This window comes from Anas acuta, chromosome Z, assembly GCF_963932015.1.
Source record: "Anas acuta chromosome Z, bAnaAcu1.1, whole genome shotgun sequence".
In the NCBI taxonomy this organism is placed as follows: domain Eukaryota; kingdom Metazoa; phylum Chordata; class Aves; order Anseriformes; family Anatidae; genus Anas; species Anas acuta.
In genome coordinates, this window is record NC_089017.1 from 67,113,119 (window position 1) to 67,185,207 (window position 72,089).

A 72,089-nucleotide genomic window follows, 5' to 3' on the forward strand; every position below is an offset into this window, starting at 1 on the left:
GCCATCCTCCAGGACACAGCGTCCCACATCTCCGACGAATAAGGCATTGTTATTATTAGAAAGCTACAACCTACCTCTGCGAGCTTGCACCGGGCCTTTCTGCACTCGATCTCTGAAACTAAAACCCTGGTATTACTCACACTGGTCTTTTGTGAGATACTTTTCACGACCACAGAGTAGGATCTGACAACTGCAAGCTGAATAAAAACAATGCTACATTTGCAGAGAACATGCTAAAAAAGTTCTTTGCTCATTCACAGACATCCACATTAAAAATAAATAAATAAAGGGGGAGAGAGATACAACCTCTCAGGATAGCTGGAACTCATCGGAGCATTCAGCTTGAACCAGTGAGCAGCAGTTTTGTTTGGCCAGTGGGAGCTGGGTGTGCCATTCGTCACTTCAGCTCTCGGATGTGCATTTAAGAATTTGATCCAGTTAATGTGCACTTAAGCTTTGATCCAGTAAACATCTCCCCGGGACATATGGATTGACAAAGCTGATGACACTGTCCCAAAATTGGCTCTGCGGTGACAGTGGGCAGCTGTTACACAACTCCACACCGAAAGCTGATCTCGTTTCATCAGCAGACAGCCAGGGAATCGCCTGCCCTCCAAGCATTTCAGCAGAAAGAAGCAGGGATCCCAGCCAAAGGAAATGAGAAGGTGATAGGCACAAAAAGAGAAATCATCTCAAATTCCAGGGAGGGTGATGGATGGAGAATGAACACAGGCACAGCCATTCCCACCTGACAGCTTTGCTCTCTGTAGGGGCTAAGTGCATTCTTCCCAAAGCTCTCTGAACAAGAAGTGAAGTGTTCAGAGGTGTTTCAGGAATGCTAGAACAAACTTTGCTGGCATGAAGGGGGAAACGGCTACCACCAGCCAAACATGTGCTCTGCTGGTGCAGTTGTACTGCTGAATTCAGTTCCTTTTCCCTAACTGCACTGGAGACATATTCCAGAGATATAAATATTGGGCAAGGAAATCACCTCCGTGTCCCTTCCTGTAAAAAGTCTGCTAGGAAAAAATAAAAAGGAGCGGAAGTTCAAAGCAGGGTCCTGCAGCACCAGCGGCTGTACGGACAAGAAATGCACAGGGACTGTCACAGAGGTAACCTTAGCCCAGCTCTGCCTGGTACGAGCCATCTTCCAGACACAGGGCTAAATATATTACAATGAGAGAAAGGGCCACAGCATGCTTCTCTGACACAAGCTGCACCATGTGTGAGAGCAGGCATCATCCAAAGGGGAAGAATAACGCGTGCCAGCCCTTGTCCTCCACAAGCAGTCACCCTGCAACAAACCGTGGGACAACACAGCAGCTGGTGGTCTCCCTGTGGCAGAAGGGGGAGGAATTCAGGATAGGGTTTTACAACAGGAGCCCATACCCCAGAGGGAGAAATGTGGCCACAGTCTCCAGCACAAGCCCCAGGGCTGCATGCTCTGTTTGCAGTGAGACTGGCAGGAGACAGCTCTCCCTGGGACAGCATCACCCATGCAGCCAGTGCAGTGCAGCTGATGGGGACCTGGAGGTACCCAGCAGTCAGAGTTGCATGTCTAGTGAGGGTCTGAAAAAAAAAACCAAAGCTGCAAAGTTGGTCAGTCTGCATCTGCTGCAGTGGAGCAAGCCTCTGCAGAGAAATACGTAGCACAGTGGGTTGTGGTCACTCAGAGTTTAAACCCAGCTCACCCTTGAGGTCTTGCCTAGATTCATGCTCTGATAATAATTTTGTGCTCTGGAAAATGAGCAGTGGAGGCAGGGGCAGCTTCAGAAGCCAGAAGGGTTGCCAGCACCACAGCTTGCCCAGGCATCCCATCTACTAACATCCCGAGGCATGTCAGTCTGCATCCTGGGGGTATTGCAGGCAGCATCCTCCCTGAAAACCGCCATTTAAAGTTGAAAAAATAAAAGGCAAATGAATGAAAATCCCAGCTCTTGTGCGACTATTCCAGGAGACAAATGCCCCTGTGTTCACCAGGCGCAGGAGCTGGCCAGGGAAGGGTTGGCGCAGCAAAGCAAGGAGGCCAGAAGAGGATGAAGGTGCAAACTGCACCAATGAAGCACTGACATAAAGCTTCTTCTTGGCAAAGATACCTAGAAGACCCAGCTTAATAGGCTCCCCAGAGGTGTTTGGCTGTGAGCACGGGGACAGCTCCCTGTCACCCAGCTTTTGCACAAGCATCTGCTGCAGCACCTCAGAAAGCGACCATGTCCGGCCTGCACGGCCTCTCATCTGCCCTGGCTTCAGCCGAGCGACATGGTGCTCCCAGATACCTCCAGACCTAGGGAACTGGGCCTGAAGGCCACAGGGATATCCCAAAAGGATGAGTGGGATATCCCAAAAGGGCCGAGGAGAAGCTGTCGCACTGCCGAGCCTGCAGCAGGGGGCAAGGCCTGCAGTGGAGGCCTGGCTTGGCAGAGCCTTTGCTGTGTGGCTCTGTTGCCATGAAATAGGGAAATATTCCTGTCAGGGAAATGTTCCCATCAGGGAAATGTCCCCACCAGGGAGATGTTCCTGTCTCTGCCAGTGCACAACAGCTGGGGAGGAGCAAGGCAAAGAATATGCACAATTAGGGGTGCTGAGAAATGCCAGTCAGTTTTCACTTCCAGTAAGTTAATCTGCTTGAGAACTGAGTTGAGGAAGAAGAGGGTGAAAATTCTCCCTGCCATCAACAAACGGTGGTGACCTGGCCACCGCTGGGCAGGTGGCTCTGAGCGGAGGACTCACAGCAATGCATCCCTTGCTTGAGCAATTTCTCCAGGGAAACTCTTTGGTATGCAGACCCACAGAGGCAACACGAGGTTTGATTCCTCAGCCTCTATCACGATGCTGGAATGGGGCACTCCATCACTCCAGGTAGACACTGCACGTACGAGGTGGGCCAGCCATCAGTCCATCCCCAGGTAGCGGCATTTACAAGGTCACCTTCAGCTTCCAAAGCCTCTGGACCTGTGCTAAGGTAATGCCTGAGAACAAGTGACACGACACACAAAATTAGAAGGAAGCAAGTGTTTTGCCTTGATAAAATTACAGCACTCTTCAGCAGAATTGCCTGGGCTTTTGGTGGCTGGGAACTCGAAATGTCCATTCAGGTTCCTGCTAATTGTCCCATAAATTAATTTAATGTGTCGCCTGTGAAATAAACCATTAAAGAAGCCTTTGTTAATTTGTACCAGAGTAACTGGCTATCTAAAATAGACACCACAGGGAGGTTCTTAATTAGTCCGTTGTCAGCTGGGACTGGAAATGCCCATGGCAGCACAAAGCTAATTAATTACTCATCCCGTCATACTGCCGCTTCCCATCAGGGCACAAGGCACTCCTCAGCGCACGCTGGTGGCTGCTTGCTCCTTTTTTGGGGACCATGAGAGCAGCACGTGAGGGTTGTGGACTGGCCTCTGCTCACTCTTTGCAATGGAGGGGGTGGTGGGGTTGGTGCCAAGCCCAGGACGAGCACGTCCTGCAGCTGGAGGCAGCCTGCAGAAGGGAAAGCAGGAATAAGTCTCAGGAAGCAGGTATCCTGGAAACTGCAAGTGCAAGGATGCATGCACCTGGGGTGAGGGTATCACTGTGCTGCCCATGGCATGGTATTCAGGGCAGGGCAGTATGATGGACCCTCCTGCAGCAGCTTGCTCACCCACAGGTCCGGGCCACAGACCGGGCTCAGCAGCAGCAGGACAGCTGCTGAGCTCCTGAGGTACCCAGACAGAGCGGCTCAAGATGCCTCCAGAGCCCACAGGGAAAAGAAAAGACCCTGTAATTAAGCTGCTGTTATAGTAGTTTCTCTGCCACTGTGCAAGTGACAGACCACAGCTTTGGCAGCAGCGAGTGACAGGATTTTATGCTCGGAAGTTTTGTAGCAGGCAGCATCCCGCATGGTGGTCCCGTCAGCCCATGCTCGGAGGCTCGGCGCACCCACCAGACACAGCCCTCGCTCCCGGGGTGGGCTGGAGACCTGCCCGTGCTCCGCTCCTCCTCTGCAACATATGTGGCTGTTTGCACAGCATCCTTCCCCGTGTCTTCAGAGAGACGGGTCTGTTCTGCAGAAAGGGAGTGAATTAGCAGGGTATTTACACCCACGCTTGCAATCAGCAGCCATTTGATATCCTCACATATTAGCATCCAAGGTTTTTATCAGCTCCAAGTGCTGCAATCACTCCATCCGCACCACAGTGTAAACTTTAACATTACCCCCTGTGCTGAATGCTCTGAGATAAAAAAAATATGGTACATTACACTGAAAGGTGTGTAACAAAGTCCTCCCCCACTGCCATCTTTCTCCCTCTGTGATTACACATCTCCTCATCTAGTAAATATACCATCTATTTTATTTCTCAAGCATTTACATGGCTGCACTCCCAGCACCGTGTACAAATACCCTGCCTCTAAATCCTGCTCCCCGATACCAAGCAGTAACGTGGGGGACTCACAGCCTTCATCGTTTCTCTAGCTGCAAGGTCTTGGTTAACAATTACTGAGGCTAAAGCTTTAGGAAAAGGCAGAGTGTATCCTTTGGGAGGAAATAGTGAAGTCTGTGGAGCTGTCCCCATAACCACACGGTCAGTATGGCACTGAGGTCCCCCAGATGGCTGGGCACTGCTGGCAGTGATGGCTCTTGTGGGCAGTGCCCGTTCCAGTCAGTTTTGGTCTTCAGACAAACCCATGCAAGTCCCAAAGCAAGGTTCAGGCATTTTCCTTTGGGTAACAGAACTTCTACTGATGTTATCCCACTCCATCAGGGACCTTACAGCTCCTACCCTCTCCTACCACTTTGTTGCATTACCCACGGAGGAAGATGCTGGCATCTAATGACCTCTCCCTCCCCTCCTTCCCCCCAAAACTCCTCACAAACCCAAACAGCATTTGTTCTGCGGGCAGTTTCCAGCAGCTGGCTGTGCAGGAGGGAATCCCAGACATGGTCTGTCCCTGGCCTCGGTGTCTGGTGCCCCCTGACAGGTGAATTTCAGAGCACATGCCCTGGGGACCTGAGGTGGTGATGATGGTGATGGCAGCAGGGGGGTCACCACTAGAGGAAGGCCCGCTGAGACACTTGGCTGGAGGGACAGCAAGGGGTGGCCAGGCAAGGTGGCAGCTGTCCCCAGGGAGCTGGGAGCCACTGTGGTGGCAGATTCTCCTAGCGGAGTGGATGGGTGAGGTCTTGATGAGGATCAGACAGGCTGCCTGCTGGAAATACAGATCTCGTGTTATTCGGGGACACAGCTGCCCTGCTCCTTGTGGCACATCGCACTCCTCCCCACACACAGAGCTCCTGGTGCGCCGAGCTGATTTCACCCTCTTCAAAGAGATCTGCTTGCATCCCTGTTCTCTGGGAAAGCACATCTTGCCCTCCTCCTCTATCCACAGCCCCTGCAGTGCCTTACCCTCTCTCGCCCATCATTGCCTCTGCCATCACAGAATCACAGAATGGCTGAGGCTGAAGGCAATGCTGGAGGTCATCGTGTCCAGCCCCCCCTGCTCAGGAGGAACACCCAGCAGAGGCTGCCCAGAGCCATATCCAGGTGACTTCTGAGTATCTTTAAAGAGAGCAGGACTCCACAACCCCTCTGGAAAACCCATGCCAGTGCTTTACCACACTTCCTGATGTTCAGAGGAACCTCTGTTATCCCATTTTGTGCCCATTGCCTCTTGTCCTGGCACTGGGCATCACTGAAACAAGCCCATCTCCATCTTTTTTGCAGCCTCCCTTTTGGAGGACACAGCACTGCTGCCCAGGGCACCCTGCTCTTTGCCAGGCTCCAACCAGACTTTGCACCACTGACCGCTGCCCTCTGGGTCTGGATGTTCAGCCAGTTTTTGATCCACCTCACTGTCTGCTCCTCCAGCCCATACTTCAACCACTTCTCTATGAGGAGGGTGGTGGGGACAGGGTTAAAGGCTTGATGGAGTCCAGGAAGACAATATCCAATGCCTTCTCCTCCTCCATCAGGCTGCTTGTTTCATTGCAGACGCTTATAAAGCTGGCCAGGCATAACTTGCCCCTTGGTGAGTCCATGCTGACCTCTCCTGATGGTAGTGGTGCCTAGGGACATGGTTTAGGGGGTGACATCGTTGGTGGGGTGATGGTAGGACCAGATGATCTTGGAGTTGTTTTCCAACCTTAGTGATTCTGTGATTCTTCTTGCTCTCCTTGTGCCTGGAAATGTTTTCCAGGGTTAATGGCAAAGATCCAGTGTGGCACAAAGTAGTCAGAGGGGACGCAACAGGACTGTTCTGACAAAGATTTCAACTGTTCATACCTACAACAAGGGGTAATTAATAAATGAATAAATAATTAAATGCATTGTTTAAATGAGGTATTGAATAGGCCATTGAGCATGCCCACTCTCTTTTTCATTGGCTTCAAGTTTAGTTGGCTTGGCGAGTTCCAGACTTCCAGAGCCTGCAAATAACATGAAGTGCTAGTACTCTTTTGATTCAGCTCCCTTAGTTTGTCACCAATTTTCCCCAAAGAGACAGGAAGAATACCAGCAAGCCTCCCAGGGAGCACTTGTCATTTTGAGTGCCCTAATATGTGGTCAGTTCTACATGATTATGCTCAAAACTGTTTTAAAGGTTTTTCAGCACATCTGAAATCATTAGCTTCTTTTGTCGAGTTAGGTCAAAACAACCTGACATGAGCTATTTTCCCTCCCTCTCCACAGATGTGACTCCAATTAGAGACCCCTTTTAAGAAGTATAGCCTCAGTTTGCCGTGTTCTTTGGGATAAAGCAAGACACCTATTATTCGCCGTTATTCATAACATGCAGCGCTTGTCAGCGACTCCGCTGAGATTATTGCATCTTTTGTCTGAGCGGTTTTAGACAGAAGGCATAAAGTGTATTTAATCAGAAATATATTAAGGGGAAAAAGCACACCAGGCAGAGTGATACAGCTAAACATAATTCCCATTGAATTACATGGGCAGGGTATTTTTGCTCCTATGGAGAAAATTTACTGCCTGGTGCTGTGACTCATACAACAGCCCATACCTCTTCCAGAGCAACCCTAATGAAGTTCCCGAGGTCACCTCAAGACTGATGCATGACTCATTATCAAGATTTCTGAGCCCTGCTCCTGGTGTGCTGGCTCAGTAGCAAAGCACAAGCCCTTCAGGCATCTGCAACTTCCTTTTTGCCACTTGTTTCTAGAGAGGACCAGCTGTGCCCTACCACATCTGACGGACAGCCAACTGGCCAGCAAGCAGCAATCAAGCACAAATGATTGCCTGCAAACACCGTGACACGGGGGTATTACTGAACAGCCACAGTCTAAAAATCTTTCCTCAGGTGAGCTCCTTGTAACTGAGGACAAGAGGAGGCAGAGAACCACCTGTGGCTTTCAGAGGAGGGATGGGAGAGCTGTAAGGTCCTGCTAGACTGACCCCCAAAGTGATATACATGTAAATAAGAGGAGTTTGGTATGTGGAGCCAGGTTACCCACAAGCTCTTTCAAATGAAGAATAATGAAATATATTAAAATCAGCTATAAGTTGAGGAACACAGGGATGTCAGCACACTTTTGCACAGCACAGAGAAATTAGTAAGTACTTTCTTCTGCCAGCATGGCTGAGAAAAGACAATGTTAAAGAGCACTTGGAGATGGACTTGGCGTTCATCATCCACCTCCAGCACTGGCTACTTGATGGAGATAACAGGCTGGAAGGATGTGGTGAAGCAGCTCTTGAGCAGCTTTGAAGAGCGAGTGACCTCAGCAGAATGACACCAGCATGCTCAAGCTAATGGAGAGGCTCAAGTGTGTGCACAACGGCATCAGTGTAAGAGCTTGAAACTTGAGCATCCCTGCCCACACAGAACTTGTCAGCAAAGCAAATCCTGTGTTTCATATCCAAATTACAGCTGGGATGTACATGATCCCACATTCAGAAGTGGTATCAAGTTGTGTCAAGTTTTAGCATCACCACCGAGGTTAGAAGGTGGCGAGTCTCATTTTACCTGCAGTGTTACCAAGGGCTCCTGAACTCTCGTTATGGGATAGTCTGGACATTATAGATAGGCCAGCTGTCAGCTGTAATGTATTGACTTGAAACTACATCTCCCAGGTCTGTTTCCCTTTAGGATGCTAAAAAAAATATACTACACACTTTGCTCATCAGGTAGTTTTTTGTTTCACACAGCGTTCCCAACAGAAGTGGAAAACCAGGTCTGCAACAGAGAGGGTTCAGAGCAGGCTCAAGAAAGGAGTGCCAAGAAAATTTCTGTGTGTCCCTCAGCCAGTAGCCTTTTAATGACATCCATGCTGTCCTGATTTGTACCAAAAAAAAAGGTTTGAGGATTTCTACATTCCTGAGGAGGCAAGTGCTAAAAGCACTGGAGATAAAAAAAATTGGTGTCACCCCTGCCTGAGGGGTCTGGCCCTTTGGGAGAATGAGTTACTCCTGTATGGATGCACCAGGCTCGCAGCACTACTTGGGATCAGAGCTGCTGAAGACTCTCAGGTCTTTAACGTGTTAAAGTTCCCAACTTCCTAGCATATGTTCAACCTCATTTTATTCATTTGGGATTATTGCAGTTTATGTGTTTTACACGTGATGGGTCTGGTTGATGAAAAAGGGGGTTGTACACTTTTGGGTACAGGCTACATTTAATGGCTGAAGCTACAGTAGTTAGTGCACTTTGAACTAGCTCTTGATTTTAGACCCTTACTTCCAGTTTGAAACTAGCTGTAATTTGCAGTTTTCCAGCTTCTGCGCCATGGCCATAAGGAGCTGAGGCAGGTGACACCGCTGTAGTAGCTTTCAACTTGGGTAATGCTCAGAGATTTTACCAACACTGGCTATTTCTCTGAGCTGCAAACAGTGAGAGAGGGAGGCACATTACCTGATTAGCAGTTACACCAACGTGTTACATGGGACAGGAAAAGGGTTTTGTATCTAAACGAGCACATGGGGAAATGCACGTCGAACAAGCTGAAATCAGTGTCGCAGTCTGGGACATACTGGCTCACCATAATATCTCTGTTTATATAGGATATACAAATGTGATGACCCACGTCCAGCCTTTGAATCCTGCCTGCCCTGGTAGGGGAGATGTGGTGACCAAACCCCCAGACTTCTCCAAAAGTCTTTTCTAGAGAGACTGACCCAATCTGAGTCATCAAAAAAAAAAAAAAAAACAAGCTGGAAAATCACAAGCAAGAACACTTGTGTTTCTGAAGTCTGCTTCAGTTTTGCTTTGAATGAACAAAGTTATTGGTAACAGCATGAAGAGATGGTTAATGACCACTTCACCTACTCAATTAACAAGAAACAATCCTTTGAATTTTCAGTCACCGTGGTACTTAATCAAAAACTTTTGTGCAAGGAACCACAAGGGAGATGTGTTTCAGCCCACAGGAGTCAGATTTTTTTTCTCTATTTGTGACCAGGAAAGAAAGTTCAACTGTTTTCATTGCTGCTCCCCTGTGTAAGTGGATACTCAATGACCTCTTGATTTCTAGCATGGAAAGACGATTTTCGCAATTGAAGCATAATCCCCTGGAACAGGGTGATTGGTTTCCCATCTCCATCCTTCCCCAGAAAGCGTAAAATCTCCGTGCTGTTAGTCTGGGGAACCGTTTACAAAGGAACAAATTGGAGGCGTTTAGTTCCACCTTTGTCCTGACAGCTCCTGTAAGCATTTTCCTGCCTGCTAACATCCTCCTGCTCCAGAGTAGATGTTCTCTCTTCCATCTCAGTAACCCTGTCGCTTACCATTTGAAGAGCCATTTTTATTCCTGTTAGATCTTCTGACATGTACTGCTGTTCTTACAGTGTGTTTTCCCCTCCACTGATGCCACTAATGACATTTACATTTCTGTGTCATCTACTCAGGCGGTTTTCCTTTCCCTGACGGACCCTGATGAACGCCGTGACAGCTAATTGCTATTCCCAAAGAGCATAGTGTATTTCTTCTGCACATCATCAATTTTCCACCCAAAAAGAAGTCTGAGAACTATTCAAACGAGTGCAAGGGGAGGGGAGGAAAGGTCAGGGAGCAGGGACGGATGAGTTTCAAGGAATTTGCTACCGGCATAACCCTGCATTGCCTTCGCAGCTCTCCATCTCCGTGGGACAGACGGGCTGGAGCTTAATCTGTTCCCTTCATCCGAAGTTTAACAGAGGGGCAGAAAAGGCATTATTCACTCTAACGTGAGGACATGCGAGCTGTGTATCCAAATAACAGCAGATGGAAACAAGCAGCAAATTCTCGCTCCAGAAAATACAAGCCAAGAAGCCACAGCCGTTGCTCGCCCTGCAAAATCCTTGCTCGGCGGCAGGAGTCACCCTGTGCTGAAATCCGGCTGGGAGGCTTCAGGCTGAAGCCTTTAATGTCACGCACTTTTGTGGTGCTTCTCGGAGACCACGCTACTCCTGTCCAAGACATGGAAAACACAGAGATTGAGGGAGTTTTTTTATGGATAGTTTCCTAAGGGACTTGTTCAAAGGATGTTAGTTTGTTATGGGATCACTATTATCAATTTTCACCCAAACGCAGGCTGCTACCACCACTTCAAGCTCCCTCTCCAGGAAGCCTGAGTCCTGCTCCCTCACACCTGTGCTTCCTTCAAGTTAAGGCACCAAAGGCTCCACCACTTGACACCTTGCTTACCAGGGAAGAGCCAGGGAGGCAGAAGCTGTGACCTCTGCCCAGAGGACATCCTCAGACTTGCTGTCTGCAGGCAGTGTGGAAATCCACGGCGTGGGGGTGCTTTGTGTATGGTGTGCGGTGGGGAGGGTGCGTGAAGATGAGGGTCGGTGGTAGCGTTTTTAATGGGCTCTCTGAGCTTTGTGCATTCCTAATCTTGACAGCAAGTCGAGGAGAAGGGGTCACATTAATGGGGTAACTCACAGGAGCTGGGGATTCGCAGCTTGGTTCAGGATGCCCTCTTACTCCCTCAGAGGCTTTCTGGTGGCACTCCTTCCCACCTCCCACTGCCTCCACTCCGGGTGAAAGCATTTACTCCTTTACATCACCATTAAGTGTCGAAGCAACCTGCCAGAAAATGCTGGTGGGCTCCTCACTCCTCTCCACTTTCCCATGCACTTTGGGTCCTCTCCTGTGCTTGCTCACAGACACCGAACACAGCCAGCAACCCCAGCGTACGGCAGCACTTTGGCACCACGGGACCCCCAAACTGCACCCCAAAAGCCAGGCTGGGGTCTAGGAGGGGTGACAAAGGGGGTGGCCTTGGTCCTTGGGGTGGGAGCCCAGCATCTCCTAGGGTGCTGCTCCCTGCCTGCTCGTCCCCCGGTGACATTTGGGGCTGTGAATTGGGGGTCTTGGGGGAGGGAAGGGAGCTCAGCCCCGGCTTGTGTTGCCCATCGTGCGGGCGGGGGGGGGAGAGGGGAGTGTCCGAGGAACCCCCCCGCTGCTGTGTGCACCGGGACACCCCTAACACACCCCACACCAACCCTCCTAAAGCCGCCCCCCGCCCCACATCCCACCGACCCCGACCCCCGGCGGCAGCCCCCCGCGCCCGTGGGGGCGGTGCGCGTACTCACGGCGGGCGGGCGAGGAGGAGGAGGAGGAAGGAGAAGAAAAAGGGCAGGCATCCCTCCCGGCGCCCACCCCTCGCTTTTTTTTTTTTTTTTTGGCAGGCTCTGAGCCACCTCTCGTGGCACGGCCGAGCCCACCCGTGGCCGCCGTCACGCGTGGGAGGGCGCCGGGGCTTTGGAGAGGGGGGGACGGGGGGGGCGCTCCCTCCTTAGCCCGGCGGCCGGCGCAGCGCGGCGCAGAGCGGCTCGGGGAGGCAGGAGGAGGAAGGCAGGAGGCTCCCGGCCCCCGTGCCGCCGAGAAGAAGCCGTGCGAAACCCGTCCCAGCCGTCGGGGATCCTCCAGGGTCCCCTGGTAGGGCAGCGAGGATGGCGAGGACCATGAGACCCGACGACATCAACCCCCGGACGGGGCTGGTGGTGGCTCTGGTCAGCGTCTTCCTGGTGTTCGGCTTCATGTTCACCGTGTCCGGCATCAAGGGGGAGACGCTGGGGGACATCCCGCTGCTGGCCATCGGGCCGGCCATCTGCCTGCCGGGCATCGCTGCCATCGCGCTCACCAGGAAGACTGACGGCTGCACCAAGTGGCCCAAGAACAAGTGCCCGTGCTGCAAGCAAGGCAGGGACCGCGATGTGATGGAGCTGCTGAGGACGCCCTCGGACCTGGAGTCCGGCAAGGGGAGCTGCGACGAGCTGGCCAAGAAGGTGTACCACAAGGACCGCAGGGCACCGCGCAGCGAGGACTCGGTGTCCATCTGCACCACCACCACCACCACCACCACGGCGGGGGAGTGCAAGAGCCTCATCAGGAAGGTGGACCAGGAGGAGATGCTGAGATACCTGGAGACCTGCTACCCGGAGATGCCAGGGAACGTGTTTGTGGGAGACGGCTCCACGTACAGTGCCTTGGAGAAGACGAGCTCTTCTCCCACCAGGGACAGCGATGCTTGCCCAGACGTTGAAGACAACATTTTTGTTGCTCCTAAGGACAGCATCATCGTCTGCTCCTACAAGGAGAACAGCCCTTATGACAGATACTGTTGTTACATAAACCCTACCGGAGTCGCCTCAGACCAGGAGACCATAGTGTGAACAATGCATACTTTATATATATGTACGTATTCATACAAAAACTACAGCTCCAACTTCTTGATAGGGGATAATATAGCTGACTGCACTGCATGGGACAATCCTGATACTATTACAATTTAACCTGGTATGTGACTGATACTCAAACCTTTTGTGCCTGAAATACTCTTTCTGTAAGTAAACAAGCATGTTTAAAGGTTAAAGAATTCACTTTTTCATTTTGAGGGAAAAAAAAAAATCCATTATAGTTTTACTTTCTCCCCTCCTCTCCCTTTTGTTTTCCTGCTGTCTGTGGTACACGAGCCCATAGACACGCTGGCAGGAGGTCAGCTGGGAGCAGGAGCTGAGTCAAAACTCTGGAGCTGTCTGTAGGAAACTCTGTGGTGCTCTTGGTACATCCTGTCAATAGTGTCCTCTTGCTTTCGGGAGGGACTGAGAGGTGCCAGCATGCCCTCAAACAGCTGACCGATGTTAGGGAGCCTGGAAGCATTTTTTCCCTTCCTTCTCCTTCCTGGCAGGATTTTACTTTCCTCTGTTTCAAGGTGTCGATGTGCCGACCCTGTGGGCTCTTCTGGAAGTCTCCTAGGAGCTAGATGAGCTCGGGGGAGATTTCAAAGACTAAGCTGTCATCAGTGGCACGAAAAGTACAGGTTTTAGCTCTGTTCCTTACTGGTATTGAGTTCACTGGGACGTGCATAACACGTTTGGATTTTCAAGGCATACTTGACAAGGGGATTACAACATGATCATGACACAGTTCTTGCAGATGTCAGTGGACTCAGGATCTTAAAAAAAAATGATTCCAGTACTTTTTAGGGAATATTCCAGTACTTCTAGGGAATAGACTTGCATGGGTTTTGTTGAGAGCTGGATCTGACTCTTTGGAAAATGTCATTTTCATGTGCCTTTTCTAAACTGCCAGATGTTTCTCTGCAGCTCATGAGTGGTTACAGTTCACACAGGAGCTGAGGGAGCAGAGGACCTGGCTGGCAGAGTTTTTTGTTAACTACTTGTGGATATACAGCATGAGACGTATGAAGTGAGTAATGAGGATTAATTCAAACTCTGAGCCTGCGGCTTACATACAGCAATGCAAATCCTGCCTCTTCTCCCCAGCAGAAAATTGCATGTTCCATGTAGTGTACAAAATTTTATCTGGCAGCTATGTAGATAATAGAGACGCGACCTTGTGTGATGTGTACGCTAAACAGCTACTCTAAGGGTTAAGCTCTTAGGGTCGTGGTTTCTAAAACATGGAGTAATTTGCTAGCATCTCACAAAGTCTCAGTCCCTGTAACTCAACTCTCAGACCTACTTTGAATAGTTCCTCTGTGACGGCAGTGTTTGTAACTGTTCTTACTTCACCTACTTTCGATCGACCGTAAGTTGCAGCAGACAAACACTTTGAATTATCAGCATAAGAAAGAAGACAGAGTCTTTCTCTTGTAGCACCCAGAAATGCCATGTAGAAAGTGGCAAAGAACTTTCCACTGAAAGGAGCCACTCTTTGCAGCCTGTGGAACTGATGGGGAAGCAGAGGGCAACTTTACACGTCCCCTAGTTATCTGCTTGGAAACTTGATTGTTGTTGCCAACTTCTTATAGACTAACAGACTCTGAAGAGGTTTTCAAAAGGGGGAAATACATTTTTTTTATGGAAGGTTTCTTTTTGTCAGACCAAATGAGATGTTACATTTCTGCTGTGGCCAAGCTTTAATGGGACATCTGAAGTCTATTAGGAGAAGTTAAAAAAAAATAAAAAAATAAAAAATGCTATCTCGTCTGAGCCAGGTAAAGCCTCTTAATAGGTGGTTACAGGGCAGCTTTGCTGCTCTGGAATACATTAACAGTGCTGTGGGAATGAAAAAACTCTGTGCAACCCACGTTTCATACACAGAGCAAAGGAATTTCACAAAAAGAGACCATCTACCAGAAGCGCCGAGCTCCCATGTCCAGATAAAAGCTCTCTGTCGTTGTCAGACAGGCTTTCTCCTGCAGGCTCAATCGCTGCAGGATTTTACTCTGCAACGTACAGAAGCAGCTCTTTGATGGCATGGGAAAATCTTATCTTGTAACCTCTGAAGTCAACAGCTGAGCTGCTGCTCAGGTACATGATTAGGAATGGGGTCTTTAATCTCTTTCTGTTCCTAGGGGACACAGGTGAGGGTCTCACCCAGCCCCTGGAGATCAGACCCACCGAGGGGAAGCATGCTGCCAGGTAGCTGAATGCTGCCTTTGCCAGGGCTGTGAGCAATCCTTTAGCATTGCATAATAGAGCAAAGCATCAGCCCGCTGGGAGCCTAGATTTGTACAGTTCTGCAAATATATATAGGAAGAGGTCAAGTTTTTTTTGTTTTTTTTTTTTTTTTCCATTTTGTCTAGGATTAGATGTTCTCTGTCAAAAGTTATATGGGGTTTTGCAAGGCAAGACAGCAAACCCTAGTGACAAATGGAACAGTAAATACGTAACTTGAGATGCTGCCGTGCAGATCTGAGGCATCTGCTTTATTTCCTTTCTGAATCTAAAACCTAAAGAAAATCTGTATTAAACCCAAGTTTATTGGGAACAAAATTTTCCCTCAACATAGAGACAGACATAAAAAATGTACGTTTAGAGCACATTTATACGCAATGTCTTTCCTCCATTGAATTAGCTGAGGTACGACTTTACAACAAAATATAACTTTGAGCAATGTTTCTAGGCTAATCCAGCATAATCCACTACAGGGCTTTTTTCTGAACATGTGAGAGTTTGAAGTTAAATAAATATAGTTGTACTGCCTCTGAAATCCCAATCTCTATGATTTTTTCCTTTCTTTTCTGCTAGCTAAGCAGAGAATGAAATGGTAATTGATGAATTTGGCCATTTAAAACCAAAGCTTTTTTTTCCCCCCCACAAAGTGAGCATTTTTCATACACTATAGTTTTGCCAGTAAAAATCCACTGCTTATTTGATCAAAGACAGCATGACAGCAGCCTCAGGGTTTTTATGCAGATAACATGTCCAGGCCTGAGAATTATTGAGGATTTATTTTCATTCAGCTCATGTGCTTTCTTCTGATGGCTGCTAGAACTTGTAGGGCCAGTGCTGATCCTGGAACAAGCAGCAATAATTATGTTGCTTTTCAGAGGCAGCTGCTGCTTGTCCTGAATCTGAAATTGGCTCCAGGATACCACAGTTTTGGGTGCGATTCCAAGCCATGACCTGGCGATGAGAGCTGCTTTCTATCCTTGCTAACTTTATAATTTCTCTGGGTTTAAATTCTCCCCTCAGTGCTGTTCTCCAAAGAAGGCACTTGTAGTGGAGCTCTGTTTGTGGTCCTGTTGAGGTCAATGGCTGCACATTGCTTGGTCTTACCCTAGGGCATATTTTAGCATTTAAGGAAAGACAGTGATTTAGACACTCCGAGGTTCCTAAAATATATAATTAAGTCGGTTTTAGACTAGAAGTTATCATAGTGCTACAGTGGAGTTTACCTTCTTTTAAGAAACCATGTGACAAATCAGCTGTATTCAGGACAGTTTTGTCCTGCCTTGTTTCGATATCCATGGGCAGAAGTAGCATTTTTACAGCCATATGAGCTGATCATTGCAAAGCCTTTAGCAGGAAATTGGGATTTTTAATCAGCGTGTGGCTTGTCCCTCTTGAGAAGTAAACAATAGCTGGTGCTTTCTGACCAGAACCAAGTGAGTGGGAGGTGAGCATCCCTCAGGACCAGTGTTTCATTCCTGATCTGAGTTGAGCAGAAATTGCCTTCCCACAGGCAGTTTTTCCTCCCCATCTGATGAAAACTGACTGCAGTCCCAGCTCCAGCGAGCATTTATCACGTTGCAATTAGCAGAGTAACAGGCACTATGACCCCCTCTCTGCAGATCTGATACATGACAGGACTGTTTGCAGGGAGAGCTCCTGCTCTTGACCAGAGTGGTAGAATCTCAGCCCGCAGCATCGACCCAATGTAAGAGACATCTACTAAATCATAAGTGCTTGCAGCACAGGCCTAGGATTTTGCATCTCTGTGTGTGTGAATGAACGCCTTTCATTCTAAAGATGCTGTAGACATGGGTTAAGGAGGGGCGGCTGTCACCCCTCAAAATCTCAGCCTGATTTTCATGAGCATTTAGGAACTATATTCATTTGCAGAGCACAGCCTGCACTCAGACACTGGACTCTCAACATGTTGCCAGTAAATACATCATGCTGGAGAATGCAGTTTGGACAAGGAGCAATTTTCTGAATCCTGAAAGGTTTCTATGTAAATACTGTTATCAATAGTATTAAAATGTTTAGTTTTTTTTTTCTTGATATGTAGGCTAGAGCAATTTTCTTGACACATTCTTGACACACAGCATGGGGCATCAGCTGCAAAGCAGCTTTGCTGAGCCTGTTTGTAACCTGCAGCCAGTCCAAACGTGATGCTTGCTGGGACAACTAGGTACGTTTGTTACTTGTCTGGTGTTATCAGCACTTTTATGTCTTGTGTTCTCAAGCAACGCAGAGACCAAGTCTAGAGTTCACTTGTAATGCTTTCTGGCAAACTTTCATCAGTAAACATTGCCTTTAGTTTATCAGTCCTCTCAGAGGAGGAATGTCAGACCCCGTATTTCTTTACCAGAGAGGAAGGTCCAGCTATCACTGCTTTTTAAACCATTTGCCACTTTCTCTTGAGAATAGTTGCGAGGACCTTTCCTGACTATCCTATTGTCAGATGCCTGCAGAGAGGTTTATTCTCATTTCTTAGAAACACTGCATCATGCATAGGTGTACATATGTCAACCACTTGTTTGCAAGAGCAGGTAACAGGATGCACAGAGATAAATCCATTTGAGATCTACACACGGGACCCCCAGTCTTTCAGACAGCTCACATCAATTTTCTGCCTCTACCCTATTGCTGCTATCCTGAAAGTTTGAAAATCATATTCTTTACAATAAGAGAATCTTTCAAAAAATCCCTATATTGTGGCTCTTTAAGGACATAGTTCTTCCAGCAGGATACGGATTTTGAATGTCCCAGTACCATGTTTTGTCATAGCCCCTTTGAAATTGTGGCATCATTACCAGTAGAAAATTCAGATTTTCCACTCTTTTGCATCCAGCAATTCCCCAAATCCTTGGTAAAAGCCTTGAGCCCTTGGTTAGTTCCGCTAGATTTAGTATTAGTATCTTTTCAACATACAGTTTCATTACTTAGGGAATGGAAAAGGGGTGAACATTTTGAAAATCTGACTCTGTACCTTAAAAAAAAAAAAAAAAGAAAAAAAAATATTCTTGAAAGCAGAAGAGACCAAAAAGGTTTCACAGACAGTATTGCATTACTGAGCTATATTCTAGTCCCATAAAAAATAAGTCTAATGCATGTAGCAGGGGTCTGATGCCAGGAATGCCAATTTGTCTTCAGATCTCATCAAACCACATTTACACATGATTGTATTTGACCATGAAATGCAGCGATAACCATTACCAATTGTGCCCAATCAAGCACAAAATGAGGCAATGACAGTAGCTTTGTTTTTAACATTCACTGGCTAGGAAGAACCTGTTCCCTTGCCACAGAAATACAAGGTAAAATTCCAAAAGGTGTTCAAAGAAAAAAAAAAACGTAGAGCTTCAAGGTCAAACTCAGTGAAATATAGAAACTGTTAAATCCAACACTACAAGTTAGTTTCAAAAAGGGTACATATGTGCATAAGAACTAGGGCAGTGCAAAAATGGGGTAAAAATACAGAAGGTGGTGTAGCATGGTTCCCTTACTCACTGTCCGAACCAGAGGGCTGTGATTAGTATGTTATGGGACTCTAAATGACACCATATGGACTCGTGTATGCTCATTGGAAGTTTTAATTATCAGGGTTCCCACACCACCAAAAAAAAAATATCTCACATTTCAAAATTATTACTTCATACCTCTATATCAGAAAGTGCATTTTTAATAGGTTTTAAATTAGGAAGGGAGGGAATTTTCCCCCACTTTCCCTGGAGAGAACATTCAGTTGCAAATGATTTTATCTTTGTATTCCTTGCTAGAATGTAATAATGTTTAATCCAGTGTTTTGTACTGCCTGGTGTGAGGTAGGGCACAATCGAGACAGGAGTTAGGAAGACAGAGTACTCATTACCCGAAAAGCAGATGTTAGCCAGCTGGAGAATAATCAGAATAAACTTGCATAGCTTTGCCTTTTTACTGCTTTGAAAGGACAGCCCCAGAAAGACACTCTTTAAAAACCAAAGACTTAACTATGGAGGTCAGTTGAGATGGAAGGGCTATTAATTACTATCGGGGATCTAAGTGGGGTGGGAGAGAGAGACGACTACCTGCTCTGCGTCCTGGGGAACCTCATGACAATCTCTTCCTCAGACCCGACCTTCAAGACACCACACAGTCGCTGACTCCATCGTTAGGCTCAGCACTCATACTATGCCCTTGTACTGTTTTTCATTCCACCTGATTTCCTTTCATTTTCTTTAAACAAACCGATGTTTCTGATCTCACTTCATAGCTGTAGGAAGAAGCAGACAGCTTTTCTGTTTACGCTAAAAGGAGCATGGAACTGGAGATATCTGCAAATATCAATAGCAAACTAAAAAAAAAGATATTTGCTGGGGATAAAGACTAATTTTTCAGTGGCAAAACACAGTCTCTTTCCAATGTAAATGGTTTGAAAAAAAGTCTAGGAAGTTTTACACCTTTAAATACATCAACCATTTTTTTTAACTTGTTGCAACTTTTTTAAATGTTGTGGTTGTTCAATCTATTCCTCAACATTCAAAATGAAAAAAAAAAGTGATGGTTTATCAATCCAATTAAAGACTTTCTTAAGTCATTTTTTTGTGTTATGAGATTTATTTAAAGTACATGCCTGCGTCCTCACCTGCATGTAGATCGGGCTGCAATGAGCAATAATCATACAATAAACAAACAATAAGACACACAAACTTTTCATAAGATTACCACATCATGAATACATAATGGAACATTATCCATTGCATTATGTTCCATAACTGTAGACACTGAAAGACTGGGATGTGAATCTCTGCAGATTTAACACATCTCATAGATGTGCATCATGCTGCTTGTCAGACTTCACAGTGACCAGACAGCAATCACTCGACAGCTTTTCTGCATTGCCATGGTCACGAGGACTTTAGGCAGCAGCTTCCAGGGGAGCCACAACACCTCTCTGTATTTCTCAGGCAGTGAGAAAAACTGGGAGCTATAGCAGAACCCTCTGGAGAGCTGAATTTCAGTAGCATTTGTCTCAAGTGAATCCCCACACAAGTATATAGATTTAGAGCAGCAGAATGGGACAGCATTTTTGTTTTGCAGGTGATACAAAGACCACATTGCCCTTGTATCTGAAGTTTCATGTTGACAACCATCCTGTGTTCCCTCAGTGGGATCACACTTGAGATGTCTGCAGTGTTCAAACCTGAGACACTTCTAATAAAGATGTCAACAGTTTTGTGACTTTATATTGGATATTGATTTGCACTAATGTCTCCTTATATAGTTATATTTATAACCATAATATTTATATATATATTATATATATATATACGTATTTATATGTATGTGTGGCCACAATACAGAGAAAATAATAATAATAATAAATCTCTGCAGTTATGTCATCCCCAGAAGGTAAAAGCAAGGCAATCTCACAGGCTTTATGCTGCAGCCACCTTTGCTGAGCTAGCTGTGTAGTACAACCTCTGCAGATTGCTGCATTTTATATAATGCCTGATAAAATCTGTGTAACTCTGTAGTGCACACGTCCCTGTAACTTGCCTGTTGTTTTGGTAGGTGGCAATGAAATACGGCTGTAGGCATCGACAGCAGCTTTCAAAAGTCTTGAGTTAAATCTTACGTACTTGCCAGTTGACTGAGGACACTTCAGTTTGTATCCGTAACTTTCATTACTTCTATATTCTAGAAAATGAACAGTAGTATCACAGTCAGCCAACAAATAACACTAATGAGGACTACTGTTTGAAGTCTCAGGAGAGATACCACAGATTCAACAGAACTTAATAATCTCATTCTGGAGATACTCTCTTGAAGAGACAGTGAAAAAACTGAGAGTTAGAATGGCACTGGTGCTCCCTGAGCTGTACCTCTTTTGCAAATAGCCATACAGACTCCAAGCCTCTTGAAGTCAACAGGAGTCTGTCCATTATCATCAGCAGAATTTGAATACTACCCAAGGACATACCCATGGTGGAGGCTGTCCATCCAACAAGATTGCTAATGGTCACTCAGAATTCATTTATATGTAGAAAACTTTAGACTCAGAACACATTCGTTTTTAAGCTTTTAATTCCGAAAACATTAAAAGAAAGCAGATGAGTTAAAACTGCAATGCTTCTACAGATGAACATATAACAAAGTGCATGCTTTCACATTCATATTTGATAAAAGATCCTTTGATATGCATCTTTCTAGTAAGAAAAGAAAGCATGCTAACTCATTAAAGGGATAATGTAAATTAGATTATACACCATGCAGTACTACTACATGCTGAGAGTTTCAAAATATCTAGGTATAACTGGGATAAAGAAAATGTTTTTATTAAAAGTCAGCACTATACTCTGGACAACTGAATGGTTTATTTTGCTAAGATTACAAATCGGGTAACTTTACTGCACCAGGTACTAATACAAGAATCAAAAATAGAGAAAGGAACTTTTCAAGTTTAGAAAAAAATACGAAATGAAAAATGAAAATTCAACTTTTTAAAAATTAGGACAGGTTCCATGTTGGGATCTCACGTTCTAAGATCAGCTCTCTGCATGTTCCTTGCCAAGATCGCTGGTATTCCCACAGATTTCTGAGACAAAATTTCACTCAGGATGTTTTTGTTTGTTTGTTTGTTTGTTTGTTTTGTTTTGTTTTGTTTTATTATTATTATTTCCAATAAGTCTTCTGTAATGCAAAAAGATTTAGGTTTCCACTTCCATTAAGCACCTTGGAAAAATCTAATGCTATTGCTGCATTAACTTCCCACAGAAGCTGAAGAAGGAGCGGTAACGTCAACCTCTTCTCACTACCACACACAAATATTCAACATTAAAACTATGCTGACTTCATGGGATCATGGGCAATTCTTCAGCTGCTTGCTTGAGTTACACAAATTTACAGACAAAAAACCTGCTTTTATATATATGTTTTTGTAAATGTACCTAGAATCAGGAACAGACTGGAGGGTAAGGAAGCAGAAAAAGGAGAGTAAATGCTGCCATGTCACCTATAGCCCTTCCTTTTCACCTCCTCCCAGTCAGGTTTGGCCAGTCCAGATGGTGTTATGGTGGAACTGCTGTGACTATGCTTTCCTCACCTATTTTACATATATAATTCTGTTGCACTTTTAATCAGTTCACCTGGACTGCCCAAACTCTTCAAAAATATATTAGCCTTGGAAGGTTATCTACTGCCATAAATTGAACCCTAAAAAGTACAGGCAGGGTTTACCATGCATACACTTTTTCTTTAAAGAAAGTCAATACCAGCAATGCTTACAGACCATGTTCATCAACAGATTACTCCACTTGTAGTAATGCGTCTCTCTTTACAGGAAATGCTTGTTCAGGAATGACCTTTTCTAAACTGTGTCCTAAATTACACTGTGACTCAGAGGCCTGCCTGATTTCACAGTCAGATAACTAGCCAGCAATAGGGGGTTCACAGCCACTTTAGTCAAAGCAACCCCATAATACAAGCTAATGTTAAGTGTAGTTTTTCAGAGAGGTCCCAGAGCAGCCGAAGACAAGGGCAGCTGTAATGGACTCTCCTCTGTTTAACAGCTTGAAATACTTTCCATCACTCTCCTTAGGTTTACAGATCTCTCTACAAAGATGGAAAGTATTGCTGAGTGTTGAATCTATGGAACTACCCCAGACTTTCTTACCATTCTTCTTCCTGTGCTCCAGGCCATGGTGATGACATTAAAGCACGAATCCAAATTCTCATTTGTGCCTGTATCCACTATGGTTGCACTGCTTCATTCCCTCTATGACTTGGCCTTGTTTTCTATCACAATCTACATATCATTTTTTCCTTTCTCACCACAAAACCAATCACACCCACAAGGTTTATCATACTACTAAACAGCAACACTACTCCATCTGTTTCTTTACTGTCAGAGCCGCTACAGGCTTGAATGTCCAGCCGACCTGCTGTGAAGCGATGGATGCTACTTGCAAGGCATAACCCAGTAACGCCCAGGGTTTTTGTTGTTTTGTTTTGTTTTTTATCTTGAAAGAAGGATGGAAGAGGAACACCAGTGAATAAAATCTAGGCTAATACAACCACGAGGCCAGAGGAACACACTATCTATTTTCTTACTTTCTAAACCAGCAGGGTCATCTAACAGGCTGAAAGCAGTATGGATCTTGGGGTCAGTGAGAGGCTAGTAAGCAGGATTTGAGAGAGAATCACCCTGAAAGACACCTGGTATTAAACTAAACGAAGTTCTGTTGGGATCTTGAAAAGTCACAGATGGGCTGGGGACTTCCTTCTGGGTGGCAGAGGCTTTCTTACCTTCAAGCCAGTAAGTTACCATGTCTCCTTTTCCCTGAGGAAGAGAATGAATAACACCCATCATTTGTGTAATAATCTTCTAATTTCACCTTAAAGTAAGTCCCAAAAGGAAGCTGATGTGCATGTCAGCCATTTTACACATAGGAAAACAGGCACAAAACCTTGCCTTGAAAAACCGTGCTGTAATGGAAGTCCCATTCAAAACTAGTTCCAGATTATAATATTCTTATGGAAGACTAGTCTTATGGAAGTGTTATTATTTATTATTACTAGTCTTATGGAAGACTTCTTATGGAAGTGTTATTATTTATATTTTCTCTTAATTAACATATTTGATTTCAATAAGGAATGACTTGCCAAGTAGTACTTCCAAGTTGGGCTTAGTCCCTTACTCTCTGAATTATCAGGGTTGTCCTTTAACAAGGTCCTGATTTAAAGCCTAAGGCCCTCTTTTAAGAGTCAGGAAATAAAACCCACAGATTTTGAGACACAGAGGAGTGCATGGGTTAAAATTCAGGAACTCCAGAGTACTTTCACACTCTCCTCTCTGAAAAGCTGAGTATAAACGTTGCATACACACCTTGACTTGTAAATTCCCACGGCATACTAACACATACTCTCCAATCTGCTCCAACAGCTGGTATGCACTTGAACTGCACTGTATTTTAAGAGCTGGAAAAAGAGACAATTGTCATATTGTTGTAATGATTTAACCATTCAAGACAGACACATATCCCTCTGCATGCAAAAGACTTCAAGGCTCATTAATGAACTTCCTCTTGCTTTTTTCATGTCTTTGCTGTCATTCCTCTGTTATTTGAAATGTTCACACACAAGCTCCAATATCCTGGCCTCTTTGTGAGGGCATCTCGGGACAAATACATGGCTGTCCGCAAACTCTACTCTTCACATCCTGCATCCAATATTATTTTTCTACTCCTCATAGCCACCTGACTGAAATTACTGACAAGCACCCTTTTCATCTAGTGAAGAAAGCTCTACACACGTAGTTTTACATCATGGTTGATAAAAACCCAGCACTGCCTTCACACAAAATGTTTTCAGCAAAGTCTAACCATAAAGGAAAATGCCATTCTTGCTCTGTCTCCAAGCCTGTGAATAAAAACAGTGGTAAGAGATAATACTATGATACTTCCACTATTTCTTTATCTATTTATCTATTTATTTTTGACAATTTTTTTTTTATTTAGCTGAGAAACTTAGGCTGATTGCCTTTTGCAAATGAGAGAACAAAGATCAAAGAGGAGGACAGATAGTATGAGTTCAGAATACTCCTGCTTTTGGGAAAAAAAAAAAAAAAGGCAGATTTTTGCACAAAATTTTTTTTTGCACAATGTGCAAAAATCTGCCCCCAAATCTTTTATTTTCCTTTATTTTTTATTTTATTTTTTATTTTTATTTATTTTTTTCTTCTTTATGAAATACATACAGAACAAAAAATGAAATACCAAGAATGATGGAAGTAGATTTTGAAATCATCACTTTTAAAACACTTTCAATGAGACCATACAACGAGCCTAAAAAGAGGATGAGGAGAAGAGGAGCTTTTGGGGAGAGTGACGGGAGGAAAAATGCTGCATGTGTTCCACTCTAGCATTTGCTTTGGAAAAAAATGTTTATAATGGTAAGAAGGAACAGATTTGGCTTGATTCTCAAATCCCCAGGCTAATCCTCCAAAGGCATGATGTAGGACCACTCTTCTGCCTTCCTGCTTTGTTTTTAATGGATCATGCAAAATACTGAGGATCACTTACTATCCTAAAATTAAATTTGACAACACCTCAGATTTTGCCTAATTCATAAATTCATTTTAGAAAGCATCACAATATAAGCCATAAAACTATTTAGCTTCATTTCATGATTGAAAGAAACAAAAACATGGCATCCATGACGTCTGGCCTTGATTCATTCCCTCATTCTTTTTTATTTTATTTTATTTTATTTTATTTTATTTTATTTTATTTTATTTTATTTTATTTTATTTTATTTTATTTTATTTTATTTTATTTTATTTTATTTTATTTTATTTTATTTTATTTTATTTTATTTTATTTTATTTTCCAGTTATTATTGTTCAGGCTAAAATATTTCAGAAGCTGAGATTCAGATACTCGTACTGGCTAAAAATAAAGCTTGTTAGCTGTACATGGGGTCCTGTTATCCCCTGGGAAGAAGTGAGGATACCTCTGTGGTTTAAGGTACAGAGATTTCTGTCTAATCTCTTTTTTTGGGTCTAATCTCTTTTTTTGGGGGGAGGGGGGAAGCACATATATAACCTTCTATATTGGCTAAAGACAGACACAGCTCCCTTGGCATCTTACTGTCTCCTGTGTTCTTCATGGAACAAAAGTTATCAATTAAAAATAGGATTCATGAAAATATTTTTCTTATAAACACAGCTGGGTACAAGGAAAGAATATGAACAGTTAACCTACACGTTTAACTCTTTCTTTTATCTTCTCTAAAATCTGATTCTTGTACACCATTTCTTATTGCAGAGAACTGTAAAGCCATGAAAATCCCCCTCTAAGACTTGGGAAATTGAGGGCATGGTTACAAAGGTTGTAGAGAACATCTGCAAATTTGGCTACAGAAACCAACACCATCCTTACAGAACTTGCAGTCATTGAAATAGGACAGGACTTGACATTTCTCAGCATAACATTTCTGCAGTACTCATTAAGGGGTGGTCAGAACTGCACCTGCAGATTGCAGCTTGATACCTTCACTGGTAGATTCCATCCTGGAAGCTGTGTTCACAGTATCTCCAAACAAACAATACCGTGGCATTTTGGTCCCAACAACCCCAGCTACAACTGCCCCTGTTAATAAAATAAAATATGTTGTGTTTTCAAATCACATACTTAGCCACGGAGACTCCTGGCTGCTTCCTACATTTCCTTATATCCCATTTATTAACATGATAAGGAAGAAATGGCAGTACTATCTTGGATGGATTATACATCATGTTTGCAGATGGCTTGCAGAGAGCCATGAAGGGAATGGCAAAAGGGCATCAAAAGAGAATAGTGGAGGAAGTAAGGATGGGATGGACGTATCATGCATGAGTTTCTGCACCTGCAGAAATCATTTTTCAACACTACAAAAGAATATTTTGTAGGACAGGGAGATAGGAATGCTCACAGTAGGAGCTGCCCACAAAACATCCTCTAGTCATATGGAAAAGTGAGAATAGGAAACAACCTGCTCTTGCTGACGGCAGCAAATGACCATGTGCTTCAAATATTAGTTTTGATTGCTTCATGTCAGCCCCAGGGAATTTGAAATGCAGAAGATCTGATCTTTGCTGAGATAACATAAGCCACTCAACTTGCAGATGCTGAGCTGCACAATACATGTCCAACTCTGTCTATCAAAAAGGAGCTGCAATCACATATCAGCTTAGAGCAGGGAGCCAGGAGTCTGAGAGCAAAGGCTAGAACAAAGACTGAAGAAGCAACTCACTGTTCTGAGAACAGAACGGATGAAAAGGACAAGTAACAGACACACAATGCAGTCCACACTTAGATCAGTACATTAAAGTACTGGGGCCATGCTGTCTTTCCAGTTTTGGATTCCACACTGTTTTCCCAAAGTTGCATGTACCCAATAACCTACTCTGCTGGTATGACCTCTATAAGGTGCTCCATCCCATGTCAGGAAATTTGCTTCATTTTTAAATGGAGAGGAAATGACAGTACAGAAACATTTGTTAAACCAGAGGGGGATTCTTTCACAGCCCTCTCAACATACCTGAATGTATTCCTGCTCTTATCTTTAGGAGGGTGTTGGGCTTGTGTGGGATCTTAAATGTCTTGCAGACGGTCACAAGGTCTAAAGCCATGCTTGCGATCTCTCCAGCATGAAGGATCCCATTCTCTCTGGGTACTCCTGACACTACCATATCTTTAAATAACAATGGAACTCTGTTAACGTTTGAATTACACACATAATTACCAGTTGCTGCTAAGTTAGAAAAAAATAAAAGCACTATTTCTTAATATCCTGAGGCACAGCTATACCTGCTGTGCAGAGACAGACAGAAACAAGAAGTACAGAGCAACATCTCATGTATGTAATTACACTGCCTCTGAAAAACAGTGGATTTCGATCTTACTTGTCATAAGGCATATCCCTCTCTCCCTCTACTGAGGATCTTTGGATCTTTCAAATGGGACAGATATTGGGCAAGTGGCTGCTTAATACCTTTTGTCTTTGGGTATATGATTCCCACCAGACTCTGTTCTATACCTACTGGCAGCGACTCTTACTATGTGGGTGAAGAAACATGTCTCTTCAGGATTCCTCAGGTGCATTTTTTCAAGAATTCTGTGCTCTATAAAGAGTTCAATCAAAAATCTAGCTTTTTTTTTTTGTTTGGTTTGTTTTGTTTTAATTCTCCACCAGCTAAAGAATTCCTGTTTGTCTCATCCAAAACTGCTGGATTCTGCTGGGTTTTGGATGAAACTCAGCTATAATGGTAGTCAGGTGCCAGAAGGTTTCTATAATGGCAATTAAAATGCTGTTTTCCTAAAAATCCAACAGGAATAGGCAGCCAAACCCACATAGACTATTGCTGTCTTTGAACAAAGACAGATATAGTATAGCTTAGAGAATGTCATTTATGTTCACATGCAGAAGATAAACTTTTCAGTCTTGTTCCTGTGAAACAGAAGTTTCCAATTGGGATTAGTCAGTTGCCAAGGTTTAAATTCAGACCTTGCAGGTCATAGGAACGAAATAAACATCAGGGATTGTTCACTCAGCCCAAACATCCCATCCATGACATTCACCAACTGTAGAACTGATTAAATGTATGTAGGAAAATGTTCCTAAAGACTGCTAAGGCTGTGCTAGGACTTCTGCCCCGATTGTTTTGTGTCTTCTCAGTGGCAATAAGCTTTGCAAATCTCCTTCACCTGTTCTTAATTGTCATCAGTCTCTACGCTGATGTCCCATCATTGTCCACAATTCAAGGAACTTACAGGCATCTCCTATTGTCTCCACCTTATAGACATCATAGTTATCTATGATTTCATCAAAAGCGGTATAAAGCTTGTTCAAGAGATCTACCACTTGATAAGGTGTGCTGCTGCTGGAAAGCTGAGTGAAGCCAACTATGTCACTGTAAAACACAACAAAAAGCACATAGCCACTGTCTTAACCACAACAAACTGATAATCCCAGGCACACAGTAATAATTTCTCAATTGAATTAACTCAACATTTTTTTTGTGGTTTTTTTTTTTTTTAGTATTTCTTTGGCTGAGGATCTTACAGAATAGTTATATCTTCAAACATTTGCTTAAAATGAAGATAAATGCCTCCCATTTAAAAGGACTGACTGAACTAAGTCTTTCTGCTTACAAATGGAGTAAACTGTCTTTTTCGTTGTTGGTGGTAGGGTTTGTTTGTTTGTTTTTACAGCTAGACTTTAATCTCTCAAAGACTACTTAGTCTTCAATTTTAGTTTATGTACAAATGAAGAAAGATAACTTAATAGCTATCCATTTATAACAGGTGAAGATGTAATACAGTTGTTGCTTCTAGCACACATAACCACACCAAGTGTCAAAACCTGTAAAGGTAAGTGGACTCTATGCAAAGATATGCTTCCTCTATATAGCTAAATGCTGGAACCTTTACTTAGGCCTATCCTGTGTAATACATACATAGAGTGATTTTAGAGCTCCGCAGTAGTCTTATTTTTTATCTGCATTATTTTAATGAAAAAAATAAAAATGTGAGAATTTTGAAAGGCATTCATTTGCAGAGCCAAATGTTGCCACCTGATACAATTAGTGGTGTTCTGACAGAGATTCAGTGCTCAGCTAGGAGCTTCACCTCTGCTAAGAGCCTAGACGTTTCTTCTGGAGTCATTTCCATTAATATATTTCATTTTTATTTACCTGAAAAAGATGGTGGCACTTAAGTAACTTTGAGCTTGTGCACGTTTTCCCTGCCTGAGATCATCTGCTACTTGCTTTGGCAACATACCTGTTATAGAAGGTAGCATACTGTTACTATTTTGACATGGATAAAAGAACACAGCAATCATAACATGCTTGTTTAAAGGTATGAAAACAATGTTATTAAAGGTGAAATATTTTTAAGGATAAAACAGCCCAGCAACAAAATTTACTGTGAATTCTCACCTTACAATATTTTGTAAGGTGAGAATTCACAGTAAATCTCACTGATAACAAATTCAGATTTTCCAGATGATCCGTGATTTTTGGTTAAGATAAAACAATATCTATACAATCCAAGCTTGTTTATTATCTCTTAGATTTTCTTGATCTTCATTATTTCTCTGATCTTGCACTTTCATGTCCTTTTCCTTTTCCTCTCCTAAGAGTTCTGCCTATTCCACATTTCTTTTATCCTGAGGAATTCCAGAATATGTACTTCCATTAAAAGTAACATCAATCCAAAAGCAATTCCCCAATATTTACAACTATACAGAAGGACTGCTAAACAAGACAAAAATAAGCCAGTGCATTGCAGATTATCCAGTCAAAGACTCTCGATATTGACTTTTACTGGAGGGAATATAAAAAGCATTTCAATGTCTTTTCAAATGTGCAAGGAATATATGCATCAATTAATCACCAACTAAACATTATTTATTAAATAATCACCTATTAAGGCATTTCTCTGTTTGTAATCATAAATTTAAAATCAAATATTATTGAGAAGAATATCCAGCTTTTTTTTGCTAGAAAACTTACTATACAACAGATGATCAGTCTTCTGTTTTTCATGCATTAAATCCTGAGTTCTCTCAGAAACCAGTATCTCCAAGTGTTTGCTATATTTCTCCATCTAAATAACATGGAGAAATGTACAAAATAATCCATTTACTGAAACAGATTACAGTAGTATTTGAGATTTAAGCATTTGAATGATTTTGCTTTGAAAATATTTAGATAAGCAAAGGCCCAGGTCTGAGATAACTAAAGTTTCTTTAAAAATCCAAAGACAAGATTTCTCCACAGGTAAATTCATGATTCCAGATTTTAAATTGTTGCTTATACCTAAGAGGGTGGACATCAATCCTAGAGATTTCAGAGTCTATGTAAAAATTAGAGGACAAATCCAATACAGAGACCAAGTTACAGATGCATATTAAAATATGTTACCAAAACCGAAGAAGCATGTAATTCTCAACCTTTTGTCAAAATATTAAAAAGCTCTTTCATAAACTTTCTATGCTTCCTGTGCTATGCTATGCTATGTTTTTTGCATCCTTCCTCCATGGAAGGCAACAAACTGTGGAGACAAGAGACTTTTTTTTCTCCTGGTGGGCTTAAGATGCTCAAAATGCATCTGTAAACATACTTGTGGTATGCAGGGATTCTATACCCCCAGCTCTGTAAAACCACCTCAAAGGGAGGCTGTAATTTCCTGCAAGTGCATAAAAAAAACAACAATGGCATTTGAATGAAGAAACAAAAGTGTTCCACTGTAAAGTTGAAAAATTTAAGAACTGACAGAAATGGGATGAGAAGGAAAAATGGGCCTCAACAGAACTGCAGCTTTTTTTTTTTTTTAGCTCAAATTACAATTAATCTGCTAGAGGTGAGTGAATGACTGAGTGTTCTTATCAAATATAAATGAGATCAAACAAAACAAAACAAAACAAAAAAACAACACATACACAAAACCCCACACCAAACAAAACCGGAAGTAGAGATGTGGAGACCATTGTAACCAGATTAATTTGAACTGGATTAAAAATCTAAAATTACCAGAGTCATCATCATGTCAACAGGGCTAACTTTGTTAGGATTCATCTTGTATAACATTTTCTTGACTTGTTCAAATGTAGGTCTTTGGACTGGATTATTTTTTCTGCACTTTCTGATTAGCTGTGACACAGAAAGAGAATGAGAGAAACAAAGAGCCTTTTGTCATTTCATGCACTGGTATTTCTTTCTTGGTGCTAAAAACGTGTGTGAAGCCCTATCTACAGCTTGTGAAAAACAATGGGACTATACTAAGGTCTTCTGAATCTGATATATATCTAGATATATAGAGAGAGATACATATAGATATATATATATATACACATATATAGATAGATAGATATGATATTATATCATATCTATTATATCATATCATTATATTATATCATATCTTATATTATCTTATAATATATCATTATATTATATCATATCTATCTATCTATATATGTGTATATATTTATATGTATAACTGAGTGAAGAATGTTAGTTCATGAAAATTCAGCTAGGGGAAATCATTAAGTAGATGTTCACATTCCTCCTGCCAAACTCTGCTTAAGCTCTTGTCTTGTGTTTTAAGATATTGTTATGCAATTGGAGTCACATGAAGACTTGTCTGTACAAAATATTCACAAGCATTTAAAAACTCAAATACATCTTTAAAACATTAACTTCCCACTGAAATCCAATACTGCTTATAAGAAGCTTGATACATTTAGGTTGCTACAAGCCACAGAAGATTAATTATTTAGTTCTTAAACTGAAATAAGGATGTCACAATTTTGTCCTGGTTTAATTGAACAGAGATGGAGTGAGGTTTCTTTTTAGTCAGTTTGAGGTTACCAAACACAGATCTTTTGCATGAGAATCAAATTGAATTTATACTTTGCCTGAAACATATACGTCAGAATTTGAAAGCACTTCATCTGTAAGCTAAGCAGATATAACTAATATAAATTACGCATGTAATCAACAAGTAAAATAAACTGAAATTGCACACAAATCATGACTGAATATTAAGAAAAAAAAAAAAGGAAAAAAAAAAAGATTATTACACTGAAAATTTGAGGGGAAAAATTGACTTTTTTTTTTTTTTTTAAAAAAAAGGGGTATTAAAGCAATTTCATTGTGCTTTGTTTGAGATGTGCTTCTTGATTTCTAAGTTGGTTACATTCATTGCCATGAAAGTTCAGTCACATTTCTTAAGTGTACTTCAACAAAGAATTTTTGTATGTAATACTATATCTCACCTCTATGTAATCTGTGGGACATGGGCAAGAATTCTCAGCCTTCCGTGAAATTAGTTCTGCCAAAGGCAGACACCAAGAATATTCAGCTGAATGCACATCATCTTTCTAGAGAAAAAGGGATTAAACAAAGTTGAAAAAGTGTTGTGTTTTTATCCTTTTGACAATAAATTATTGTGATCATCATTACTTTTATGACAACTTCCCATCAGCATAAGATCACTTATATTTTTAAATAAGAGAACAGAGAGAAACTAACAATAATAATAATAATAATAATAATAATAATAATAATAATAATAATAATAATAATAATAATAATAATAATAATAATAATAATGTATATATATAAAGTTCAGTCTAATCTAAGCAGCCTTGTTTATAAACTTTTTCATAGGTGGAAGGGTTCAGTCTCAGTATTTGCACCAGGTAAACTAAAAATTAATACCTGGCAAGACATTTGGTGACTTTTGAGAATCTACAAGATCTTTGTTGGTCTGTTGTCACAAACCCCTGGAAGTGGAAGAACGTTCGTTTTGAGTTTTAGTTTTTAGAACTATCGTTGTGCAAATTATTTCACACAATACATTGTTACGTGTCCAGAACCTCTGGTCTCACTTTCAAGGCGCATGTTTTTGTTTGTCACTTAGGAGTGATCATGAGACACACACAAAGATGACATTTTCCTTATAAAGAGGTCAGTTGCTCTTTAAAGATATTCTTACCAGTGCAATACTCCACTGAAAGTGTGTGAATGGCAGGAAGGGCAAGAAACAACTGCAGACGAAGAAAGATGCTAAGGCATATCTTTGTCCTCACATTTAATTTCAGAGAGCTGACACAAAAAGCAATTTTGGAAGTACACTTATTTTCTTCATACACACTTCTTTAAAGTCCTGTTAGGTTTACGTGGAAGCCCTAGTTGCATATTCCTTTGGAACTGAATTTGCACCACAAAAATCAAGAGGAAAATGGATGCTTAAACAAACAAACATGAAAAAAAGGTACAGGTGCTCAGCATTTGATTTGTATCTTCAGCAGAAACAGAATTAAAATTACCAGGCAGACATCAAAGTTCACCTTTACTTACTGGCATAGGGTCACTTCTTGTAGCAATTTCTAGTAAAATGATGGCATAACTGCAGAATAAAAGGAAATCAAAATCTTAATGAAGTAACAGCTAATGGAGACAATGATTTTAACTTGTGGGGATTTCTCATTCTTTCCCACTTTATGACTGAAAGCTCAGTATCCCAAAAGAGAGGATGGCAACTTTTCTGCTGTTACTTCTCTGCGTTTTTGGAGATACGTCACTGATAATTTAACAGTAAGCTACTTGCACAGTTACCATTCTCAGAGATGAAGCATTTGAGTTTGATGGACAGCAAGGCAATTTTCTCTGGAATTTAATAGAATCCGGAAGGGATATGTGCAGGGACTACATTTCACCCATGTATTAAACATACAGAACATATCTGTGCTCTAATCAATGGGCAGGAGCAGGTTCATCAGAATCATCATCAAGAAGAGTGGTCCCTTTTTCAGCATAGATCACTGTTCTGGAAAATCTCCATAAAGTTAACAATGAGACACAGTGTGCAGAGCAGACTGTATACAGAACAAATTTTTCCTGCTTATTTCTGAGTGATATTTTCATCATTGACATCTTCCTTACATGAACCAAGGTTAAACACATTCATCAAGGGTGAAGAATGGAAAAAATGGGTTAATGACTTTGTGTTCAGTCTTGTTGCTGAACTCACAAGAGATCTTTTGGAACAGTGATCTCTGAGAAGCCAACAACTCCTCCAGCCAGCAATACTGATAAAGCTGTTCTTGCCTCTGTGTATTCAAACTGCATAACAAATAACACACTATATGCTTCTTTTCCTGAATACATTTATTCTTATGGGGAAAACTGCTTTGCAATTTGTTGTATTGCTAGTGGTTGCTTTGCTCAGCATGGCATCCTAGCCATACAATGGGTATGGCTATCTATCTTCTGTACTACTGGTAGCACACCACTACCAAACAGAATCGTCTGTATAAATCATATTGAATAATGTAGAATTAATCTGATGAGATTTTTATGTTCTTTTGGGGGGTGATTTGGTATCAGAAAGGATTACCAGTCCTGGTGAGACAGCGAAGCTCAGATTTTTCATGGAGAATGATTAAATGATGGTAACTCCAAGAAAGCAGTATTGATTTCATTCATCTTTAGCAGCAGTGTTCAAGAAAGGTCATAACAGAGCGGAAAGTGAGATTCACATAACCATTACAAATCAAGAGAAGCCAATCTAGGAGAAACTGTGACTGGAAACAGCCACTTCAGCTTGATTAGGAGGTTCTTTCATGTTCCTGTTCTCATTTCCATTTTAGCTTTCCCATCTGACCAACACATTCCCTGGAGAACTTTAAAAGCATATGATTCATCTGTAAAAGCATACAAAATTACAAAACCTGCAGTCTCTGCTCTTTCTTTATTTGGGCCACATCTTCAGGAATGTTAATGGAATTTTTGCACAGGAATTTTTGACACTGAGGATTTCAAGACTAGGTCACTACTTCCCAGTTGGTGATCCCACACATTTACCAGGAAGGCTTACCACTTGCTCGTATCAATGAACACAAACTGTGATAAAACACAGAGTTTGAAGAATAGCTCAGTTAAATAGAAAAACTTGTTAATACTACAGGGTACTTTTTATTCAGTCTCTTTTTCTTCATCTTCTTCCCTGACTTTATATTTCGTCTCTTTTTGTCTTTTTTTTTTTTTTTTTTTTTACCAAGCAAGGATTATCTGCAGTACAATAAAGAGACCTGCATTTTTCAGACACAAGAACTGACAGCAAGATAGGTTCAGAAAGCATTCACTAAACCTGTCAAAAGTTCATTGTGTATTCATCTATGATATGAGAAAATCAGCTGTTAACACTATTTTAAGAGGAGTCCTTGGCAATAAATGGTTTCAGGAGGCCAGGTTGTCTGCAAAGTCAAGTAATGTCATCTAACCTGAATATGGGCAAAGAGTAAACCAGGCAAGCAGCAAGGAAATAACATTTCCTGGAAAATAGAATGCTTTCTGAATGTGGAGCAATGATAAGTTTCAATGCATAAGATGACTTTAAAATTACTGCTTAGTTGGAGCACAGTACTTTTGAAGACCAGTCAATACTGAAAAGTAAGGACCTCCACAGGACAGAACAACAATAGCCAAATATATCAACATAGTGACAAACTGCTTTTAGATTGGCTATTTTGAAGCAAATTAAAATGGCATATTTGGACCATCCATAGAAATAAAAACCAACCAAACAAGAAAAACAAACCACTACAAAGACCTCAAATTCTTATTTACACAATCTGACCTGATAGAATAGATTAAAATAAAGTTCTAGCAGGTATCGTTATTGTATATGCACACCAGGGAATAATGTACATGAATCCAATAAATCTTGTGTTTATATACAAAATCACATCTTCACCCTAAAAAATTTTTAATGTATCCTAATTGAAAAAAAAAATTAAACAACGTTTTCTGTTTCTGTAACTAAATTTTCAGTAAAAGCCCTGCAACAGACACTTAAGGCCATAAGCATTTATTGTGGCCCAGTGTAGAACTCAGAATGTTGTTAATAAACACTGCTAATAACTATCCTTTTCTACTCAATCTCCATTTCATATCTTTGTTTGAATTCCAGTAATTTATGTTCTGCTAGCTACTAAATTTGCCAGATTTTGCAGATTTGCCAATCTGCTGTACTGGAAAAAGGGAAAAAAAATTGGGGGGGAGGGGACACAAAAATTTTGTAGTCCCATCTGTCCTATAACTTCTCCTTTAAACTTCTTTTACTTAACTACTGGAAAGAGGAAGTATCACTGTTATGAAACAGCACAGACCAAGAACACGGTAATGTTTAACAGAGAAAATATGTGGGAAAAGGAAAAAATATTGATGATTTTTTAATGCAGTACGATACTTTTTTATTAGATTATTATTCTCTGAAATTTCAGTAGTAATCCTGTTTATCTGAAGAGTGGTTGGATCTCCTTTATAGGAGATCACTTTGCAACAGCTTGTTTGGCTGACAGGTTTAGCCTGCCATCACTGACAAGGCAAAACTTGATAGCCAAATAAGTGATTGCAATGATCTTCCACAAAGATTTTCAGGAGAGGGACTGACCAATTCACTTGTACATTCATTCTTTTTCTAGCTCTAATTGTTCTCTGCAAACAGAACATTGTCACTGTGTGCATGCAGAAAAAAATTAAGTGTTTACATAAATTATAGAATGATGGAATGCATAAATATATTATGACTCCTGTAAAATTGATGCCATTAACTATTTTTAATATTGCCATTATTGAAAATCCTTTTTTAAATGCAATCAAACATACCCCTGGGATGATCACAGAATTACACTGAGACGAATAGTGATGAAAGAATATTAGACTTGAGATGGGATTATTAAGTGAGAGAAACAGGAAATTACCTGTAGACGTCTGTCATAGAATTGGGTTCAAAGTCTGAAAGTGAATGGATTTCAGGAGCTATGTAAACCTGTATAAAGTGCTGCTGGTATGAGCTCGACCCTTCAGGAGAATCTTCTTTTCTGTATGACTGCAAGCCATAATCTAACATGGAAGAAAACAAGAAATAAAACTGTTCAGCATTTCTCAGAACACACATGAATCGGTATACAGTGACACGACTTGACAAAGGAATTAATTTTTCCTCTTTGAAATACTTGTCTCTATCTAAAAATGAGGTGTGCCTGCTGGCCTTTTGTCTATTAAAAAAAAAAGTAAGATCTGGACAGCAAATATTTGGATGAGATTGTTTAACAGCCTTTTGAGTAGGACAGTTAAAATAAATGGCCCCTTCCAAGAGGAATTATTCTACCTCTATTATTCATAAAACTACCTTCAGACACAGTAGGCTCCCTTCAGTGCAAGACTTAGTATGCAAATGTAGATTTCTGTTCTACTCATCCCCCGATCCTCATCTGTGGCAGGTTGTTAGAGTAATTACAAGTTAGACAGACTAAAGCTACTAGAAATCAGAGGGTGAGCTTTACTTTCACACCACTAGCTTGAGAAAAAAGGCAGATAAATGTGAAACATCTTTGCAGCTATACTTTCAGCTTAACACAGAAGAGGCTCTCAACATCTGACCACATTGTAGAGGAGAAAAAAAAACACAACTGACATCTGTTTTCCTAGACTCAGCTGTCTGCAGAGTGTAGGGGGGCAGGATTAAAATATCTGACTTTTTTATGGAGTGACCTCTGTTAAGATGGTCCTAAAACTTCATTCTTTATATTAGTGCTTATTGGAGTTTTTCTATTAGTCACCATATCAGTTATTTGTGAGGTTTGTTTTACATTATAAAATCTGAATAAACCAAGATTATTCAAATTCTCTACAGTGTTACCAGGTAACTTCTCAACGATCCCACAGGGACCTCATCTAATTCAGACAAGAAGTGCTAATATGATGCAGTTGATATAGTCTAGCTATCTCAATTTTTTTATGTTTTTCCTCAGGAAAGGAGCAAAGCAAATATTCCTGCAGGCAGAAGGATAATAACAGAGGTAGAGAAGCAGCCATGGCCTTGTGTAGGGCCTGTACTCTTAGGATGAACCTTTGAAAGATAAATCAGTTGCTGTTGTTTTTAAGATAGCTGCAGGTTACAGAGTGTAATAACTAGTTTGGGAAGTGAGTAGAAGAGATGAACATAACTTCCATTCCCTCTGGCAACTGCAGAATAAAACACTGGTTTCTCTACTGGTTTTCATGCCCCCATAGACTGCCCTCCTGTACCAGGAGCAGGACAGATCTATAGCTCCATCTGTCGGAGAATAAAATTCGGTTTTGTTTACAGGACTGCACAGCTCTGTGTCGAGTCTGCTTCTCTCTATAAACACAAATCTTGTGTTCACCAATCAGAATTATTCCATTCTTCATAGTGAAGTCCATGGTTAATGTTTTCGCTCTGCATCAAAACTGAGATTGAGACAGAGTTTCTGCTCAGATTGATGTTGATAGACTCCAACATTTAAGGGATCTGATGTGTGCATCAGGAACAAGTTACAGGAGAGACTTGACATCATAATGTAACATGAAGCTTGAATCAGCACAGGGAACTTTTAGTGAAGGCTGTTAAAGTCGGCACTTCCACAAAAACTTCACATCATGATGAAAGTGCTTGTGAAGAGTGTTCAGTGTGAAATCTACATGCATTAGTAGGTTACCTGGACAGTTTTGAAATTTCATTTATCTTCTCTTTACCTGCAATTTTACAAACCCATCGGTCATCTATCACACAGTTATTAGACTTCAACCGTCCATGATAAATTTTGTGGTGGTGAAGATAGGCCATTCCTTGGGCAATGTCAGTAGCAAAAGAAAACCTGAAAGACAAAACCCAATGAGCTAGCATTTCCACTAAACCAGATCTTCACTCAAGAGTGGGTACAAAGCCTACTGAAGCTGACCAAAAGGCTCCTCATGAAAGGTTTCTCATGACTGAAATATTTCTGAAATCTGTTACTACATGCCCATTTTTCAGAACACTTAAAGTGGGTGGCTGAAAGCCCTCAACTCTAAATTGTCTGGATTCAAGGTCTTCAGCCTTTACTAAGACAGTTCAGTTTACTCTAGAACTTCTAGAACTTTCCAGTATGTTTGTATTCTTGCAAGTTCTTTTCAAATGTTTACAAAAGAAACACATTTTTATTAACTTTCTCACTTTTTTGGAGTGTTTCCTCCCATATACTCTTTTTGTTTGCTGAAGGCAAAAAACAGGCAGAAGTAAAAAGAGCATGCCAAAAAGATTATTCTCAAAAAATGATAGAAGTGCCTTTGTGGAAGTTTCATTAGGATCCTGTGCTCATTTTCTATATCAGGAAATAAAATAAAGTATTGGGAGATATGCTAATCATATCACTTAGGTGCCTTTATGGTGCTTTTTAATTAATTGCAGATGTCCAAGATATTTGGAGAAAGGATGAATGGAAAAGGGGGGTTGAGAACAGTTTTACAGAATAAACAGGGGTGGGTTTACAGAATAAACAGGGGTGTCGAAAAGTCATTGGCTTAGCATGACTTGCACTCAATGTACAATTGCTCAAAAATTCAGAAGACAAGACTAGATATTTGAATTCACTGTCTTTCTTTTTTATTCTCACCATATTACAGTGTAGGTCTATCTCTCCAAGTACTTCATTTATAATTAGAATATTGTCACAAACAGCACATAGCATCTATCAGCATAGTTTGCATCTTTTAGGTTTTCTATTTATTTATTCATTTTTAATTTTTTTTTAACTTTTACCTGAATCCCCAGTTCAATGGGATGTCTTCATTGAGCAGAACATCACTCAGGCTGCCTTTGGGGCAGTACTCTGTCACTATGGCAACATTTGGCACTTCTATACAACCACCAATGAATTTGCAGAGATTGGGATGGTCGAGTTCCCTGTGAAAATTAACAGAAAACACAAGACATCACAAATTTTTGTGGATGTCCCTCCTAGTTTTTGTAGAGTAATGGGAAAGCCAAATGCTTTGTCTTGAAATATATAAAGAAAAACAAAACAGTCCTAAGGAGATTTCGATCTAGTGTCAAAGCAAAGTTTGAAGAAGAGTATGAATTTATTGTAACCTTTGGACAGATTGTAATGTCTAAAGAACCAGTATAAAAATCAAATAGCATATGCTTCTCAGGTTTCCCTTCTTACCTTACTTGCTTTACTTCCTTACGTATGGATTTGGTCAGGGTGAATGCCTTCTTCATTATTTTCTTTATGGCCACTGTTCTACCGTCACTGAAACAGAATGAAATGCTGTTCAGAGAGTTTTAGGCCAACTTTATAACTTCATAAGGCTAGGAAAATGGACCAAATATATTTTCCAGAGTGGGCAGCGAGATGAAGCAGGGAATTTGAGCATTTCCATATGCAGGTGTGAATCTGAGTCTGAGTAAATGACAAGGCTCTGCTTCCATGATAAGGGAGGCATTAGTGCTTATATTCAAGCATCCTTGATCTGTGTATGCCATTTGAAACATGAGAGTGTTAGAATCGATTTAGGCAGCTGGATGATAGAGTAGCAGCAAAGGAAATGTCAGAACAATATCCCTGCTATCCGTTATTTCTCTGTCTACTGCTTTGGAGATCCACCACTGATATTTAACATCCTTCTGCTCTCATGGGATGAAGGATTCTATGCAATGAAGCATCTGAGCTTGACAGATAGCAAAACAATTTTCCCTTATAAGAATCCACTGAAGATGTATGCAGGAACTTAACTGATGCCTCCCGTATAAATACACTGCCAATCTTCATTTCAAATAACCTAGCTGTGCTCTACATGCATTTTAGAAACAGGGCTACATCAAAACCTTGATTACAAATATATTTTAACAGTAGACATCATTCATTAACAGATGTGAGACACATTATACAGTCATACCCATATAACAAGTCCAGAAAAGGAAAGGAGAAATGATAATAAAACCAGACTCCATCATGTTACACTTTCTACAGCCAGTAAGTGGTACAGAAGTCAAATGATGATATTAACTTACTGGATTTCATGTAACAAGAGAAGCACAAGCTTTTTGGGATACCTATTGACAGCGAAGTTGCATGAACCAGAAAGCATGGTGAAACAATAGGATAATAGATATTGCAGAAAATGAGCAATATATTAACTTACTATCTCCCAGTCTGGGTGAAGTACAATTTCTTGGACGCATTAGCAGCTGCTGTGCAGGAGCTCAGAGCAGTGATACAGCTGATATTGGATTCACTAGGTGTTGGGGGAGCACTCATCATGCTTCCTGTTGCTGCCCCTGCTATGGAATCTAAATGAGATGTGGGATTAGTAAAGGCAGCTGAAGATGAATATTATTACCAAGGTAGATACTCCAGAGGCAGACAAATATAAGGAAATTTCTAAATCTTTGCATGCAGAACTGGTCTTGTTAATGTGTAAGACAGAAAGACATATTTTTTTCAGAATGCGAATACTGCATAAAAAGTCAAAACACCTCCAGAGGTGATGCACTGCCAGAGATCTTTCCAATTAAACCTCAGCATTGTATGCAATTTTCTCTGCTCCCAGTATGATCAGCCCTTGCTGGATGGAGATCAGCCTTCTGGTTACAGAGATGCAAAGGACAGAACCCAGGGAAGCAGAGCAAGCTCTGTGCCAGATTTTAACAAGTCTATTTGGAGCTCCTAGAGGACTGTAGAGTACAGGGATGTGGGAAGTGATTCTGACACCAAAAGGAAGTCAGTGAAGAGCAATAATACAGTTAGATGAAAAAATCAGTAATCTCAACATTTTCTTTATTTTTATTTATTTATTTATTTATTTTTAATCTGTTGACCAGCTCAAGGTAAAAAAAATGTGTTTCAAAGAAGATTTAATGAATTACTTATTGTTTCACCATCTCCACCTGGTATGGCCAATTACTCTCAGCAACTCTCCCTGGTATCATCAGTATGCAATAAAGTGCCTGCTGAGGAAGTTCAGCATCTCATCTTGCATCAGGACTGTCATGTTCCCACACCATAGTATTATCCACATGCAGTTCAAAACTGCATTGACATTTGGAGTTTTTCAATGGCATTCCACTTAGAAATATATTAGAGATCCCTGAGATAACTCTGATAATATAAATATAGGTGCAATGGTCCTTAAGAGGAGTAATTTTTCACAGCACAGGCTACATACCCTGGCTTCAACACTGCTGATGTATTTCCATCTAAATAACTGTACATTTCAGGCCACTGTGGCTATTGCTGGATAACTCTGTTTGGAGGAGACGTACGGTCTATTTCAAAGTCTCTTCACGTTATCAGTGCTCATTACTCTAAGTTGCTAGTTATTTTCCTAGCTAGGTCTTAAACAAGGAGGTATTTAAAAGATGTTTAGATGTAGAGCTTAGTGATACGGTTTCATGAAGGAATTGTTAGTGTTAGGTCATAGGTTGGACTTGGTGATCTTGGAGTTCCCTTCCAACCTAAATGATTCTGTGATTCTATGATTCTGTGATTATTGTTGTTTTGCAGATTATTAAAAAAAATCATTTTGAATTCTTAAAATTAATTGCAAAGCACTTTTTAAAAATCATGTATCTCATTTCCCATAGTTTCTCTCTATTGTTTCTCTTCCTTTGTGGTGTTTACGACCTCTTATAATTGACTAACAGATGAAAATCTATTCATGTTCCTTTTTTACATATCAAAAGACACTTGTCCTTGAAAGTTCTACTTCCATTTTTACAAAATTGGATTGAAATTCATTTTATGTACACAAATTAATTTCTAAGCCAGTCTGTTCTTGACTACAACAAAGATTTCGTATTAAAACTACACAGAAATTAATGTTCAAGTCCAAGGCTGCAAGTATTTCTACTACATTAGCACAATAATGTCTTGGTATTTCTACTAGCAGCATGATGACATAACACAGCTAAAGCTGATATCTTTCTAGCAATACCCCATAGAGACAGAAAACAAGAGAGTATATACAGACCTACCAACTTCAGCAAACTACAGATTTTCCTCTTCTGAGGGTCTAGGCACTGCTTTCCTCCTCAGTGCTAAAGCACTGAACAGCAAAGTGAATTGTATAATCTATATTTATTTTAAGTGCAGCATAGTAAAAGATAAATAGCATCTCATTTTATTCATAATATGTTTAGTTACAACAAATTTAACATTTATTTTATATCCTGAAGGTAAAAGGAAAAACAAAACAAAATAAACCACCTCAGGTCTCAATGAATTACTTTTTGCAACAAAAGTGCCAGAGTTCTCAGTATTCACTGAGAAAAATGGAGATCTTTCATTCTATTTGTGCAAATACAGAACAAACTAGTGAGGCCAATTATACAAATTCATGTATCCACTGAAGCAAGTATAATTTATTTTATCCAAGTCCAGAGGTTATCTGTTTATTTTGGGATAAGCCTGTCTTTTTAAATTGACACATCACCATAAATAAGAAAGAAACTAAAATACCTTAGATAACTAAGGTTTCATTAAGGAAAAATGCCAGTAATCAGCTCAGAGAAGTTACAGAAATTAATCTTTGGATATGTCTTTCACAAATTTGTACACCTTTTGCAAGACCATTAAAACATGATGTAATTATGATTTAGATTATTTCTTAAAATTATTAATGAAACTGATAATAGTAACAAAATGACAAGTTACTGACCTTGTTTGATGCATTTGAAGTCTATAATCCAGCTCTCGTCCCAAAACAACTTTTGTTTCTGATATTGAAACCACTACAAAAATAAATAACATTCATTCCAGATGTAGCTCTACTGATTTTGAACGAATTCATCTAGAGATTTATTTTTTTTTAATATGAAAATTTATAAGTATCCCTCAAAATTATGATGTTTAAGCATACAATATACATCGTACGAGTAACATTAGAATTAATATTCCCAGAGGAAAACAGAATCTAAGATATTTGAAACAGTGTATTCTGTACTCTGGAATATAATGACATGTAATACTTTGCATTGGCTATAAACTCTTTTCATTATTGTCAATACTTCTTATGCAGTGTATTTAGATCTCAGACTGGACATCAAATGAATTGTGTACATCACCTCATGCCATGGAAATTTCGTGTGCTGCCTAAACACATGAATACAAGAATCACTCTAGTGCTCAGCCTCAAGAAAACTGTCAGTACATATTGTACCCTGTAACAAAATTACAGCCTGACCAACAAATAAGACCATGTTATGCCAAATACTCTAGCATAAAGAATATTAGATTGGGAATACTGATAATCGGCTATTTCTTAAAGAAGATATAGGTCTTATAAATAGCTGATTTGCTATATTTGCAAAACAGATATAAAAAGTGTAAATAATTACTTTCAAAAGATGAGCAGCAGATTAAATTACGTAGCTGCATACATGCAATACATGCAATCAATACCAAAATAGCAAACCAAGGCCACATTTCACCATCACTATACCATTTTATATACTGTAGAATTGAACATTAGAAATTATGCATTCAGTGAAATAAGTAGCAAAAGTCCTGATAATACTCAAGAAACATGGTGTGGAGACTGTGCCCATATTTTGGCAGAAATTTATGACTGCTATTGAGCTCATTAAATAATAACGAAGTCATCCCATTTATTTCAAAGGGTTTCTGAGAAAAGATATCTACATTTTATCTTGTAAAGGTATGACTGAACAAAGACACATCAGCTAGAAGTGACCACTATGCTTGCTACAGACACTCAGATCAAAGGAATCCTCTCCTTTGCTTGAATGATTAAAGAAGATATTAGATTCCCAGATGGTTCCTCTTATGTGATATTAATAACTGAATTGGTTAAAAAGATCTTTCCTATATTGTTTATTCATCACCTCAATAATTTTTTAAAAAATGCTAGTAAAGAAGTTAGAAGAATGAGTATGTTGCAAAGAAATAAAAATCCCCTCCCCCTAAAAAACCACACTCAAACCCTACAGAAAAAATTGCAAAAATAATAGGTAACTTTTGCTATATAAAGTAACTTTTGGTTTAGGTAAATATATGCAAGGTCAGACTCCATTTTCCCTTTGTACAGTGCATGTTGTCTAAAACTGTCTGAACTTCTCATCTGTTCAACCACACATTTCTATCAGACCATATTGTTTTATAGGACAGTTACTATAAGCACATTGTCACAGTGTCCATGTGGATTACAAATGCTCAAATAAGAAACGGAGACACAGGGAGATTAAGTCTTGTTTTTCAGAAGTGTTTCAGTTCCTGAGTTGCAAAGCCACACAGAGGCACAGAACATAAAAAAGAAAAAAAAAAATGTTATTGAGACTTCCTGACCTTTATGGGCCACGAGCCTTTTCCTCCCATTCCTTTTCAGCACATTCAACTACCTCAGATGCTCAGTGCAAATGGCAAATGCAGTATGCAACGAAAACAGACAAAACAAGAGTCTATTGATTTAGAGGATCTATAGGCCAAATCCCAAATAAATGATCTTGTAATTACAAAGCCACCATAATGACTCTACCACTGTGCATATTCACCTGTTATGTCTTTGTTTTGAAATTCAGAATTTTTTTTTCAAGATGTGAATACATGAGGAGTACAGATCATCTTCACTGTGAATTAGTAAGTCATAATAATTTGCTATCATCTCTTTATTCCATTCAAAGGGATCCAAAAGTACTTCTGTATTCATACACTACTGTCTCATTATTCTTTTTTTCCATCATAAGTCTGTTATAATTGATAAATTTTAAGCAAAATGAATCACTTTCAACTGAACCAAACTAATTCAGTTACACTAAGAAAATAACTGAATTAAAAAAAAAAAGAAAGAGAGAGAGAGAAAAGATAGTTCTTCTCCTTATTCCTTTTGAACATCTAGCTATCAGTAAGTTAAAAATAGAGTTGAAGGTACTCTATTACATGTTGTATTTGAACTCTAAGACTTAATGACCTATGGTGGACCTAATGCCTTTATGAATGTATCTAATTTGTTTTTGAATTCATTTATACTTCTTGTCTCCATAGGGTTCTGGAGCAGTTATCATAATACAATTTTATTCTGAGTGAAAAGCACTCTCACTTCACTGGCAATCCCTCCTTCCAATGTTGTGAAAGACTGTTAATAACTACTGCTTCTTCCTTTACCATTATACAACCCTCTTGTTACATTCCTCTTTGGTCTTCTCTCTTAGGGGAAGAAATTTCCTAGCACAATTATCCTCCCCTCATAAAGAAGACAAAAATGGTTTCTTTTCTAGCATGCAGGTTCAGGATGCGGAAGAAAATCTATACCTCTCCTAAGAGAATACTCATTCAAATTAGTGGAATAATGGGAATAAGAGAGAAGAGAGAAGAAATAAAAGGAGAGAAAGCTTACTCACCAGGACTGTCATAATGAAGGCAGTGCAGACTAAACCTATTGGTAAGGCAATTGCTATCTTAGCATCAGCTGATAGCGGGCATTCCCCACAATCTGCTGGACAGATAGAGCAGCCTTCTTCTTCCTCACAAAAGCCATCTCCACAAACTGATTAGAAAAGGAAACCCGTATCAGGATATTTTATGGCAGTTTCATCCAACAACATGCTTGAATTCAGATTTAAACACGTGATTCCTGAGGTAACTTCAGAGTACCAGAAATAACACATTTTGAAGAATCCAGAGATAGTACTACTGCAGCTGAGTTTATTATTTTGGTTTTCAAAGTGATGTAGGTGCTCTTTGATCTGATCAAATTGTTAATGAAATGAGAGTCTTTGATTTTTGTGTGTGTACAAATAATTTAATTACTACTCTGTTTCTCATTGTCCATCTGATTTGTTTGTTTGCTTGTTTTTCCGAGACAAGAAGTTCCTCAAGGCGGACATTGTCTTTTGAGTTTTTTGCACATAAGTCAGCCCTTGAGACCTCCAGAAGTAGGTGATTCTTTCTCAGAAGCAGCAGACTATGAGTACTTCAGATTGAAACCTTGCTACCCATGCTTCAAGGATTTCTTTTCCTCCAAGGTCTTAAGAAAATTATCAGCAGCATCAGCCGTGATTTAAAACAAAAGCCCTAGAGGACAAAACTCCTTCTCCCACGTTCCGAGTGCTGTTTCAATTTTACCTCTATGCCTAAACTAATATAATTCTTCACTTCAGCCTCCTGAGACAAGCTCAAGATATTATTCTGTCACTACAAAATATTTAAAAAAAAATCCTCAACAAAACAAAATCCACAGTTTTCATCCAGTCTGGAGTTTCTTTGGTTCTGCTTGTTTGTTTTTGTGTTTGTTTTTGTTTTTAATAACATTGAAGAATATAAACTTCCAGAAGAGTAGCTAACAAGAAAACTTTGATGACATTTCTGTTTAACCAATATTCTTCAAGTTGTGTTTAATTTATTAAATAATACCCACTTTTTATTTTTGCTTTGCTAAGAGAATTGTTACTATTATTTCTGCTTCCCTGCATATTGTTATACTAAGCTGCACAGAACTCTGATGCCTTTGGGAGCAACTGGATTTTAATGTGAATAATGGAACAAACTGGGTTTCTACCTTTCCAATGTGCTTAAGGCTAATCTGTTCCCCCTCAGATTAAGAATGTCCACATCTTCACTACATACCAGATGGAAGAATACTTTCATATCTCTGTCAACTGAACCCATTGGTCATGATATTTGACTTTACATGTTTGGCCAGAATGGCTTCCTACTATTCTAGCTTCTTTCACAGGTAAGAAGAAGCTCAAATAATTTTTTAGATTTTCAGCCTTAGAAGAATTTTAGGAAGATCTTTGTTTATACATAATTGTAAGGAAGGGTAGGAGTCACTCTTGCTCTTGGTATGCATACATGAATGATAAAAGCATTTACATTTAATAAGCAATTCCCTCCCTCTATATCATACCTACTGCAGGAAGGACTGTGGTTTTTGCTTCCAGAGCAACTTGCATTCTCCCAACTCTGATGTGTGCGATGAGAGAAGTCACACCCACGTGAACCAAAACAACCTGCCAAATAAGTGAACAAAGCTGCAAGGATTGAAACTTCATGTGCATACAGTATGTCATTTTAACAAGAATGACCCAATTATGGTGTCTTCCAAAAGAATATGTTTGTTTTTTTTTCAGAATCAGGAAGGTCAGGGGTGCTTGACTGGTGAAACAAACAGTAGCAGGAGAGGCAAGCCATGTTGGAAAGCCAGGTCTGATTCCTCTGACTGGTGATCGTTCTTTCAATCAGGCAAAGCTTTCAGCCTATGCATCCCTGTCACATTTGTGTGCCTGTTACTTCTGCTTGGTAGAAACCCCTAGAGATCATGCTAACCTGTAACACAATCTAGTCAGGAGCACAATATTTTGGTAGTACAGGCCTTAAACAAACAGGTTAGGCTCTTTTCTTCTTTCCCATCCCCATTATTTCTACTAACTACATTAAGTAGTAGCAGTATGAAAAGCTATTGCTTCCAATTGAGTCAGTTTTGAATTGGTGATACTCAGCCATATGCACTGCTTACATATATAATACTGACATCAGTTAACAAGACAGGGAACATGCACATGAACTGTATCAAACTACTAGCAAGTAAGCTTTGAAAAGAGCAAACCATTTATTGTATATAACAAATACACCTTACCTTGGCAGTCCAGTTTCTTTGGCTCATTTTGCCAGCTGTAGATAAAGTGTGGGTAAATATCTGGCCATCATCGGGAATCCATGGACCACATATTCCTCCTCTACCCTTTATCAGACAGATCGGTTATGTCACTAAATGATGACACAATGAAAATCCTAGGTCTCCCTTTTTCACCTTCTTAAAATGTCTTGTATTCTTTTTCAGAAAATAACAAATTCTATTAAAATGCCAAAGTACAAACAACGTTGTTTTGTGATAAAATAAAAGATAGTAAGAGAGAAATGGGCTTAAATTGAGTCAAAATCTCACAAAAGCTCATTATTGTCTAAAATACATGAACCAAAATCTGGTCCTTATTTTAGCTCCAGTAATTCCATGCACCTAATATCCCTTTTTAGCAGGTTTTGCTGCACTAGAACCAGAACCAGTAGCATATCCCATATTTTATATTTTTTCTAAAGGTATTTTATTGCAGCTTGACTTTTAGTATGACAGGGCTTTTTTCTTTCACAAATCAGGAAGCAATCTGTTATGTGTCAATGTCTGTTTGCAAAGCATTTTGTAGTAAAGCTCTGAAAAAGCAAACTTCTCAACAATTGCAAACACTTAGGATTATTTTGGCTCTTTGAAGATCGTGCATTGTTTTGATGTTTCAAAAGGCTTAAGTCTGTCTACTAACTCCAGATATCTCTGCAGGAACTTCTTTCAATGCAGTGTAAAGCACAGACCTAATCCAAAGAAACAGTACATGCAAACAAACAAACAAAAAAAAAAAAACAAAACAACAACAACAACAAAAAAGCTTTAAATGTTACACCATTAAAAAATAATAATAATAATTAAAAAAAAAGCACAACCCACCATCAAAAAAAAAAAAAGTTCTTCAGTATGGTTCTAGCGAAAAGCTTTGATGCGATAGTTCCAGCAGGGATTCCTCTTTCAAATAAAAGTCTTGGTATCAGCTAAGGTCCTCAGGGAGTCATTAATAAAACAGCTCCATACAAAGAGGGCTGCCATGAAGTAAACTAGAGTTGTTAGAAGGCATTAAGCCTTCACACAGAACAGTGCGTGAAATAGCCACAAGATATGTATGGCTATGTTTACTATTACACTGTGTTTGATCATGAAGAATGTGTAAGTTGCCGTAAGGGAAATCAACTTGAAAAACTGGGCAACTGCATGAAGGTTATTTTTCTGGGTAAGGCTTTCCTCACAGGGGAAAATGAAAAGGAAGAGGGAGAGGAGAAAAAAGAAAAGGAAGGGAAAGGGAAAGGGAAAGGGAAAGGGAAAGGGAAAGGGAAAGGGAAAGGGAAAGGGAAAGGGAAAGGGAAAGGGAAAGGGAAAGGGAAAGGGAAAGGGAAAGGGAAAGGAAGTTTGTTATTATGCATTTCCATTCTTTTTTTTTCTTTTTTTCTTTTTTTTTTTTTTCCTAATCTAATATAGAAAAACTAGTTCATCTTAGCACCTGTGTATACAGGCTTCCATTCTACAAGTCACAGACAGTGTGACTTGTGTGATTCACACTAGTCAATTTGTCAATTTTAGTAATTCAGGCAAATCATTCAGGTTCCCTCTATAAGATGCAGAGAGATAGTGATACTTGCAGCTGACAATTAATCCTACTTGTTTTAGAATGAAATGATCTATCTTTCTTTCTCTACTGACTGTATAGAGATTTGAGTCAAGTAAACTTGAAGAGATGTAACTAGACACTTTAAGAATAATGAGTACTTCTGAATACCATCTAGTACAAAAATAAAGCTATTTGCTTTGCAGCCTCAGAATCAAGTGCAAAGATTTCTGAAACTGACAAATTCTCACTTTTTTTTTTCAGTAAACTATAGATTAGGTCTAATTGTAATAACAAAAAGACCTCACAAAAGTCATTGCAAAAAGTTTTTACAAAAGTTATTGCAATGGTGTTTCATCCAATACCACAAACAGAGCACGTGAAGTCACACCCTTTTACTAACCATGAAGGCCAAAGGACAGGAGTGAATGTTGGCATGATGGACACAGCAGTTCTCGCCATTTGCATCTTTCCAGCTGGCAGGGCACTCATGCTCCTCACAGAATTCCCTTGCAGCAGTAGCATTGCTAGCCAAGGAGCAGAGAAAAGGACATAATTTTATATTCATTACTTATTCCTCAAAACTGTAACAAGCGCAGAAAATCCTGTATAGAAAAATGAGTAACATAAACATATGCAGTGAAAGAAACACTGTAATGCCATTTCTCTCTCTTTTCTTTCTCTTTTGTTTTACTTCTGGTTGAAGCACTCCTAGAGCAATTAAGATTGCTGCCAACTCTGGCAGATACTATACCTCAAGCAGCTACCAGCCTCCACTTATGTCTTGAGACTGACTGCATGACCAGATTACTTGGCATTGCTACAACTGGATTAGAAGAACATACCACTTACCATACTTCCACTATCAGAAATATGTGTCCCTGGTTTCTTTCATTCTCAGTGTTTTCAGTTATATATGTGAATCTATGCAAATCTATGCATGTGATTCCTATTTGGTTTCAGTCTTTGCTCCACAACCTGAAGAACCAATGATAATTACTACAATATCAGATACAAATACTAAAACCAAAAACTTAGAGGAAATAATGGTCTGTATGTTTAGACTGTTCTGCTAAACAACCACAGAATCACCGAACAGCCCAGGTTGGAAGGGGCCTCAAAAGACCATCAGGTCTGAACTTTTGTGTCAAAAAGGAGACTAGATGAAATTATTTTGGATGCTGTCCAACTGCATCTTAATAACCTCCAGTGACAGGAACTTGAGCACACCCCTATGAAAGTTGTTCCTCTGACTGGTTGTCTTCATTGTAAAATATATATATATATATGTATATACATATATAGTATCAAGATTAAATGTCTCCCAATGCAACTTTTATCCTTTGTGTTTTTGCCTCATGTCTTCCCCATGTGACTCCTTGTTAGGAGGCCTCCATCCACTTTGTAGCCACCATTGGAATACTGTAATGAGGTCTTCCCCTAAGCTTTCTTGTCTCAAGAGTGTAAAGACCTAACTCCTTCAGTCTTTCCTCATTGAGTAAGGATTTCTTCAGCGCTTTGATTATCTTTGTGGCTCTCCTTTGGACCCTGACCAGCCTTTTTTGAATTTCAGGGACCAGAACTGGACATAGTACTCCAGGCCTGACAAGTGCTGAGTAGAACTAGTCATAGGAGATCAGATTTAAAAGGGAAGACTACATTACAAGAAATATATATAAGTTAGGATTTTTGGAAGTTCATCACAGAAAGATGAATGTAGTTCCCTGGATATGCATCACAACACTTTTTTCCAATGTGTTTTCTGATTTACACTTTCAGTTGAGCAACAACTTCTGTGAAGCTGGTTATGACCATAATAAACTGATTTGGCTTTAAAATAAAATCATTTTCTCCAAATATGGCTTACTCAGCAGATACGGCCAGATTTAGTTGTACAGTTTAGTTTGTATGTTATGCATAATAGCTCTCTAAACTGATTGACGCCAGGATTTATATATATATACATATATACATATATACATATATATATATATGTATATATATATATACATATATATATGAATATTTATTTTTTTATTTGTTTGTTTATATGTTTTTAATGCAAGAACAACTAGCCCATACTGAGTAGATTTAAGAGAGAAGACTGTATCAGAAGAAAGAAATATGCGTACATACTCAAAGAGCAGGATTTTCTAAATTGCTTAGTGATTTAAAAGAGTGGTTATCCTTGGAAAGAACAGGAAAACTTATTCATTCTAAGCAGCTAAAAAAAAATGATTTTTGGTCAAGTTTTTTGATTATTTATTTATTTATTTTCTATTGCAAATGGATTATATGTCATCTTCCAATCTTAAATAAAATCACCCTGGATAACAGCTTTTACAACATGAACTTCACAATGTGAACACTCACATAGACAAAGAAGAACGTGAGTTTTTTCCATAAGCATCTCTTGTAGTAGCCAAATACAGAGGAGAATATGGGGAATTGTGGCTGCAGCCTCTGTCCCAGACATTGCTTTATATGGTTGGAAAACTGGTGTGTACAGTCCACAACTGTAAGATCACAGCATACTAGCATTTTAGTGATCTAAAGTTGTACATAGACACATACTGTACTTAGCCTACGTTGTCTAGTTACTAATAGTCTCTGAAGTGACTGAACTGGACTCCTTTTGGACTGATTTCAATGCCATAGAAATTGAAATAAATTCTTCACTGAAATCACTGGATTCAAGTTTGGGCCATCCCCTTTGTTATATTTATGTTGTACACTTTGAATATGCTTATTATTACAATAGACGTAGAACACAGTGAGTATGGGACTCCTGCAAGAATCATATTTATTTCCTCATGTAGAGAAGCTAACAAGTGATATTTAGAGTTCCACTGATACTGTTATACAGATGCAGGATGACACGTGCTGTCCTTGACATGCAGGTGAGTGTGCCATGATGGGTGTTGTGAAAGCAAATCCATTCCAGAGGGGCAAATATCAGTGCAAACACTGCTAGAAGAGAAGTCAAGAAGTGCAAGGAATTAGCTAGGAGCACAAGAACATGTGTTCCAATTATGTTACAGAAAATGTCTGTGTGTATAGAATCCCCATATACTCATAACCATGAAAACATTTTATAGGAGGTAATACCTGTGAGAAAGGATTCCATTTTGCACTGCATATTGATAAAAGCCATCTGAAGCAAAGACTGCATAGGTCACATTGAAGAATTCCCCACTCACAGCCTTTTCTGGAGGCCTTTTCACCCATGCCATCTCCAGACCTAGAAAAAATAAAATTATGAGCCAATATATTTGCTGTACTTTTCTACTTTGCAGTTGTATACAAATGTAAATCTTCCTCTGTGCTAGGGAGCATTGTGTACTGAAAGGGAAATAAGTGTAATTTTCATCCATTGTTCCTTTTGCTTTTTACAGGCCCAAAATACACATCCATTTTAGTGGCTGTATAAGTAAGCACAAATGCTCATTACTACAATTCTGACATTCACTTAGAAAAGATCAAGAAATTGCAGAAATATGATAAAAAGTCTGTTCATCTTATCTATAATAAATTTACTCTCAGCACAATGCAGTGCTACTTTTCCCGATACACTTCCTTTGATTGGAATGGGTTGCCCAGGGAGGTGGTGGAGTCGCCGTCCCTGGGGGTGCTTAAAGAAAGTGGATGTGGTACATAGGGATGTGGTTTAGTGGGTGATATCAGTGGTAGGGGGATGGCTGGACCAGATGATCTTGGAGGTCTTTTCCAACCATAATGATAATGTGATTCTATGATTCCTCTTAGATCAGGTAATAAGCACTGTTCATCATTCCTGTCTGGTTTCATGGAGGCGCACCTCCTTATCGAAGAACAGACAACTCTAGGACACATGAAATTCAGCCAGAAACTTTAACCTCACTAGATACTACTTATGCTAATTCCATACTTAAGAAAGCTAGCTCTTTTTATAAAACTGTATAACGTCTAGAGCAGAGGACAGTGGGAGTACTGCTGCTCAGACATCTGTCATTTTCCATTTTTACACCCTTACCAGGAAAAATAATTTAACTTGTTCATCTCTCTTATCCCTGGGACACCTTATTACCTGCTTTGAGCCTGTGAGTGAAGTGAGATTAGAGGTAAGAGCTGCTTTTAATTCATATTCTCAAACAATGCTATGTAGTGGTTTGGGCTGAGATGGAGTTAATTTTCTTCATAGTGGCTACTATGATACCACGTTTTGGATTTAGGATGAGAACAATGCTGACAGCACACCATGGTTTCGTTGTTGCAGAGCAGTGCTCCCACTGAGCCAAGGCCTTTTGAGCTCCTTGTGCTGCCCCAGGAGGAGGAGGCAGGGAGTGCACAAGGAGCTGGGAGGGGAGACAGCCAGGAACAGCTGACCCCAGCTGGCCAAAGGGATGTCCGACACCATGAGGCATCATGTGAGACAATAAAATACAGTGGGGGGGTGGAGGAGTGTGTGGGGTAGTTACTGCTGCTCAAGAACTGGCTGGGCATCATTTGGTGGATGGTGAATAATTGCATTGTACATCACTTCCTTTGTATATCTATGTTTACATTTCTGTTTTTGTTTATATATATTATCCCTTTCTTTTTTGTCTTATTAAACTGTCGTTATTTCAAACCACAAGTGTTTACCATTTTTTTTCTGATTTTATTCCCCATCCCACTGGTGGGGAGTGAGCAAATAGCTATGTGGTACTTAGCTGTCTGCCAGGTTACACCACAACAACTACAAAAATCTTTTCACTCCTTTCACCAGCCTCTTTGTATGTTGTTGGATGAAGGTTTAAATTTTTGGCATGTCAAATAACATATGCAGGTATGCAGTTTGTCAGGAAATAAATCCATTCTGCAGAGGATGGGTAAGAGAGTTCCCATCCTGCTGTTCAAGAGATCCTCACTTTTTTTATTGTTGTTCAGTTATAAATTCTCTTAATACTCTAGAGTAGTTTTTACAAGTGTATTATTCACTTGCACTGATAATGAAATAAGACATTATTCTTTCTCTTAAACATCTTTCAGATATAAAGAAGCAAATGGTAGAAGAACCTCTAGGCATCACCTCCCCCTTGCAAAGTAGTTTTATAAGAAGTAAAGTAAACAAAGGTTAAAAAAAATAATAATAAATAAAATAAAAAAGCTCTTGCTACAAAGAGCAGTTTGCACTAAAAGGTAAGAGAGCTGAGGTTCAGAAAATGTAAGAGAATGAATGTAGAAGGTCAGCATAAACTTCAGAAAAATTACTTTTTACTCACCTTTAAAGGTCTCACAAAAATAAACAAAACTCTTATTTCAATGATAGATACTCCCACATCTAAGTGTTTTGAAGATCTTGTGTTACAAGTCAAATTGACAGCAATAAAGCTGCAGTAGATGCCTTTCACTCTGCTTTCATAAGTGCCCAGGGATTGCAAGGAAGAATCACAGAGAAAGGCAGGATAAAGCTTGGTGTTCATTCTAAAACTGGTTCTAAAGGGTATATGTTAAAACCTACTCATATTTGTTTCCTTTGTACTCAGTTCACACTGATTTAATAAGAACAGCTTCAAACAAGTTATATGTTCTGATAAGTTCCAATGTTAAAACAATAATAAATTCATACACGAATAATATCCTTGGTTGACAGACATGTAGATAGTCTTTCAATTCCTCTCTTCAGTCCGAACTCTTCAGAAAATGTTTGACTACAGTATTGAGTTCAGAGTAGAACCCAGTAGTTTATTTCCTGGAGTGTTATATAACTACTAGAATTTCTCAGGTAAACTTGTTGTTTTCTAAAAAAATAGAAAATAAAAAATAAAAAAAATTAAAAAAAGGGGGGGAAGGGAAGGGAAGGGAAGGGAAGGGAAGGGAAGGGAAGGGAAGGGAAGGGAAGGGAAGGGAAGGGAAGGGAAGGGAAGGGAAGGGAAGGGAAGGGAAGGGAAGGGAAGGGAAGGGAAGGGAAGGGAAGGGAAGGGAAGGGAAGGGAAGGGAAGGGAAGGGAAGGGAAGGGAAGGGAAAAGGTCTCTGATCTAATCTTTTCTAACACAAACAAAAGTGTTCCTTTACAGCAGTTATTTAGTCCTTTATTCCCAGTTACAGAGTCACAGAATCCCAGTACAGTTGAAAACGGAAATTATCTCTGGAAATCATTCAGTCCAGCCTGATCTTTTTCAAGGCAGAGTCACATGCTGCAAGGCAGAGTCACATGTTGCTCAGTCCTTTGCAAAGTTGGGTTTTGAATATCCCCAAGGATGGAGAAACCACATCTCTGGACAACGTCTTCCAATGTTTCATGGCCCACAGAGAAGAAAGCTTTTTTTACATTTAAATTGAATTTCCCATATTTCAATTATTCTTCAATTATTTTTAAATCTCAAGCAATTTCAAAGATTAAAAAAACAAAACAAAACAAAACAAAAACACTGTTTTTTATTATATCATCATGTAAATTCAATTTTGAAAATGATTGGAATAAGTGGTTAAAGATCTCAGATTTTAAGTACTCATGGAACAGTGTTGAGCAAGGAGAGGGAAGCACTATGTGCAGAAATGGTGATTTTATTTACTGGCTGGAGGATTTAAACAGTCCACTTTTGAAATGACACTATAAAATTTCAGGAATGACTCAATAGAATTTGCTGCAATGCAGAGCTGACTGCCTGCTTTGTTTGGATTAAGTTGCATTTGGTTTTCTAATGAGAAATGAAATGTTTTCAATTATTTTCTGGGGGAAGGGATTCAGCTGTTGCTATTACTTTTTCTTTTGGAATCAATGAATATTGGACAAATAATTACTCAGAACTTTCTTTTGACTATTTTCTTTCACTTTTTCTCTAGAAAAAAATGTTGTTACTAACTCAGATGCCTTACACCACATGAAACATTCGCTATGAGTTAGGTATTATTCTCAGTACTTCAATTTGGGTTTCTCAAGCAAGATATGATCTTCTATGAGCAGCTTTAGAACTTACCTCCGCAGTCCAGCATGTTATACTCATCTGGTTTTTCCAGGGGCCAACAGTCATAGTCTTTGTTGTCTAAATCATGCCATCCCTCCGCTAACATGACCTGCCAAAAAAAAAGCATACAAATTGACACTATAGGAACAGGGGAAAGATGAGTTTCATTTGGAAAGTTTGTATTTCTTCTAAAGAAAATAAAACAAGCATAGAAACAGAACCTGGCATATTTTGACTCGTTTCTTCAACTTTTGAAGCAAAAAATGACAACTTCTTAGGGATCAGTTTATTACTTTGATCTAGCCAGAAATTAGACCTGAGATAATGTAGTGACTTAACTAAACTGTCTCTTGCAGAAGTTTTCCTCTATAAAATATGGGCAGTTCTAGGACCATATGCAGAGAAACATTTTATTTAAAGAGTTTTTCTCCTTGCTTTTATAATGCTATCTTCCTACATTGAAATTCTTTCCATGATTATTTTTCATTATAGATTTAATAATAAAATATAATTAATTATACACATGTTACAATATGTAATTATAGACAATATTAAGATTGCATACGCCTATTAAATATAGAACACAGCATCATAATAGCATACAGAGTGAAATCGAACAGTTGCAGAATATAAATGATTATGCCTGTTTATGTATTATAAATTTTATACATATTTATACGAATCAGGTATTAAAATAGACATTCTAGGCTATATATGAACAGGTGATAATGCACCCTGGGTTTAGTCCTCAATTAGTAAAATAATTATTTTTCTTTATATATTATTGGAAAATAATCATCTACTGGATTTTGCAATTACTAATCCAGTTATTTAAGGAATAAGATAGAATTATATTTTTTCCAATGTATTCTGCTATAACCTTGCAGAGATGCACATTAATAAAATAGCCATCTCACTGCAATAAGCCATCTACCATTCCTACAGTATGCATGGACCAGAGGAACACATTACAGTAAAAGGATCTACATAGTTTACCTACCAATAAACTGAGGAGGATTCGGAGCCCTAAGGCAAGTGTTTTGATAGCTCTCATATTCCCTAACATGCATCCAGCTCACCAAGAATCTGGGCTGCTTCTGTTGTTGCTGTTGCTGCTGAATTAGATGCCCCTGCCTAAGAAGGGGGGTTGCTAGGCAAGCCAATCCTAGCAACTCCAGCTGCTGCAGATGTTCTGCCTCCTCCTCTTTTACCCTACCCTACATCTGCTCAGTGCAGGGTGGAAACATCCACCACACTTTTGCTGAGCCTCTCTGAAAAATCAGCACTTGCCTTAGGGGCAGCCCCACTTTCAGACTGTTGATGTTTGTGCCCCTGTCAGCTCCAACCTGGAAGAGCAATGGGAGGATTTTATTTCACTGCCTTATTGAGCTTGGGTAGCATCTGACCCTTAGACAGAATCCTATAGTTGATGAAACAATATTGTGGGAATAAACACAGACACATAGTTGGGCCTGGGCAAAGATCTCCTGAGGTCCCTTCCAACCTGAGTTATCTTAAGTCTGATGACTCCAATTTCACTGTCCCTGGAGGTGATGGACAGCTTTTGTTTGAGACATGACCTGGTACACAGGTGAAATAGATCTCTGCCTAGCCATGCTGAAAAGATGTGTCTAGTGCTATTTCTGTTTTCTGAAGTCACTTGCAACACTGAATGTCAGTTATGATTCAGCTCTTCTGGATATTTTCCCTGGAATTCTGGCTCAGCCCAAATTCACCTTAAGAACCTTAGTTGACATGCTTGAACTTCACAATCTGTCACATCATAAATGCATGAAAGAGTTACTTCGATGCAAGGTGTGCCCTATTCATCTTGAAAGGGCAAGATGAATATTAAATTTAAAATCTGCTTGGGTGCACTCATAACAGCTTGAATGAACCAAGTGAATGAGCTAACATGAAGTTTCAGGTTGGAATTTTGTTTTGGTAATGAAATCATAAACCTCAGTTGTGCTGTGCTTCCCTGTGCTTCACTATGAGCATTTAACCCAAATCACACATTGCAATATGGAAACCTTTAGACTATTTCAGCTTGGCGCAATGACAGAAAGAGAGTAGAAAAAAAATATAATTTTTGGCTAGAATTTTTGGCTAGAATTATCTGCTTAGAAGAACTCTACATATATTAACACCTGGAGAGGTTTTACTAGTGATTTGTTTCAGGATATCTTGTGCTTAATGAGGAATTCATTGGCAGGAAAGCTAAGGATTACAACTTCTTAGATCCTACAGCAGCCAACAGATTACCAGACTGATCCTATTTTCTTCAGTAGGGACGCCAAATATTCAAATGGCATTAATATCATGATTCAAGGACTGTAAGGATCATACATTACCTTTATAGCTACTTGTCTGTCACAGAGTTCAGAATTCCTGGAAAGTGGCCAAGAACAAGAAGCTGGTCTAGGAATCCTGAATTAAAGATGTATGGAAATGAATGGTTGGTGATTATCTAACTTAACAATCTATCCTAGATATTTGGGTAGCACACTGCTGCTTCTGCATTTAAATCCTGAAAATTTTAAAAAGAAAACCAGTGGTGACTGTTTTGCAATATAAATATAGGCACCATGCCAAAAAGAAGTGAGAGATTAGTAAGTAAGACATTATTCAGGTCTGTCTACAACTCTATGTATATGAAGGAAATCAAAAACAGGTTTGAAGATGTTGGTCCATTTGCTTTTTTTTTTTTTTTTTTTTTTTGCTTGCACATTATCTGCAGCCCCATAATTTGCATTAACATCTTAACATTGACTACTATGAGTTATTTTATTAACAGTCAGACTCAGTCCAGTATAAAGTATTCTGCCTACTGCTACTTGGTTTTCTCAATGCATAAACACATCTCTTTGGCTTCCCGTCTTAGAAAGATTTTGCATCTGAAAACAAAACAAAACAAAAGGGGGAGTGGGGGGGGCAGGGGAGAAATTTCTCCTGATTTAAATAAAGTTTCTTTAATAACTTCATGTTTACAGATTTATATCTATTGGCTGTGCTCAGATGGTCACTTAAGAAACATGCTTTCCATGTAATTCCTTAACTTAATAATAACTTCTAGTATCAAATGAACAGAAAATAAAGATATTTCAAAGTTCTATGAGCAATATCACTGTTGCTATTGATAAAGATGTACATTTTCATTAAAGTTTGTAAAAATGAACAATTTTATATCTAAAATATCCATATGCTGTATATATAGAAAATAACAGTAGTTAAAAAATTGCTGAATAAAACTTGTTAAATATGTACTTTGTGATATTTTAGAAGAGTAATTTCTAGCAATATACCAGAAGAAAAATTTCTATGATTAAACCTTCAAATATCTTTAAAGATATTTATTTAATGTGTAATTCAAGCTTTCCAGACAGTTCTTGTCTTGGTAACAAGCTGCAGTCAAAATAAAGACTTTTATGCTATTTATTTTTTAATTGGATCAAATTTTCTAGCAAGACAATTATTTGCCACATAAAACAGTCTCAAAAATCAATATTAGGTCTCATCTGTAATTTCAAAATGATGGAGTTTGAAAGACATCTTTTTTTTTTCCAGAATTGTTTTTTCTTTGAAAAAATAGTATTTTAAACACAATTCCTTGAAATATTAAATTCTACTATGCAGATTATGTTATTAGCCAGATATTATAAGATCACTTTATGTGTACACAGGAAAAGACAGAATTTAGGAACTGAAAAAAAAATATTTTTTTTTTTATAAATATTTTGATGGTGTACACAAATGTATTCTGTATTTAATCAAGGGAAAAATGAGGGAAAAATGTGAAAATTTGGGCAAGTAAAGTAAAAGTGAATTGATTGGGTTGGTGAAAAAATCACAGAACCACAGAATCACAGAACTTCTAGGCTGGAAGAGACCTCAAGATCATCGAGTCCAACCTCTAACCTAACACTAACAGTCCCCACTAAACCATATCCCTAAGCTCTACATCTAAACGTCTTTTGAAGACTTCCAGGGATGGTGACTCCACCACCTCCCTGGGCAGCCTGTTCCAGTAATTGCATAACCATTTATGTTTCCTAAAGAGAGGGCTTTTATAGAAACAAGTGGTTGAAATGTTATATGCTATATGCATGTATTCACACAGAGGAATATTATAACTCTAAAGATAACAAATTCCAGGCATTCCTGACCAAAATACCACTGTACGTTGAGGACTCAGTGAACCTGTGCCATGCTGGGCTGCGCAGCCACCAGTCTGGTGTTATGCTGCACAAACAACCTGGACCCAGTGATTATTCCACTTGTGTGTTCATGCTGTTATCTTTGCACAGAAAGAAGATCTCATGAGCGAGGTGTTCCTGTTTTCACTGTAGAAACGATAAGTAGAGTTGTTTCCTTGAAAGAAAATCATATAATGTTGTGAATGACCAAAGGGGGACACGCTGTGCTATGTACAAGGTCTGCACGACACACTGCATGTTGGTTGGATTCCCGTTCAGTGCTTCAGGGCTTGGGGCTCCTACCTGCTGAGGGGACATAAGATTATTTTTGATATTCTCTTTATACAATCTTAGCTCTAATAAAAAGCATTCTAAATGAATGGTCTGACTGCATTTTTTACTGCGACATAGCAGCCCAGCACCACCTGGCATAAAGCAAAAGCTTCGGACAGTCATCATGTTTGCAAAAAAGGCCAGAGCACTCTGACACTTCCCTCTAGTGGTTTAACAGCAGAACAACGGGAGACCAATTCCTCTGTGTGCGCAGATTGGTTTAAGCATAACTTCCTTTTGATGCAAAAGATGCCACAAATAGGATACCTTCAGTGTCACCTGTCTACGAGCAGCACAGAACTGGCTTTATCTCAGGTCCTCTCCTGGGAATGAGGTGAGGCAGCAGCTGGTGGCCTTGTACCCCCTTCCCTTCATAATAGCAGAGTGATGCAGTGGGGAGAGCCACAAGAAATTGCCAGGTTTTGGCATATGGACACATTACCACAGCACAGCAAGTACTTACACATCCACTGGATCATGGTAACCATTTTTTCACATGTCATCTCCCTGCAGAAGGTGCTTTGCTGTTCTACCTAGCAGCCCACAAAAAGTTTTCATCCTATATAGTAGTTCCACATTGACATAAGGAAGTGTACGTGTCAAAAGAGACCTTCCAGCATGGGCTTCTTGAGCATTCTCCTTATGCTACTGGCACTCCAGGCTTTCTGCTGATATTATTATTATTTTAATTTCTCTTGTTCTGCTGCATTAGTTTTAACTGGCTTAAGTGTTTTTTCCTCCCACCCGCTGTTTTTCCTCATCTGTTCTGTCTGCAAACCAACTCATATTCAAGTAAAGTAAAAATTATGTGAGCTCATGATGTGGTTCAGTGAAACTCAGATCATAGATGAGCCTGGATTAGCAAGATCAAGAAACAACATCTGATTCTCTCTGGAATACATGGTAATTTAATTAAAAGACTAAATATTGTCATACATTTTGTATTGTACATTATTGATTGTCTTCAATTTGTTGGAAATGTTGAACTGACACCAGATTAGGGTATGGTGAAATTCTGGAGCACAGGAAGCAAGCTTTGAAGCCTTGCATAGAGCACACCATCACATATCTTTGTCGTATCTTTACATTTCTCTCACTCTCCCAAATATTGGAAGTTTGAAAGAATTCCAAAGAAAGAGGCCTTAGGCTAAAAGAATGATAATCATAAAATAAAAAAGAGGTAATGGCATACTTGTTCCTACCAACCTGAAAGCTTAATGTTAGGTGATTAATCTTTGATGACAGTTTAACTCAACTGCAGCAGAAGGAACAAACAGTTACATAGTTTACACAAAGGAATGGAGCTGGGAGGCAGTATGAAAGCATGACAGAACAGAAAAAGATTTTTATGAAAAGGTAATTACAGGACATTGAAAATTACAACTAAGAAATTGCTTCTTCTGACTGCCATCTAGGATGTTATACATACTTCACAACACACACAAACCTTAAAATGCAAATAACATTCATTGGTAAGGTGACAAGTAGTTTGCACTGGACTCTCAAGTCGCTGTGAATACTGAACAAATTTATACATGTAAATGCATTTGTTAGGCCCACTCTAATTGATATAGCATCTTAGGAAGAATTGTTCTGCTGTTGCAGCAGAGTTTGTTCTGCAGCACTACATAAGATTAAATATGTAATTCATCTCAAAAATGATTTAAAAAATATATCAAAACTTGAGGTATGAAGTAGCAGGTACATGAAGCATAAAATAGCACATAACCTGCAGGTTGTATGAAGACTGTTGTCTTGGATATATTGCAAACTCAAAGTAGTATTTCCCTTTAAGAGAACACACTGCAGTTTAGACAATTGGCCAGTACATGAGCTGTTGTGGAAGGCATGTAACATTCTAAGATTTTCACTGTGTAAAGCAATCTGTATTTTTTCTTTGTCTAAAGAGAAGGTGGAAAGACTGATGACATCTGGAATTTCACAGAGTACTCGTAATGAGAAATCTAGCAAGTAATAGTGATTCTCTAGCTGAAAATTGTGTTGGTCTTCATAATGTGATAAAACACATGATGGAAAACCCTTAAAAGGACTGGATAAGAAAAAAAAGAACTTGCAGTTCTCAGAGAATCCAACAGGAATTTCATTTTCAAAGTGATTAACCTTTAGAAAATCTTAGTCTAAGTATATAACTTAAAAGAGATTTCTGCACCAAGGGATTTGCTTGAATTAATCATTGGATTTGTGTTACTGTAATGAAGCATGTCAAGGCTGTAGTTGTTGAAAGGGCATTCCGTAAGACGGAGAACGTGAGAATGTATTTCAGTTCGACAGGATGACTGTCTAAGAGGCTTAAGGAGAGTTGGTCCCAGTTCAGCACAGAACAATTCTGTTTGGAAAGAAATTGAGCGGAACATCACTGATGTTCTCAAATGCCTCCCATCTTTCAGTCCTCCTACACAGGCAGAAATGTTATGGATGTCTGCAGTTCTTAAAAACAGCAATCTTGTCTGTTATTAAGACCTACTAGAGAGGATCTAGTAGTCGGTGAGTGACAGCAGCTGAGGGATATTTCTGTTCTTACATGCTTCATGCTCCATAGATGCACTGGTCACTCCACTGGTTGCGGTGACATTTGACTGAAATCTACATTTTGCCTTAATGGGGTTTTCCTTTCTTCCTCCATTCTCACTGCATGACTCATTTCTGTTTACAGAATTCTTGAATGATTTTCTGCCTATATTTTTATCTACATTATTATTGCACATTTATTGATGTTTCAACCCTTCCTCCACCCCAAATAGAAAGACATCCCTATATGCCACAATAGCCTCTGAATTTCTTGGGACTCATGAGACCAGTGATTCCTAAGAGATGTTGAGAGGTCACTGAGATGGGCATCTTTTGACCTTTTGCAATGGAAAGATCATTTAATCTTTTGGATGATCTCTTTGGAAGAACCCAGAAATGAAACAGGGGTCCTGAACTATTTCCTCATGTTATGGCCATTTCTGTGTATGTCGGACAAGACAGATGTTTGTTTGACCTGTTTTTAATGACCTTTAGTGTGACCTTTATCCATTCCTTGGTAGTCTAGTCCAAGGTGCCTTACACAAAGTTTTTCTTGTATTTCTTCACAAGGAGAAAGGGTTATCCCAGTTTGAGCAACATAATACTGAAATACAGAGTTATTAAAGAAAACACATAATGGTAAGCAGAATAGATGTGTTGACTGTAGGAATGAGTACATTCCCTATGGACAGAGACTGATGATCCCAAATGCAGATCAGGATCTTAATCACAAAACCTCTTTCATATTTTAATTAAAATAAATGTCACATTTCCAGAAAGAGGTAGGAAACATTCTTTGTTTATCATCCCAGTCTATCTGCTGATGGAAGCTTCATCTCAATTAACTTTTTAAATCTGTGCCTCAAGTGAAGTGAACTTGGTAAATGTCCAGTTTGGCATGAAGCCATCTTGCAGACTGTTTTGCAACTGACTAGTTGTCAGACCTAGTCCAGTGAGAGAAGTGAGGGTTTTCAAACACTACTGAACGTGAAAAGATTGCCACGCCATTCAGGATTCTCTGCTTCTTTGGGTACATTACTTCCTCTGCTGAAGTAAGACATGCTGTCCTTTGAACAGACAACACTGGAGAGCAACTTCTATTTCTGTCATGTTAGCACCCAAATGGAGATTAATCTACTATTTACACAGTAGCTTTGACATAAGGAACAGTGTCTGAAGTGCTGACGGAAGACACAGGAAAGAAAATTGGCTTGAATTTATCTAAATACCCAAAGTAATCTACCTGTAGGGGTAACCTAATATATGCTTTTGTAAAGTCACATGCAATTATCATCTGATGTAGCACTTAGCTTCAATTTGACTGAAATGGCTGGCACGTATCTTCACTTATTCCAACGACACACTAGCCTCAGACTGAAGAACTTGAGAACACACTGCGAAGAAAAATGTAGGCATACTAAATCGGTTTTATAAAGAGGATTTGTGGTTTCCATGATTTTACCTTCATATTGCTTAGGGCTACTAGCCAATTAGCTTTATCTACTGCCTCTGGTAGTAGAGTCATTTGGTATGTCTCCCTTCAGACAGCGCACTCCGGAGTGCTGTCATAAATGGTTTCCAGTACAGGCAGGCTAACAAGATACATAGGGTGTCAGTATGACTCTGCCATCATGTGTTTTCTTTGTTCTGCTCTGACAACGATCAGACAGGAACTGAACTGTGTCTTCTCACTTACGTCTCCCTCACTTCCCCTATAATTTGTATAATTCCTTGGCTAGTAAGCTTCTCAAAAGAGCCACCTTGCAGGAGATTCTCAAAGGCACCAACAGCAGCCAGAGGCCTGATGGCCACTGAAACTCCCTATGGTTTACTGTCACTTATTTTTTGGCATAATCTCCTCTCTCTTTATGTAAGTGCATGTACAGTGAGGAATAAACAAGGCACTAACAATCCTGACAGAGGCTATCAGGACCCTGGGCATATCCTTCCCTCCTGGAAGCTATGCTGCCTAGGCTCACAGCCAACACTGATAGCACAGCTATCCAGCTTTGAAGTTATGTGAGGGAGAGCTGCCTGAGAAGCTCTAGCAAGGACTCTCCACCTTTCTCCTATGAGCTGCTTTTAGGTTGGGCTCTCATGCTTTGAAAACAAACAAGTGTGTTTTTTTTCATTGTAATTAGGTAATTATCAGCACAGAATTCTATGTATATTTAACTTCAAAAATGGGCATTATTGATTTTTGGGGATTTTCTGGGGTTTCTGTAGTACTAGTAAATGAACAATACCGTCACTGATTTATTTTGATTTCCAAGTATACACCTATCCTAGAATATCTGCTTGAGACTGGCTGTGGAGTTAGAGATTTTTACTAAATTTACATGGGCATTTTATTTTCTTAACACTGATAGCTCTACACTACTGCATGACCACTATCAATTGTTGCATTGGTTCATAGTATCACTCTTTTCCCAGTCACAAAAACCAGCAAGGAGTGTGCTCCCCTCATGACAACAGGGAATTAAAGAGCAAGGCTACCTGCAGAAGGGGTAGGAAAATGAGGTACACTGTATAGACAAAATAAAAATAAAAATAAAAATAAAATACTGCTTTTGTAACAACTCCTAGAGAAAGCGCTGCTTCCCAGGGATCATCAGTCTTGTTCACTTTTAGATTGGAGAACAAATACAGACTGAGAGTAAGGAGACACTGAAATCAGCCTGATGTTAATGCATTCTGCATTTAAGGAAAGAAGAGGTGCATGAAAACCTGAATGCCCAGGGAACTGGTGTATCATTTCTTCTGTGCTGATGAGAAAGGTATGTCGTTTTAAATGGTGGCTTGTGATGAACTCATTAGCACATTGAGCGTGACTCATTAAAAGTATTCTAGAATATCTTAAGAGATTTTTCCCCTTTACATTTGAGCAAAAGGATGCTTTTCATCTCTGGCTTGGATATTTCTGATACTAGCTAGGGCATGTTTCAAGGCATTCTTCATGTTCCGTGCAGGGCTTATGAAAAGGCTATTTTTACCACATGACTATTAGCAAGTATCTCCAGCCCTCCTGCCTTCCTCAGGGTCAAATTCTCCCCTGAAAGTGTGCTCTGATTATGTAAGAGATATAAATTGAAATTCCACTGGGGAGCTGTGGCTAGGGTAAAGCTGAAGACAAGATTACTTATGTGATTTTGGTTAAGCACAAGTGGCTCATTCTTTTAAATAACAGGGGTTATTTTTGCTACTTCTGATGTACCAGTGGTTCAATAAATACCCTGCTCATAAGTTCAGTTCTTAAACGAACTTACACCTTGTTCTTCTGGTAAAAAAAGAAAAGATGGGGAGGGGGTAAGGGGAGGTGAAGAGAAGAAGATGCAAATTAAATAAATTAGTTAGCTTTTGTGGTAGAGCTACATCTTTTTGTATTGTAACTAGAATGTATTTGAACCCTGATCTTTCTAGAGAATTCTTTTCTCTCTGAAAAGCAGTCTGAGATCACTTTCACTTCCAGTCATGGAATGAACATGACCTATCATCACTCTGTTCACAGCAGGCAGCCAATAGGCCAGACTTTGACTTTCTCAAGAAGCAACACTTCTCACTCTGTTCCTGTGTGCTTGGAAGGCACTTCTGTTTAAAAATAAGTCAAGTTATGCAAGATAATCATATTATATACAATATATGGCGCATTGTAGTGTACATATTGTAACTGTGCACTGAAACCTGGGTTAACCAGCGTTGACAAGTGTGCCCAATAAATGGGGAAAAATGTTAAAACCAGGAAAGATGAAAAAGGGAAAGAAAGTATGTTTCATATTTGCCTAGACATGTATGAACAATAGGACTGTATGAAGTTCTATGGGCTATATGTATTCTAACAGAATCTAAGCAGCTCAAATACCTGTGGTTAAAGGAGCAAGGAACAGAGCAAGAAATACCCAGGAGAGCAGGTGAAGAGTAGCAGGCAGGATCAAAAATCAGAGTTGCAAGGACAGTGGTTTACTTGTGCCTGTCACCACACAGTGAGAAAGTACTTTTACTTCAGTGTTGAACAAATGTGTTTCACTGGATTTCTGGGCTGAAAGTGACCTTGATAGAATGCAGACATACTCCAACTGCTCTGTTATGCTGTTCTCTTTTTCTTTACTGTAAACTCTGACTACTACTCCTGAGTGCTGGCCACTGGCACGGCAGAAGACTGGAACATCACCCTGTGATTTCATAAAGACTAGATACTGGGAGGTGGCAATGGGAATTCATGGAGAATGATACTTGACAGGCAAGCAAGGAAGTAGATAGAGGTGCAGGGCTTACTGGTCATCTCTGACGAACTGTGGTTCCTAACACAGGGTTCAACATTAGTTTGGTCTGATTTAGCTAAGGACAAAAGGACTTTAAAGGAAGAATGATTCTCAGTTGCTACGGGGGGATGGCAAAGTGCAGTTCAGAATTCTGAGATATATATTTACTACTCAGGAGATACATGAAATGAACCAGAGTGATATGAGCCAGGGATGTCTGGACTTACCTCATGATGCCATTACCTCATGATTGTCATCTTCTTTGTCTCTTGTGAGAACTGGCATCAGTGTTTGTTAGTGTCGCCTGCTGTTCTGATAGCATGGTCTGCATTTTTCTTTGGGGTGTGCTGAAAGAATTGGCTTGTCTGAGATCTACAAGAAAAAAAAAAAAACACAACGCTTGCTGATGCAACAAAAGTCTCAGGTCTTAGGGCAAATTGCCAGAATCCAAGCAATTTAAACATCTTTTAAGAAATGCCATGCAAATTATGTTTTCATGTAGGCAAAAGAAATTCCAGTCACATGTCTAATATAGATTTTTCAACGATGTTTGCAAATTCATGGCTCTGCCTGTGCCTTTGACTCTTACTAAGTGATTTGCTTTTAGAATGAAAGAGAAAGATCCATATTCACAGAAGGGACATTTAGACACAACAACCAAAGAGCAAGGCAAGTTTCCACCTGGTCAGCCATGCAAAATCAAAACTATAATTAAAGATCATAAATGACCATGTATGATTAATGTGTCTTAGTGGGTAACTCTGGTAATGAGGCCTTTTTATACATCAGTTTTCTGTAATAATTCTTTGAAAGTTCACTATCTTGGATTTAGCTAGGTAAATGTTACTATTCTTAACATAATATTTTTTTTTAGTGATTTCACTAGTCAGGGTGTTGCTCTTCTATTAACTCTAACTGTTTCTTACTTAAAAATAAACAAACAAACAACAACAACAAACTTCTTTTAACTCGTATGGTCCTAGGATGAGAAAAATCACAAACATAATTCTGCATATGTGACATTCATTCGTTGTTACCAGAGACTTGCAGTTCTGGTCAGTGTCTCATTTGTTCAAGGTAAAAATACTGATGGTTAGAACCACACAAAGAAATGACAGCAAGAAAGTGATTTTTATTCTAGCTTTGTCACAATGTAAAATGAAAGCATAAAATGAATGTGTATTACAGCAGTGCATTTATAAGGTGTAGATAAATAAGAACAGAATAACCTTTATATTTTCTTATCCTACTCTAAATTCACAAACCTTGAGTTAGTGTTGGCTGCAGAACTGCGAGCCAAATTTCTCCCTCCCTAGATTGCATCAGGCATTCAGCACACCAGGAAATATTTCAATTTCCTTTAAAATTGTTTCCCCCTCTGTGTGCTGCCCCAGAATGAATAATTGTGTGACACTGATTCTGTCACACTGATTTTACTTTTTCAGGACTTTCTAACTTTTTTTATTATTATTATTATTATGAGCAGTTGGCCTTTATTACTCTGCCAAATTATGGGGAAAATATAGCATATATCAATTGCCAGAATTAACTCAATTTTCCTGTCAGCAATTTTCATCTTCATTTAACAATTGGTAGAGTAATGGTAACAAAATGCTTGTACAATAATTCATTTACCACTATTTTTCTATCTCTAACTTAAATGTCTTTTCTTTGGAGGACAGTCATATATTTTTAATGACCTCTATCTTCGACTTAGGTCTTAAAGATTTCACTTAAATCTTGCTTTTTCACTGTTTCATTTAAATATATATATATATTTTTAGCCTGTTTCAAAGACTGTTAGAAACACTTACTCTACGAGTTATTTTCTGCAGAAAAGAGGAAAAATGGGTTCTAGGAGATGGGGAAGGGATATATTCTAGTGGTAGAAAGAAGCAACAATTTTCTCTCTAATGGAAAATGAACTTCAGAGGACTTAGGAAGTCAAAAAGTATAGTTGTTCAAGGGTTCCTCAAACACTGAATGCACTCTAAGTAGATAGGAGAGGCAGGGCAACACTGACTTTACAACATCTGCTTTGAAGTTCCTAGGGTATAACAGTCAGAATAAACAAACAGCCAAAACCCTAGATCCCAGAGGTTAAAAAATAAAAATCAAAAAAAGACTCACCACTTCTTTTACTTACAGAAAAACAACAATACTACAGTGCTAAGATGTCAGAGGGGCTGATGATTGCTGCTACTGAAATTGTGTTAAAGCATGTTCCACCTTTCCCTCTGTAGGCACAGATGAGTGACAGCAGTACAATTTTAGTAAATCACTCCTGAGACAATGCCAAAGAGGCAGGTAAAAGCACTTGTGCAGACACTTAACATAAACTTACTTATGATGGTTGCTTAAAATAGGACTCCTAAATGCCTGGTCATTATCAGTGTGGTCCTGATTTGCCACAAGTGAGAGAGCTACTCAGTGGTTTTGCAAAGCAAGCTATTTTTAACCCCTGTATACACTCTTATAAGACTAGAATCATGGACTCGTAGCATATCCCATGTTGGAAGGGACCAATAAGGATCCACAAGTCCAACAAGGACCAACAAGTCCAACTCCTGGCTTGACCCAGGAACACCCAAAAAACAAACTTTATGTCTGACAGTGCTGCTCAAATGCTTCTTGAACTCCGTCAGGGTTGGTGCTGTGACCATTGCCCAGGGGAGCCTGTTCCAGTGCCTGACACCCTCTTGTTGGAGACTAATTTAAGATATCTTGCAAGTGTTTTACAAGTTACTTGTAAAACCTTACTGGTTTTACAAGTCTCTACTGTTCTTTTCTAACCAAATGATCTGGGTATTTCAATCCCTAGAGCTCTTGTTTCAAAAGCTCTAGTCTAAAAATTTCTTATCCAGGTGTAAGCAGAAGGGTCTGTCAGTTTATAAGTTAGTGAAGTCCTTAAGGGTAGACAGACAAAATCTCCTTCAGGGAAAGAAAGAGAGGTGAGGAACAACCTGTCAGTAAATAGGCTGTTATCACTAACTCAGGTGATTTAAACTAAAATGCTCTTAGGATGCCACTGACATCGAAAACCTAAAGGAAACAGATATCCTTATGTGAACAGATTTCGAATGGTCTGGTGATTTATTTTGTAAAGTATATATACTTTATTTCCAAAATGTAGATGGCATTGTGCTCATATGATGTTATAGGCCAGCAGACATGAGGCATATAACTCTGCCATATACCTGCTCTGTACCAGTGTACTTTGCCTAATTTCACTTATTTTCATCTTTCAAATTTTTGAACCAAGGCTGCAAGTAACTGACTAAATAACAACCTGGAGATTAAAAAAAAATTAATAATCTTTATAAGGTGAAAGTATGGTTGTTGCTGGGCAACCAGTAAAAGTAAATAGCACTCCTTACATCTGTGTGCATGTTTGTCTCTAGACAGCAGTTGCATGTTGACATTAAGTAAAATTCAGAAACCTGAATATCCTTTTAGCCTCTTTCCTAAAAATGAGCTGAAACACCAGAGATGCTGAACACAATTTGCAAATTCTAATATCCCAATATTCTTACCAATGCTGGTGTTTCTGCTTCCAGTTAGACTGTGATAAATGGAGATCTAAGTGTTTATTCTCATCTGTTTCCACTCCTGTTTAGAAGACAGTTTTTAATACCTGTGAAATATATTTTATTTATTATTATTATTACTTTTTTCTTCAATAAAAGCAGTCAAGTGGCAGCCCTAAACATTGTCAAAGAACCCAGTTCAAAATTCTATAATTCACTGGCCTGCTTGACTCAAGATGTTGTATAATCTTGGGAATCCACTTGTCATCCAGTCTGTACTGACATTTTGGATTGCCACAACCCATGTGGCTCCAGACCGTAACTCTAGTCTGGAATACACAGTTGCTGTTACTGCACTGACTTAGCAGTGCACAAGACAATTTGTCCTTCAGGCAGGATACTTTACACTTTATAAAACACCAGATTATACCTGCTAACTCCTG

At 39.5% G+C, this 72,089-nt stretch overlaps 2 protein-coding genes across 2 annotated transcripts; one reads left to right on the forward strand and one right to left on the reverse strand.

Annotated features, from left to right (window-relative positions):
• The first annotated feature begins 11,005 nt into the window (after nt 1-11,005).
• Nucleotides 11,006-19,407, forward strand: TMEM215 (transmembrane protein 215). Its single transcript, XM_068667343.1, has one exon. The coding sequence runs from the start codon at nt 11,865-11,867 to the stop codon at nt 12,585-12,587; it is 723 nt and encodes a 240-aa protein (XP_068523444.1). The 5' UTR covers nt 11,006-11,864; the 3' UTR covers nt 12,588-19,407.
• Nucleotides 19,408-20,880: 1,473 nt separating this feature from the next.
• On the reverse strand, nt 20,881-59,409 carry LOC137848448 (atrial natriuretic peptide receptor 1-like). The gene is made up of 23 exons (XM_068667573.1): nt 59,157-59,409; nt 56,815-56,911; nt 52,982-53,114; nt 50,277-50,400; nt 48,304-48,408; nt 47,575-47,677; nt 46,067-46,212; nt 43,369-43,441; nt 40,855-41,002; nt 39,876-39,962; nt 39,470-39,613; nt 38,425-38,546; nt 36,627-36,768; nt 33,220-33,268; nt 32,133-32,237; nt 30,889-31,008; nt 29,869-29,962; nt 29,047-29,134; nt 28,124-28,263; nt 26,892-27,044; nt 25,862-25,960; nt 23,698-23,789; nt 20,881-23,151 (listed from the first exon to the last, which is right to left on the reverse strand). Exons 2-23 carry the CDS (start codon nt 56,906-56,908, stop codon nt 22,987-22,989), a joined length of 2,526 nt encoding a protein of 841 aa, XP_068523674.1. The 5' UTR covers nt 56,909-56,911; nt 59,157-59,409; the 3' UTR covers nt 20,881-22,986.
• Nucleotides 59,410-72,089: the final 12,680 nt, after the last annotated feature.

Excerpts from the sequence above, each read along its gene's own strand:
- TMEM215 (XM_068667343.1), top strand. The coding sequence starts at position 11,865 with ATGGCGAGGACCATGAGACCCGACGACATCAACCCCCGGACGGGGCTG.
- LOC137848448 (XM_068667573.1), bottom strand. The coding sequence starts at position 56,908 with ATGTTAGCGGAGGGATGGCATGATTTAGACAACAAAGACTATGACTGT. Across the intron at positions 29,135-29,868 it reads GACTGATCATCTGTTGTATA|GTATGTTGCCAAAGCAAGTA; the intron begins GTAAGTTTTCTA and ends CTTCTATAACAG. Across the intron at positions 23,152-23,697 it reads GTGGGAATTTACAAGTCAAG|GGAAAAGGAGACATGGTAAC; the intron begins GTGTGTATGCAA and ends TCTCTTCCTCAG.